The sequence below is a fragment of the Pogoniulus pusillus genome, chromosome 5, assembly GCF_015220805.1.
Source record: "Pogoniulus pusillus isolate bPogPus1 chromosome 5, bPogPus1.pri, whole genome shotgun sequence".
NCBI classification, from domain to species: domain Eukaryota; kingdom Metazoa; phylum Chordata; class Aves; order Piciformes; family Lybiidae; genus Pogoniulus; species Pogoniulus pusillus.
The window spans coordinates 33,640,145-33,712,233 of NC_087268.1; positions in this window are offsets into that span (position 1 = coordinate 33,640,145).

Below are 72,089 nucleotides of genomic sequence, written 5' to 3' on the forward strand. Positions count from 1 at the left end.
AATGCATAAAGCCTGAGAAACAAACGAGGAATTGGAGCTCCATGCTCAGTCAGGAAGTTATGATATAAAAGCAATTAACCATACTTGGTGGAATAAGTTGCACAGCTGGAGGATCATGACACATGGCTGTGGACTATAGGCAAACCCTATGAGGAGGGGCTGAGGGAGCTGGGGTTGTTTAGCCTGGAGAAGAGGAGGCTCAGGGCAGACCTCATTGCTGTCTACAACTACCTGAAGGGAGGTTGTAGCCAGGTGGTGGTTGGTGTCTTCTCCCAGGCAACCAGCAATAGAACAAGGGGACACAGTCTCAAGTTGTGCCAGGGGGAGAGGTATAGGCTGGATGTTAGGAGGAAGTTGTTGCCAGAGAGAGTGATTGGCATTGGAATGGGCTGCCCAGGGAGGTGGTGGAGGCACTGTCCCTGGAGGTGTTCAAGAAAAGCCTGGCTGAGGCACTTGGTGCCATGGTCTAGTTGACTGGCTGGGGTTGGGTGCTAGGTGGGACTGGATGATGTTAGAGGTCTCTTCCAACCTGGTTGATTCTATGATTCTATGATCTTTGGTAAGATTGGAAAGGGAAGGGTCAATCCCATATGCACATCAAGAAAATGGTAACAGTAAAGAAACTCTTGCGCTTGCTGTACAGATTTTTACCCATGCAAAAGTCTCTCTCAGGCTGATTATACTTCTTATGGGCATAATGAACTGTTGTAGCAATTCTGAAATATTTCTGGGAGGAACATACATGGAAAACTGAGCATCTGGTATGACTTCCAAACTTCACGATAACAGCTGGGCAAAATATCCTGTGTCAATCTTGCTACCTTTGAAACTGACATGGTCCAATTTAGGACTGGTATCATGAGGGTCATTTTTCAGGGGAAACCGCTCTGTGTGTAGTCAAATATCTCAGGAATACAAGAGTGCTTCATAGGGCTTTTGCATGTATCTCTTCTTTGAAATTCCTTCCTTCTTCCTACAAGATTGTTTATTCATAAGGAAATGTATGTACATGAGTATAGTATTTCAGTCAGATTCTGTGCAACTGTTTTAAATCAAAGCCTTTCTTCAGAAAACAACCTCCTCTTTCCTACTCCCTTGTTTCAAGTGAGCAAACTCTTTTAGCCAACTAAACATTTGGTTTGTAGCCTAGTAGAGACTCTTCTACCATTTCTGTAATCAGTAAAGAGAGTTGAATTGTCACAGAATCACAGAAACATTCTGGTTGGAAAAGACCCTTCTGGGAAAAAATGTTTCCTAATGTCCAGTCGAAACCCACCCACTCATGGCTTGAGGCCATTCCCTCTTGTTCTGTCATTATTTTACCTGTGAGAAAAGACCAGCAACAGCCTCTCCACAAAATCATTTCAGGTAGCTGTAGACAGCAGTGGGGTCTCCCCTCAGCCTCCTCTTTCTCAAACTAAACAGCCGCAGCTCCTTCAGTTGCTCCTCATAAGATTTACTCTCCAGGCCCTTCACCAGCTTTGTAGCCTCCTCTGCACTCGGTCCAGCACCTCCACTTCCCTCTTGTAATGAGGTGTCCAAAACTGAATGCAATGCTAGAGATGTGGCTTCACCAGAGTAGAATACAAGAAGACAGTCACTTCCCTGCTCCTGCTGGACACAGCATTTCTTATGCAAGCCAGGGTGCCATTGGCTTTCTTTGCCACCTGGGCACACTGCTTGCTCATATTGAGTTGTCTCTTAAAATCCCCAGGTTCCTTTCTGCCAGAGATGCTTTGAACATGCTTGTTTTTTTTATTTGACCATAAAGGCAGTTGATTCAATCATCCTAGACTAAATACCAAGGTAGCAGGATTTGCTAAAGTGACATGTGCTTAAAAGTTCTTCAGATAAACTACTAGTAGATACAGTCACACTTCTAAAACTGAATCAGTAAATCTCTTCAAGTAAAAGCAAGGGACTTAATTAAAAAAAGACCATAAACAAAGTTAAAGATTACACACAGCTAATGGAAAAGCAAGCTAAGGGGTGTTTTTCATTTCTTTGTTGTAAAAAAAAACAAAACAACCCAAAACACCTAAACCAAAAATCAACCCATACCTTTAAACCAACAAAAAACTTAAAACACACACAAAGCAATAAAATGGAAAGATAAACTGGACCAAAGAAAGAGAAGTTGCATGTTTTTTTGTCTTGTATACAAGTGAAGACAAACTCAACACCAGTAAAATGCAGAGGGCTGTATGAAACCTAGCTGTATTGAGCCTAGCCTACAATCATATATTAGAATGACATACAGTAGGCAGCTCTGGATAGCAGGCTGTAGGAACTGCACACTGCTGTCTCGGATTTATATGCTGCTGCAGCCTTGACGCATAAGGTAGGTAGGTGGTCTGAGTATGACTCCTGCAGGTTTTTTGGATGCCACCCATATCTGCACTGCTGTTTGCTCCCAACTGTGTTTGACCTAGTACATTTACTACTTTCAATCTTCACTTTAGAAAAGTGCAAAGAAAACGAAATGAGTTTCGGTACAATACGAGCTAAGAAGTAGGTGTCAGGAAAAGAGCATAACCATTTCTCATGTCTTTTGCTAAGGAACAAGAGAAAAGAGGGGCAGATGTGATTCTGCCTGAGTAGGGGAATGAGACTGGAAAATTTTGCTATTGGGATACAAAATGAACTCTGTGGAGAACAGAGCCAGATACACAGAGATAAACACACATTCTGTCTCTCTTTCCTTTTCTCTTTTCCCTCACATCCCCCACCTAACTGCTTTGGCCTCTCTCCAGCTGCAGTAGAAGGGAGCAGAAACAGGAAGCTCCCAAACCTGTTGGCACTGTCTGGTAAGCCCATATCTGCTGAAACTGGTTGCACGAATTATACTGAATTTCAAATTCCCTTTGAGCTCTAAAGTTTAGACATAAAGGAAAAGCCAAGCTGATATGGGCATTGATGTTACTGATGCCTAGCATACAGCTTCTCCTCTGTAGACATCCTTGTTACAACCAAGCTATCCTGTTCTTTATCAGATGGTTGTGAGGAATGCTCTTGTCTCAGAAACAATCTAGATTAGGTAGTCAAAAAGTTTAAGTTAAAAAAAAAATGTTGTAGGAAGAGCAGAAAAACTTAAATAGAAACCCTGAAAATATTTTTGTTTCCATGTAAGTAATCTTTGGTAACAAAATAAAATAGAGGAGAAAATGTGGAAAATATATACAAAAATGAATTACAGAAGAATGCACTAACAGAAGTGTTTCCAGAGACAGAACAAATCCCTGGTGAGCAAGCAGTAGGAAAATAGGCTACACCAGTTAGTCATAAATTTCTGCCTGCATTCTTAGGACATGGATTCCAAACATCTTCACCTGCCTGCCACTGAAGAGCCCTTTTGTCCTCCTTAAAAAGCATCATAGATATTAAATCGTATTACCTATATTACATTCTACAACTAGATATTTATCAAATAAAGTAAATTTAATGAATAAAAGCAGGCTAAATAGTGTGCTGGAGCACAGGCCTTTTGAGCATTCAGAGGGGCTGTCAGCTCATCCTCTAGGTCTGACTCGACTGGCTCTCCCAAGGCAATAGTCACTATACTCCAAGGGTTGCTCAACAAAAGCACTGTCAATCAGTTTGTCCCTCAACATCATCCCAGATGTCTCAAAGAACTCTGTACCTCCTCCTGTTGCTCTCTGGATAGTGCAACAGCTCCCCAGACTTCCACTCACCCTGTCAGACTGCAACAAAGCCTTCATATAATTTTAGAAAGCTTTAAATTAAGAGACATGTTTAGAAAATATTTGTGTCTTAGCAGCTGAGTGACACCACTCAAGAACTGGAAGGGATACTGGGCCAGTCCGTGTGACATGCGAAGGAAATCAGCCTGTTACACAGTGAGCCAGCCCAGGTAATTTGATTTTAGCACTGTGGATTGACCACTCTTTCCCTGAGCAGCATAGATGTAGTCAAAGACAACAACTATTTCCTTTTTCCCAGCCCGAGGTCCATTATTGACTCCTCTGTGTCCACATGGTTGGAAAGGATTATTTAAGTGAGTGTTGCCAGTGGAGAAGAGAAGCAACCAGAGGGTCATATTAAGTGAAGCCAGAATTGCAGCCCCTTTGCATAGCCACACTTCATGAAAGTGGTTGAGTTGGTCAGATGTTTAAATCCGTTATCTTCAGAAGAATCTCTTTGGCTCAGCTGGAATGTCAAAGTATTCCTTCAGTTCAGATCCAAGGGAACAGAAGAGCTTAGTTGTTTGTAGGTTATTCAGATATTTCACCTCCATTTCTACTGAAATCAGTAGATAATAGGGAGTGATCACTTTGAAAAAGTCAAGCCTGCTCGCTGGTGAGCTTATCTGCACTTGTTTCAAATACACCAACCTCCTACATAATATCCTCCTCCATCTCAAATTGCAGAAAGCACTGGAAAATTAGTATTTGCCAGTTTTACTTCCTAGCTCAGAAATTATAACACACAAACCCCCCTGCTCTTTCCAGGAAATGTGGCAGCATTTTGGCCTTAAGAAAAAAAAATAATCATAGCAGAATAGTTTCTAACTTAACTTAGAGTACTATTTTGTGCTTTAATATTGCTGATTGTACAGTTAATTCCTGCATAATGCACCATGGTAAAATGAGGAATTTGTCTTTTGCATTCATGTTGCCCTGCTGCACTAGCAGATGTCCTGCTGCAGCTGTGCATCCCCTCTGCATTGCCCCATCAAAAACATCCTAAGCTTTCCTATTGCTGTTACACTTCTTTCCAAACAGTGCTGCACCAAGAAACATGCATCGGTAGAAGCTTTGACAAAGATTTCACTGTAGTCAGCTGTGAGGGTTGTTACTGTGAGACAAGTTAGTGACAGCTCTCTAGCAAGTGAGCCTTCAGATTTATTGGTGCCAAAAGTGCTGGGAAGTGAGAAAACTGCTTAAATGCACTCGTGTATTCTGGCTATGCCAGGCTTTACATTTTGCTGCACTTTAGTAATCAAGTAATATTTCCTGTCATATTTGAAATACTACTAGTTTAGAGTATTCAAAAATGACTTTGTGGTCATGTTAATGTGTTTTTGGAAGAGCACAAATCACTATAAAAAGATTGAAATAGGAGTATTAATTTGTTTGGGTGGTTCAAACATATTTTGGCACCCAGTTCTCTCAAGGTGACCTCTTTGTATCTTCTTTGCACTGCCAGGGGAGATCTGTCTGTCTCATTCTGGCCAGTGGTGCACAGAAGACATTGGAAGAGCAGCTCACAGCCACCCTTCCCTGCCCACAGCCAAACCATTTCTGAAGTGCAAAGCTGCTGTTAGCCTCGCTTTACAAGCCCTCATGTATTTTGGACAGTGAAATCCCTACGTCCAGAGATTAAGACAGAAATCTGGATGAAATTCAGACGTCTCAGTTTATGAAGGTTTAGGAATTAGGATAACGAGTCTTACTGACTTTCAGTAAGACTCCAGTGAACTTCTAAGTGTTGAGATCACTTTTGAAAATACTCCTAAACTGCTGCAGGACTTTAGATTCTGAATGACTAGACCAGGATTATGAAGAAAAAGCCTGCAGTGTAATCAAGTCAGATCCTCTAAATGTCTGTGTAGAGCTTTAGATCCTAAAGACCTTGGTTAGTGCCATGCCCTGTGGAGGTCTACAGCTCTCTAAAGTCTAGTTGAGAGGCATCCCTACCCATTGCAGGAGGGTTGGATTAGATGAGGTCCCTTCCAACCTAAGCCATTCTGTGATTCTTGAAATGTGCTTTTAAAATATCAGTGAAATACAATAAAATATTTTTGTCCTCTCTTTCTCTCTCTCTTGATATCAACAAAGCTGAAAATGAGAAATGAGGCTTGAATATATTTTTATTGTCATTTCTATAAAAGCCTACACATATCTGGGTGCAAACACTGTATTTCTTGTGCAAAAAAAGGCTTGAGCAAAAAGGAGTTGAATTCTGCAATTTAAATATCCATGCAAGGAGAGCACACCTGTTCTACTAATGTAAATCCAAAGTAATTGGATTAATGAGATGCAAGAATTTGTTCTGTGCTGTGTTGTTTCTTTGTCTGTGTGTGTTCAAAGCCACATATGAAAGGTTCAGCATTACTTTTAACACCCACAGACCCCACTGAAATCAGTGAACTGGTGTCTGTCCCCATCAGGTCTGACTCTGGATATCACAGTTGACTTTTATTAGGCCTTTGATGGTGCATTCAGGTGATCCTGTTGGTCAGTATGAGGACTAACACATGCAGCAGACACATTCCAAGCCACATGTGCTCTATTTACTGTGCAAAACAAAATGTGCAGTCTGGGATTGTACAATATAGATAATTTAAGCCACATGTAGCTCAGCAAATGTAAAGCTTGATGTATTTGATCTCAAGCCCCAATTAGAACAGTTTCTTTGCTTTGATCTGTGTTGAATGCTGTAGTATACACATTATAAAATTGACTTCCAAAAAGTTATTGGGGTAATAATCACTAATAATCTGGAGATTTCATATTCCTGAATTACAAAAGGAAATTGCATGTAAAGAGCTGCAGTAGGGCATTGAGGGTGTGACTTTCAAAATTCATGTAGTTCTTACAGTATCTCCAGAATAGGTAAAGGGATCGGGAGGTGGAAGATCACAGTATCACCAAGGTTGGAAGAGACCTCACAGATCATCAAGTCCAACCCTTTACCACAGAGCTCAAGGCTAGACCATGGCACCAAGTGCCACGTCCAATCCTGCCTTGAACAGCTCCAGGGACGGCGACTCCACCACCTCCCCGGGCAGCCCATTCCAGTGTCCAATGACTCTCTCAGTGAAGAACTTTCTCCTCACCTCGAGCCTAAATTTCCCCTGGTGCAGCCTGAGGCTGTGTCCTCTCGTTCTGGTGCTGGCCACCTGAGAGAAGAGAGCAACCTCCTGCTGGCCACAACCACCCCTCAGGTAGTTGTAGACAGCAATGAGGTCACCCCTGAGCCTCCTCCAGGCTAAACAATCCCAGCTCCCTCAGCCTCTCCTCGTAGGGCTTGTGCTCGAGGCCTCTCACCTTGTGAGCATTGACAGTATTGATGCCTTTGCAGATGAGCCTTATTCCCCTGGAATTCCTCTGTGACTGTCATAACAGCCAGTCTGCAGTTTTACTTATTAATACACTTCATAACAAACTACATTCTGGGCCTATACTTATATAGAGCAATGATGAGCTCGACTTTGAGGATAATTATAAGGAAGGGGAAACAGAGGCAGGCAGGTAACTTAAGCTGGGTTAGAGGTCTCCATCCACATCACTTATCAGCCTAGTTTTGGGGCTTGAACTGTAAGGCTACCCCTCCCCCAAAAGGAGGAAAGATTCATTTGATTCTCAAAGAACAAATATGAATTGTTTAAGTATCTCACAGAAACTATTGAAAAGCTAACCCTCAATTCCTGAATCAAGCCCTGTGAGGAGAGGCTGAAGGAGCTGGGGTTGTTTAGCCTGGAGAAGAGGAGGCTCAGGGCAGACCTCATTGCTGTCTACAACTACCTGAGGGGACATTGTAGCCAGGTGGGGGTTGGTCTCTTCTGCCAGACAACCAGCAACAGAACAAGGGGACACAGTCTCAAGTTGTGCCAGGGGGAGAGGTATAGGCTGGATGTTAGGAGGAAGTTGTTGCCAGAGAGAGTGATTGGCATTGGAATGGGCTGCCCAGGGAGGTGGTGGAGGCACCGTCCCTGGAGGTGTTCAAGAAAAGCCTGGATGAGGCACTTAGTGCCATGGTCTAGTTGATTGGTTAGGGCTGGGTGCTAGGTTGGACTGGATGATCTTGGAGGTCTCTTCCAACCTGGTTGATTCTACAATTCTAGGATTTTTCAGGTCTGAAGGTGGTAATACAGCAGCTTTAGTACAGAGAAATAAAAGAAGCTCCTGCCTTCTTGCTTGGCCCTGGGAAGCAGCATGTTGGCTGAGTGAACTCGAAAAGATTCATTGTAATCACTGTTAATGGCCTAACAGGCACCATCAGCCTCTAAGTCTATGTAGATTCTTTTGTCAATCATAATTTTATTAAAAAAACCCAAACAAACAGCCCAAAATTCAAACCAAACCAACAAAACAAAACACCAAGAGGCCAGTACCCTTAGGTGGTCTCTTCTCCTGTTTTTATTTTTGGGGATTTAAATTTTTTTTCTTTCTTTTTTCCCCCCTTTCCCTATGGGGGGAAAAAAAAACCAAACAAAAACCAAATGTGCTAGTTTGAAGCAGGGTAGAATGTTTTGGTGAGAAGTAGATCATAGGCTGTGAAAGGAAAACAGTGGTGATGTCTACTCCCCTCAGAGTCTTGCTGAAGAAGAAAGGAAAACATTAGATAACACTCTCGCCATTTTTTACTCACTCTCTGGCTGGGCACTGACTGAGCTGCATCTCCCTAACCTCACCTTCCACTCACCTTTGCTTCTTAACCTCTTGGCTGAACCTCTATTCTTCCTTAGGACTGGGATAAAGTTGAGAGGGGCAGGGGGAAGGTGCAGGGGTGGTTGAGAGCCCCTCCTGGGGACTCAGGTTTCTGGGAGGGGAGTTGTGTTTCTGTATTACTTTTACCTTGTATATTTCTGTCTATAACTGTATATACTGTAAATATCTGCTTGTATATTGTGCTAGCTGTAAATAAATAGATTCATTCATATTCCCAGAGCCAGCTGAGGCTAGCTGGGTGATTTCTAAAGTGTGGGGGGGGGGCAGAGTACACCCAAACCATAGAATCATAGAATCAACCAGGTTGGAAGAGACCTCCAAGACCATCCAGTCCAACCTAGCACCCAGCCCTATCCAGTCAACTAGACCATCACACCAAACAAACCCTGATGTACATAATTCTGGATAAAACAGCTTGGAGGGCGCAGATATAACTGAGATGCAGATCAGCTTAAAGTACTGTCATCAAAATGATGACTGTTAAAAGAGACAGTCTTCACAATTTTTTGGGGAGTGTCTTACACAGAGAACGATTTACAAATCCATGTTGTAGCAACCAGTCTCTATATTTTTTTTTCTAAAAATAGGTGATTCACATAGTGCTAACATACCTGTGAGACCTATATTATGAAAATGGTTCTGTGTATATGCTTGGCACTTAGAAATTGTAGTGGAGAAAAGATGATTAATTGCGCAGCGTAACTCTCTGACGATCTGCTAAACTGACATAAATCTTTCTCCCAAGTGCCTTGACTGTCGTTAACTTGAAAAATCAGCCAAGCAAAAACCTTTATGAGTGGGTTCATGGAAACAGAGATACATATTTTGCAGCTATGGCATAAACCAGACATGGGAATAGGAGAATTCCTGCAGCAGGATAATATGTCTGGGCCCCTCAATTCAAGAGAGATGTTGAGGTGCTGGAACATGTCCAGAGAAGGGCAACAAAGCTGGTGAAGGGCCTGGAACACAAATCCTATGAGGAGAGGCTGAGGGAGCTGGGGTTGTTTAGCCTGGAGAAGAGGAGGCTCAGGGGGGACCTCATTGCTGTCTACAACTACCTGAAGGGACATTGTAGCCAGGTGGGGGTTGGTCTCTTCTTCCAGGCAACCAGCAACAGAACAAGGGGACACAGTCTCAAGTTGTGCCGGGGTAGGTATAGGCTGGATGTTAGGAGGAAGTTGTTGCCAGAGAGAGTGATTGGCATTGGAATGGGCTGCCCAGGGAGGTGGTGGAGGCACTGTCCCTGGAGGTGTTCAAGAAAAACCTGGATGAGGCACTTGGTGCCATGGTCTAGTTGACTGGCTAGGGCTGGGTGCTAGGTTGTGCTGGATGATCTTGGAGGTCTCTTTCAACCTGGCTGATTCTATGTCTTGCATGGTTTTCAGGAATGCTCCATTTCTCAGGACTGGTAGTTGTCTATATCCTTGTACTGAGTAGGTCCTGTTAGGCTGGGCTATAGGTGGCCTCCTGTGTGGTTTTTGTTCCTCTCTTTTGCAAGTACCCTCAAATAGAGCAGGTTAGTTAATTTCCTTCTGTGGCTTCTGTTCTCTTTGCTGCTCCTCAGGAATTCAGCATTTACAGTCTACAGTCACTTAACTGCACTTCCATCTGAATAGCAAATGCGAATTGCATTTGTTTCTAGCCTCTTCCTCACTTGAGATCCTGTTACACAAGAGATTGGGAGTTAAAAACCTTAATTGAAAAAAAGAGTTCTTGTTTTATATTTCAAACCTGTGTAAATGCTGAAATCAAATTATTTCTCTAAAAAATGGCCAGTCAAATAACGTATGGTTTAGCACAGAAAACCTGATTTTATTTTTGAGCAGACTTGTCTGGGCCAAACCTGGCTGGAACAAAAAGGACGTTGTAATCTCTGCCTGGAAACTGACCAATTCACGTGAACTAAATTGTATTAATAATGCAGGTGTGAAAAAAAATCTAGCTGTAATTACAGCATGTGCACCATTCAGAGGGTCTCATAATATGATTTATTCACTGCATTTCCCCATCTTTTATGTTCATGTGCAAGGACGCTGTTATTCATTAGAATCATCTAAATCTAGAGTAATTTCTGTTTTCAGGTCTTTGTCTGAACCATGTTACTTGAGGAAAAAAAAAAGGTGAAAAATGAAGTGGTTTGCTGAAATGTTGAATGGATATAAAGTATGTTTGAGATGGTTTAAGTATTTTTAAAAAATACTGACTTTATTCAGAAAGACCTAAAATGAACTTTCATCCAATCCGTTAAAGTGGAGAACTCAAAATTAGGAGCCCAGTCCTCTTTTGGCATTGATCTGCTGCTGGCTTACTTTTGATATAGCTCGACGAAGGCACTTCCATAACATTGTATTTCCATTTATTACGCTCAGGTCCCTTTCCTGATCAAAGATTACTTAGTCTACAACTGTTGTGGAAGGCAAATATTCATGCAAAGATCAATCTAAGTCCATTAAAATATGTATGTATGCAGATGGAATAAGTGAAAGCTGACACATTTTCCCTTTCCTCTATAAATACCTTGGACTCAAGACCACTTGCTTCTGAATTGAAAGGAGATTGTTATTTACAACAGCCCTCATGTGTAGCTAATGCAGAACATCGATACACTGTTGTCAAAGGTTAAGAATGTCACCATTTTCAGAGTGCATCCTTCCACCTTGTACAAAGCTTGTTAAAAGTTGACTTCTAAGTCTGGGCATTGTAGTGTTTAGTCACTTCTTGTATACACTGAAGAGTTGAGGTTTATATCTTTTTATATTTGCTGGCATATGAAGAACAGAAATCTGGTAAAGCAATTGGATATAATTTATGAAATACAGAACATGATGAGCTTAAGGGGATCTTCAGTGAATTTAACTTATAAGTAAGACATTCATTAGACACCTCCCCCCCCCCCCCCTTTATTTTTATTAGGTATGTTTTCTGCCACTGTGAATTAGATTTAGATTTAAAAAATCAAATATAATGGACAAGTATTATGAACATGAATATGCTTCCATTGTTTCCACTGAAACCACCTATAAAACCAAAAAAGTTTAGGCAACTGCACCACTATCATCAGAAGCAGTCATGTACCATAATTATCTTAGTGTGGATGTTATTTGACATTTTAATTAAAATTCCAGTAGTGATTTTGCACTTTTTTTTTTAATCTCATTATGGACAGCAAACAAACATCTTCTTTAGTTTTCAGACAGTTCCACTTGTGAGTCTCTGGTCTGTGAGGAGTAGTAGTCTGACTTTATAGTGAGAGGACCAATTGCATGGATGTACATGCGCGCCAGGGTTCAAAACCTCCCATGGGAATCAGTCTTCTAACTTCCTACTAGCCAGCACTTGTAATTTCCTAACGCACAGTATCAACTTTACTTGAAGCTGAGGTTGGTCTACTCTCAGCTCCAGCATCCCACTGCAGGTTACAACATGTTTGTAGGTCATAGTCACAATCTCACTATTTACTCTGTGGGATGAATTGTTCAGACCTGTCAGGCAAGTGCTGTTGCAGATAGGGCATTACTAAAGGTTAGGTGTGATCTCATGTCCATCTTCAACATCATAGCTGAGACATTTTGTATCCTGGGAGATGTTGGATTTTCTTCCCACCCATTTCCTTATGCGATGCTTCAGAATCTCTTTTCAGCATGCAGCAGAGGTGTTTTCATGGTCCATATACACAGTCTAACAGAAGGGTGGGATGAGACACCATCATCACCTTTTGATTTGGTTCCATTTCCAATGAGGCATTGTTTTCATCCCACCTGCCATATATCTTGTGCTTTTGTGCCTATCAAGTGCCTCTCAGCTTTGGTGCACTTTCTCTAGGTGAAAGGGCATTTTGAGTGCAACTCATCTGACCAGAGGTAGATGTCAGTATCTGGTGAGAGGAATTGTGACTGAGGAATGCCCACACAATTCTCTGAATTTCATTCCTAAGGATTGTTCATGTTATCTATCTCAGGTACAGATGTTCACAATTCAGATGCCTAAAATTTCTCTTAGTCAGCCATGTCCAGGTTGTTCCTGTACAGAGTAGCAGGTAATAAATAGTTAATTAATTTCAATTTATTTCCATATTAAATAATCTTAAATAAAGTTCAATTACAGTTAAATAATTTCAATGCTGTTTCCACAGTTAAATAACACAACTCTATGAACACAAACCTTATGAGGAGAGGCTGAGGGAGCTGGGGTTGTTTAGCCTGGAGAAGAGGAGGCTCAGGGGTGACCTCACTGCTGTCTACAACTACCTGAAGGGAGGCTGTAGCCAGGTGGGGGTTGGCCTCTTCTCCCAGGCAACCAGCAACAGAACAAGGGGACACAGTCTCAAGTTGTGCCTGGGGAAGTATAGGCTGGATGTTAGGAGGAAGTTCTTCCCAGAGAGAGTGATTGGCATTGGAATGGGCTGCCCAGGGAGGTGGTGGAGTCACCGTCCTTGGAGGTGTTCAAGCAAAGCCTGGCTGAGGCACTTAGTGCCATGGTCTAGTTGACTGGCTAGGGCTGGGTGCTAGGTTGGCCTGGATGATCTTGGAGGTCTCTTCCAACCTGGTTGATTCTATGAAACCCCACAAAACAATACCAGAATGTAGAAAGATTAAACCTCAGGTGAAAACAAGTGCAGACACATCCTTGTATATTTTTGTATGCGACATTTCACACCAACACTGCCTCAGGCAGTGTAAGTACTTGACATAAGTAGAAATGCAGGCAGCAAATATTTCTCCCTATTGTACAGTTCTAGAATCATAGAATGACTTGGGTTGGAACAGAGCTTTGAGATCATCGAGTCCAACTCTCAGCCTAACTCCATGATAGCTGGAGCACCTCTCCTGTGAAGGCAGGCTTGGAAAGTGTAGGGTGTTCAGCCCAGGGAGGAGACGGCTCCAGAGAGACCTTAGAGCTGCATTGCAATATCTGATGGGGACCAACAGGAAGGCTGGGGAGGGACTGTGGTGATAGGGTGAGGGGCAGTGGTAGATTTAGGTTGGACCTTAGGAGGAAGTTCTTTACAATGTGGGTGGTGTGTTCCACTTAGGGGACATGAGCTACCCAGGACTGTGCAGGCTTCATGACGCAGCTCAAAATTCCCTGCCAGCCAGAAGCCATCTCCTCCACAGAAACCATGAGATAAGCAGGGACATGTGCTGCTTTTGCTGGAGAGAAGAAGTGAGGGGAGGGGAGGCAGTTAAGGGAAGAGAACGATGTCAACCAAGCATTGCCTTGTAAGCTGTAATACTGGAAAGAGGAATAGAATAACAATGTCACAATACCCTGGGACCACCAGATCCATCCCTCCAGGATGGGACTTTATCTCTGTAGATTTCTTAAGAGAAACCTGGGTCACCTCAAACTACCACAGTGGTAAAATACTGCAACTGGCTGCCCTGAGATGTGGTTGAGAGCCCCATCCCTGGAGACATTGAACATTGGAGTTTACCTGGCCCTGGGCTGCCTGATTTAGTTGGAGGTGTCCCTGCTGACTGCAGTGGGGTTGGATAAGATGACCTTTGAGGGTGTCTTCCAACACAATGCAATCTGTGAATCTGTAAAGAAAAAAAAATCCTAGTTCCCCATCTGCTCTTCTGTCAGAGGCACAGCCTTGTTTAGGAAGGAAAGTTCCAAATGTGCTCAAGCCTGCCTGCCTACCCTGATGGAGACAAGAAACATTTGTTTTACCCACAACTACTCATCCCCCTCTGCCTGTCTGCGTTTTGAGGCTGAGTAGCACAGTAGTTGCTACTGTAGAAGTGGCTGTCAGCAGCCATCACTAACACTCATTACCTCCTTCCCTCTTCCCAACAGGATTAGTGGGAAAAAATGCCTTGCTTTTCAAGGATTTCCTCTGGCTCTTCATCCCTGTGATAGTAAGAAAACCCAAAGTTTCTCTCCAGCATTCAACACATTGGAGCTGGCTCTATGTGAAAAACAGACACAGGAGGGAAAATGAAGTTATTTCCCTGAGGACAGCCAGGGTGCAGTGCAGCTGCTCAGTCCCAAGTACAACCTAAAAATGCTAAAGCATACACTCAACTTCAGACATGCAGTAATTCCACTGCTGTATACCTTTCCCCAAACACACCATAGTCTTAGGTCAGGCCTATAAATCATGTGAGTGTCTCATTCACTGGGTGACTAAGAAAGAAAAGGACTCAGAAATGTTATTTGAATTTACTTTGTGTTGATTTAGGGATTCTAAAATTCGTAGGAAATATTTAAGTCATGGCATCTGCCTTTGCAATTTTGTGTCAGAAATGAAAGCTGAAGTGCCTATGTAGTCCTTCAGTTCCAGGAACTCACATTTTGAGAAGAACTTACACAGTCAAAAAGCTTTTATATATATATGGAAGGTGTCCAGAGAAGGGCAACAAAGCTGGTGAGGGGCCTGGAACACAAACCCTATGAGGAGAGGCTGAGGGAGCTGGGGTTGTTTAGCCTGGAGAAGGGGAAGGTCAGGGGTGACCTCATTGCTGTCTACAACTACCTGAAGGGACATTGTAGCCAGGTGGGGGTGGCCTCTTCTCCCAGGCAACCAGCAACAGAACAAGGGGACACAGTCTCAAGTTGTGCCGGGGTAGGTCTAGGCTGGATGTTAGGAGGAAGTTCTTCCCAGAGAGAGTGATTGGCATTGGAATGGGCTGCCCAGGGAGGTGGTGGAGTCACCGTCCCTGGAGGTGTTCAAGAAAAGCCTGGCTGAGGCCCTTGGTGCCATGGTCTAGTTGACTGGCTAGGGCTGGGTGCTAGGTTGGCCTGGATGATCTTGGAGGTCTCTTCCAACCTGGTTGATTCTATGATTCTATGTGTGTGTGTGTGTGTGTACAAACGTGCTTGAGCATGTGTACATGCATACAAAATACAAGATGATGGATGGCCAAGATGCCATGATTCATGTAGGACTTTTATTTCTCTACAGATTAAATATGGGATTGTTTCCAGAAAATCCATTACTTAAGTTGTACAGGTGAGGTTAAGAAAGGTCCTTGGAATAGCATTCTGAGATGCACAAATAATGATGTGAGTGATTATTACTGATAAAACATTGCCATCATACTACTTGACTCATCAGAAAATACATCCAGCAACTTGTCAATGATTAGCTAACATCTGGAATACAGGAGATCAGAAGTCATCTCTGTGTTTCTAATTATAAAGAAAAAAAAAACAGAGAAACAAACAAAAAATGCCCCATGGAAGACAAAGACTAAATCTGATGAAAATGCCCACATGCAAAATATTTGTCTGTAGCATCAGGCCTTTGGTTTTAGGAGATCAAGAAATATAACCTAGAACATGCAAGAAGGTCAAAGAAAAGCTGTTCTTTTTGGAAATGTCCAGAGAAGGGTGACAAAGCTGGTGAGGGGCCTGGAACACAGACCCTGTGAGGAGAGGCTGAGGGAGCTGGGGTTGTTTAGCCTGGAGAAGAGGAGGCTCAGGGGTGACCTCATAGCTGTGTACAACTACCTGAAGGGAGGTCGTAGCCAGGTAGGGGTTGGTCTCTTCTGCCAGGCAACCAGCAATAGAACAAGGGGACACAGTCTCAAGTTGTGCTGGGGGAGAGGTATAGGCTGGATGTTAGGAGGAAGTTCTTGCCAGAGAGAGTGATTGGCATTGGAATGGGCTGCCCAGGGAGGTGGTGGAGGCACCGTCCCTGGAGGTGTTCAAGAAAAGACTTGATGCGGCACTTAGTGCCATGGTCTAGTTGACTGGCTAGGGCTGGGTGCTAGGTTGGGCTGGATGATCTTGGAGGTCTCTTTCAACCTGGTTGATTCTATGATTCTATGAATTTAGGAGTGACTTCAAGTAGGTTTGGAGCATCTGAATTTAGGTGAAGTGGCAAATTCTAGGTGATAGGGATCTGGAATTTCTAAAGAGAAGCAGTTAAAGATTTGGAGAAAACAGGCTTTTAGTATGATGAGAAAAGCAGATGATGATGAAGAAAATATTTTTTTCCATAATAAAAATGGGTCTTTTTAGGTATCCCTTATAATTTGGAATATATATGCACACAAACAAATATATATACACACATATTAAGTCCTTGTTTGACTTGAATATATTGGCATCCTGAAGAGTGAATAATATACAAATCATTAACTCTACTGTAGTCCTTTAAGACTTCAGGAAAGCAAACACCTGAACAAAGTACATAAATGAGAAAACAGAAGTAAACCCTGTTATTTTGACCTAAGATACATGTTATTTGTGGAGGCACCGTCCCTGGAGGTGTTCAAGAAAGGCCTGGATGAGGCACTTAGTGCCATAGTCTAGCTGACTGGCTAGGGCTGGGTGCTAGGTTGGACTGGATGATCTTGGAGGTCTCTTCCAACCTGGTTGCTTCTATGATTCTATGACAATAAAATAAAGCGGTTTGTTTCAGTATAGCTGATGCACAATGCAAGTGCAGGCTTATCACAGCTAACTAGAAGTAGATATTGTTGCTGTTCTCTGCATGTATTTCAGTAAAAAAGACAGAAGATGAAGGCAGAAGGATGCTGCATGTTTAAACTCATAGTTTCCTTCATGTGTGAGGCAGGCACAGCTAAACCTCACACAGCACAGATCACTGAGAGACTTACTGTGTAATCACTGTTACTGCATGGGACAGGGAACCCACTTTGACCCAAGTTTTCTCTCTGTGCATAACACCACCCTGCAAGTACCCTCAACGTGCACGTGTGTTTTCAAGTTGGAGGTCATGCATGATTCCAATGTGACCTGAGGCATGCTGTGCCAATTTAAACTCTGTCAGTTCTCTGTAAAAAGTTCAGACACTTGCAGCAAATGTTACTCTGCACAGGTACAAAGGACCTAATGTTCCAGGTAAATTATTAATCCTCTTCTTTCATAAACAAAAATGTTCTGTATTTTAGTAAACAGATCTGTAAAATGCAGAGGTAGTAGGGTCAAAAGGCTTATGAACCCATCAAACTTTGTCATCTTGGGTGTGGTATTTCCTCTCTCTGTTCAACGTCCTCATGTGCAAAACAGAGGTAGTAATACACAACACAATTAGTTAATGCCTCCACAATGTCTTGAGTGTGGTAATCTCTGTGTAGGTGCTTATCTGTTACTGATATGCTGCAATTAAATAGCCCTCACTATGCAAAAGGTTTTTGTTGTTTACTATAAACTTGATATCTGGAGAAGGCAAAACAGCCCTCTGAATGGATCAGTTTGCACTGCCAAGTAGCAATCTGGAAAGCAGAGCAAGAAGCTTTAAATTATTTGAATCACCTAAATCTAAGGGGGGACTTAAAGCAATTCCTTGAAACTTGGCCATTTTTTTTTCTTTTTCCTTCTTCCTCCTTTCTTTTTTTTTTAACTTTTACAAAATAATGTCCAGGTTTTGATGACATGACAGCAGTCTCCTTAACTTCCAGCTCCCTTCCAAGCTCTCATGGTCGGTGCATCTACATAGTCCCTCTTTTCTGCTTTTCTCTGTTGCATAATTTATCCCTCCTGCTTCCTTTTCTCCCTTTCTTTCTCTCTCCAGTCTGACCCCTTCAAAGGAGAGCTGCTGTTGCTGCTCAGGTTACTGAAGCACTAGTGGGTTGTATTCCAGTCACTTAACACAAGAGCAGTCGCATGGCCTCTCGGTGTTCAACCATCCATCTTCTTACTGTTGTCTGTTCATCTTACCTAAGGTACCCTAGGCCCAGACATCTCCCCAGTGTGGCATTTATAGTCGTTTTAGTGAATGGGACTTTGCAGCTATGTGCTAGCTTGTTTTCAACTGATGTGTTAAAGAGATTCTCAGTGACCTATTCACAGCCATCCCTAGGTCCCTTTCTAGAGCAGTTCTAATTAATCCAGGTTCAGGATTCATATTCAGAGTGTTGCTTGGTTTATTTCCTGAGAAGCACTTACAAATGAAGCTGTGAAGTTTGTTTCTACTGAATTATAACTTCTCAGAAGTACTTTCTTTAACCTATTTAGTTTTCCATTTGCAAATGTCTTGCAAAGCTAGGCCAAAGAAACCATTAATTAAGAGATGACTGGAAGGGAGAAAAAACATGGAAAAGAATAAAAGCTGAGATAATTAGAACTCTTTATTTAAAATAATATAATATATGATAGCATTCAGAATCTTGGTTTTTCTTAACAATGTTTAAAAAAACCCCAGCTGTTTGTGCCAATGAAAACTACTGCTTTGGCAATACAGGGTGTCTTTCAGTGGCTAACAAGCTTGGCTAGCTATAAACCAGTAACCCTGCTGTCAAAGGATACACTGACCTTTCGTTAGCAATCATCCCTTCCAAACCTGTTTGTTGATTCAGGCAAAGGATATTTGCCTGGGGCCTAGTGAATAGATACTCCTTGCCAGGATAATATCTGGAAAGAGAGAGGTTTCAATTTCATAATTAAATGAGAAAGCTGAAAAGACTCTACTGAAAGATAAATTCCTTCACTCTTTGTGGAGGAGATATTTCTAGAATGAACTATTCAATACTAACAATGTACACTTTGAAAACAGGATAACTTCCAGAAATGTCATGACTATCTAAATCTGTTTCTGCACACACAGACATACAAACGCACACATGAGCCAGCAGTGTGCCCAGGTGGCCAAGAGAGCCAGTGGCATCCTGGCCTGCATCAGGAATGGTGTGGTCAGCAGGAGCAGGGAGGTCATTCTGCCCCTGTACTCTGCACTGGTTAGACCACACCTTGAGTGCTGTGTTCAGTTCTGGGCCCCCCAGTTTAGGAAGGACATTGAGATGCTTGAGCGTGTCCAGAGAAGGGCGACGAGGCTGGTGAGAGGCCTTGAGCACAGCCCTATGAGGAGAGGCTGAGGGAGCTGGGATTGTTTAGCCTGGAGAAGAGGAGGCTCAGGGGTGACCTTATTGCTGTCTACAACTACCTGAGGGGTGGTTGTGGCCAGGGGGAGGTTGCTCTCTTCTCTCAGGTGGCCAGCGCCAGAACGAGAGGACACAGCCTCAGGCTGCGCCAGGGGAGATTTAGGCTGGAGGTGAGGAGAAAGTTCTTCACTGAGAGAGTCATTGGACACTGGAATGGGCTGCCCGGGGAGGTGGTGGAGTCGCCGTCTCTGGAGCTGTTCAAGGCAAGGATGGACGTGGCACTTGGTGCCATGGTCTAGCCTTGAGCTCTGTGGTAAAGGGTTGGACTTGGTGATCTGTGAGGTCTCTTCCAACCCTGATAATACTGTGATACATACCGATGCAGATGCACAATCACATGTGCACACACAGAAGTATGTGTTTTTGTGAGGATACGTCATATGTCACATATTTTGGCACTTGAAAAAGACAAGCTGTTATTCTTAGGTGTGTAAAGATATTGAGGAAAACTCCCAAACATTCTCTGAAGTTCTGTGTAACCTCAATGTAATCGTTGCATGGTATTTTCTTATGCCTCCTATGTATGACGATTTGTCAAGATTAGTGTGCAAGTAAATGGTACCTTTAAATGAATCTGCTTTGGCATTAAATATATAAACAAACTTGCATAAAGTAGTTGTAAGGACGAAACGATCTCTTCTGGTTCTAAACCAGAATGACATGTGTATGCAGAGTCATGCTGCAGAGAAAGATATTATCATTTTTAATTAAAAAATGGGTCAAGATGGCCAAGTTTTCCTTTTGGTTGACCTCACTTGCCTTTTCCCTGGCAAAACTAAACATGTATGAGCAGTATGGTTTGCTTTGCATTTCCCAACTCCCTCTCACAAGTTTGTAAAAATTACAGGCAAAATTAATGGTCCTTTACCCCTTCTGTACCCAGATAATCTGACCCTGTTTGTAGAAATACAGATGGAAAGACATGCCAATAAGGAGGCAGATGAGTGAGCAGAAGGGCCACCCAGACCCTGGGGTTGGCACAGTGTGCTTCTGTGCTGTTACGTGCTTGCACAGTGAGCAGGAACAATCAGAGATATCTGTGATACCTCATGAAAGAAAGAAGATGGATGTCTACCAAGTGGAGAGAGGGAGAGAAGAGGAAATAGGCACCTGTGATGTCAGTTAAGTGGTTTAAATGAGGTGGATGATGCTGCAAAGGAGTTTTTTGGGGAAGGGAAGAGGCAGGCAGCTGAGAGAGATTTTCAGAATGGAATGAATAACTGGGATGGAGGATACAGGAGACCTGAGGAAAGAAGTGAAAGACAGTGATGGTGGGTGGGAATTGAGTTGGCAACTTCCACAGGGGCAGAATGAAAAAAAAGGTAGACTATTTGATGCAGTTTCCTTAACATTTAGGTTCTTGCTAAATTATAACAGCATCTTACCAGAAAATCAGACTGAGACATACAATGAGCTGAGCTGTGCTCTGTGATTTCAACCCAAACATTGCCTAATACGAACGCAGACATTGCTTTTGAATTTGAAACTTCATCTGGGCCCATATTCTGTACTGCTCTTGCTGTTTTAGCTGTCTTGCTTGCTTTTAGTTGGATAATTGGGAAAGGGCTTAAGAAGCAGTTTGTCTAGTCCATTATCAATTTGGCATAAGAGACTTCTGGATTCAGATCCCAACTCACCGTTAGCACTTAGGCAAATGACTTATCCTTTTACGTCCTGGCTTCTATGACTTTTGAAAAAGGGTCACTTATACTCCCCTACCTCCTGGGCATATTGCAAAGATTACCTTGTACTGAGCTTTGAGATGGCTAAGTATGGTAGTTATATTTTTAACATAGTAAAAGCAACGCAGAAACAAAGCAGTTTCCTTGCTACAATCCCACACTTGAAATCACCACCCATCAAAAAAAGTGACTCATGAGCACCATGGGCCAAGGCTATGGTGTTTATTCCTGCAGGTTTGTTTGCACAGAAAGAACAATCTATGCTTCTGAGTACGCCTGGCTAACTACCCTCCCAGTACAAATGAACAAGAAATGGCAGAGTCCAGAGGTGTGGCCCATAGCTAATAGGCAACCCACATTGCATGAAATGGTTTCACTAGGGAGCAGAACTGAGCAGGAATCTGAACCATGGTAAATCTTAGTAGGCAATTGTACCACTGCCACTTGGAAACTGGCTTCAGTGAGCTGTGCTGAGGCTCAAGAATTACAGAAGAATATGATGTTGTTATTCTCTAAAGGGAAATAACTGTAGCTGAAAGACAATGTATTTCAACTATTATACGTGTATGCATTTGTGGATTTGAGTAGACACTGCAGGTTCTGGATTAGCTAGAATAGAAATTTCCAAATATTGTATGATGGAGTGCTAACAACCTTAGTGTGGGCCAGCTTCATAACTGGCATGCCAGCAGGGTCAGTCACCATTGCAACACTGGCACTGGAGCAGATGCTGGTTTTGGGAATGGCTGTCAGGGAATGTGCTGCTGTTGGGGTAGTTGCTGGGGGAAGGACTGATCAATGTGTGCACATGCTGTGTGCATGCTTAGCCTTCCACTAAGTCTCTGACAATGACTTTTTTATAGACTCCCATGCACAATTAGATCTTTGGCCTCCTCTGTACCTGCCTGCCTACCTCTATAACTAAAACCTCGGTCTCCTAGTGATGAATTCCATACTGGTCATATGAACTAGAAACTCAGCACCACCTATATGGCTGCCTGATAAGCTCCCTTATCCAACAGTACTTAATTTCTTTTTCTCTCTCTTTTGCCCCATTTCTGAGTACTGAGATGGTGCCAGAGGCTTGAACATACACTGAGAAGCAAACAGAGGAGCTAAGACCTTTATTATAGTCAGTAAGAAGACGTTTCTATTGCGTCTTCTCCAGAACCACATTATCCAGGTACAGAGGTGCTTACTTTGACACAAGGGAGATCCTGTGTGCATATCTGGCACCAAAAGTTTCCAGACAGACTCTGAGAATCACCCCCCACATGCACAAATGACAGCTGGCACTGATTACTTCAGCGGTATGCGTACAGCCAAGTATGTTTGAACTAGAGGTTTACTCTAATGCCTTTGCTCAAAATGTTCCTACTGCACTTACATCCACATAAGTTAAGGCTTAAAGGAGTCATCAAAATGTTATGGCCATATGTTGTGTCCATTTCTGTATGTTAAGCCTCTTGCTTTAACACAGGTTTCAGACCTAGGCTGTTTGCTGATCCCTCAAAGAAATGGTGTCTGCATGAGACCTGCTTGAGTTAGTAACTAAATTCAAGTCACTCAGGGTTTCTCATATTAGGAAGCACAATGAAATCTGTTTTTGAGAGTAGGTTACAGGTATAACTTTCTACAAGATGATCACCTCTCTGGCCTGTATTGTAACCCAGACATACCACTACCATATACGCAAATGCCACCAAGGTGTAGAGACTAATGTTTTTCTTTTGTCCCAATATGCTGCTATCCATTATAGTACAAGTAGTATTCTTCTTTTGCTATCTTATACACAAACTTATAAACACAGCTGTTTGTAAATGTGTAGGTTAACTAAATAAATATAAAAAGCTCAATAATAAATTTAAATAATATTTTTTATTAATAAATAATTATTTATTAATAAGTAATTCCTTTATAATAAGTAATTATTTTTAGTAAGTAATTCTTGTGTATCCTTCAGCCAGGATGCCACAGCCAATAGGCAGTGTCTTCACAGTACCAACATTCCCCTGATTTTTTATAATCCTCTTACTCCATAGTTTGTTCAAGCCCACAGATAAAAAACATTTTACAAAGTGTGATGGTTTGGGTGTTCCCCACCCCTCCACACTTTGGAAATACCCAACTAGACTCAGGCAGCTCTGGGAATATAAATGAAGCTATTTATTTACAGCTGGCACAATATACAAGCAGATATTTACAGTATATACAGTTATAGACAGAAATATACAAGGTAAAAGTAATACAGAAACACAACTCCCCTCCCAGAAACCTGAGTCCCCAGGAGGGGCTCTCAACCACCCCTGCACCCTCCCCCTGCCCCTCTCAAACTTACCCCAGTCCTAAAGAAGAATAGAGGTTCAGTCAAGAAGTTAAGAAGCAAAGGTGAGTGGAGGGTGAGGTTAGGGAGATGCAGCTCAGTCAGAAGCCCAAAGCAGAGAGCGACAAAATGGCGAGAGTGTTATCTAATGTTTTCCTTTCTTCTTCAGCAAGACTCTGAGGGGAGTAGACATCACCATTGTTTTCCTTTCACAGCCTATCATCTAGTTCTTTTTCACCAAAACATTCTAGGCTGCTTCAAACTAGCACACAAAGATTCCTACTCTTTTTTTTGATCTGCTAATATGTGTTGATAATTTGATCACACCTGTCATGGTAAAGGGGGTCATTGTAGTTAACCTCATTAATGTACGGTAACAGTATTTTGCTTTGCTCATTCTTAATTTATAACAAAAGAAAGCTTTCATCTCCAGATTGGGAATGATCCCAATATCTATGGATATGTCCACTCTTCCCATTTAAAATGACATTTTCCACACTATTTTTCCAGTTTTTCAGTCATACATAGGTAAGTTGCAAAGCCTAGTAGCTCTTGGACTTGCCTTTATTAGGTATAAGTCAACCTAATAGCCCTGAAAATTCAGGCTGCATTTTCTATCTGGAACCTTTATGCAAAGGTTGCACATTAAAATGGGGTTTTTTTCAGTCATAATGTTTTTTTCAGTCCTACTGTGTGCACATTAGCAGCACATGCATGTGTGAGTGGAAAACACAGCATACAGATGTTTGGATTTAATACTTGCATTTTGGTCCAAGTCTCCCCTCCTTTTAAATGAAAATCTGGTAAGAATGCCATATTTAGTTATAATTGCGGAAAGGTGATTTGTTTCTTAACTAAAATGGAATGTTCTGAAATCTTTTATTCCATTTATCTTCTATTTATATTGTGGGTTTGTTGTTATTCTTGGTTGGTTATTTAGTAGTTGAACTACAATCTGTAATGGTTTTACATTACTGAGAAGCTTAATATACAAAACGTAAACCTCATAGTTTACAGTGCAGTTGTCACAGTATCACAGTATCATCAGGGTTGGAAGAGACCTCACAGATCATCAAGTCCAACCCTTTACCACAGAGCTCAAGGCTAGACCATGGCACCAAGTGCCATGTCCAGTCCTGCCTTGAACAGCTCCAGGGACGGCGACTCCACCACCTCCCCGGGCAGCCCATTCCAGTGTCCAATGACTCTCTCAGTGAAGAACTTTCTCCTCACCTCCAGCCTAAATCTCCCCTGGCACAGCCTAAGGCTGTGTCCTCTCGTTCTGGTGCTGGCCACCTGAGAGAAGAGAGCAACCTCCTCCTGGCCACAACCACCCCTCAGGTAGTTGTAGACAGCAATAAGGTCTCCTCTGAGCCTCCTCTTCTCCAGGCTAAACAATCCCAGCTCCCTCAGCCTCTCCTCGTAGGGCTGTGCTCAAGGCCTCTCCCCAGCCTCGTCGCCCTTCTCTGGACACGCTCAAGCATCTCAATGTCCCTCCTAAACTGGGGGGCCCAGAACTGAACACAGTACTCAAGGTGTGGTCTAACCAGTGCAGAGTACAGGGGCAGAATGACCTCCCTGCTCCTGCTGACCACACCATTCCTGATGCAGGCCAGGATGCCACTGGCTCTCTTGGCCACCTGGGCACACTGCTGGCTCATGTTCAAACGGGTATCAGTCAGCACCCCCAGATCCCTCTCTGTCTGGCTGCTCTCCAGCCACTCCGACCCCAGCCTGTATCTCTGCATGGCGTTGTTGTGGCCAAACAGTTCTCTTAATCAGTCAACAGACAAAAGGCTTCTTTTAATGTAGACCAGAAAATACAGTGAATTGTAAGAGAAGATCACATTATTTTGCTAGCAAAACAAAGTAAGTATAAGTGCTGGAATGGGTGTTTGTATTTGGATGTCACAAAGAAACACAGAAATAAGCTCTTAAGGCCTGTTGCAACTGTGATGTAACATAATACTAGTTAATAGTATGACTGTAGTGCAAGTTCAGCATTAGGCTTGTCCTGTATGAGCAGATGTTTATAAATATGATTTTAGTTTCAGATTAATAGAAATAATTGCTAATTATAGTTATTCAGGATCAAGGCCCTGTAACATGTAGCGGATTTATCCCTAAGAGAAAAAGCAGCCCTAGGGAAACTGACATATCTTCAAGTTCCAGGAAAATAAATTATTCTTCTGAGTACTCTTTCCTTGCTCACTTCTGAGAATGAGAAGAGAGAGCATTTACATGTTGCTTAATGGACTATGTGGTGGCACTAGATAAACACTCACTGCTCTAAAAAGCTAGTGCGTTGAAAATGGATTATCTTTCACCTTGACTATTTAATAGGAGTGCAGTGCTTCCTAATAAACTTTTGCACTATGAAACACACAAAGTTATAAATGAGTCGTGTAAAGGAAGTCAAAGTAGTACACTGCTATTTAGCTCATGTTGAAGGAAAGAAAGAGGAAAGACACTCCAGGCAGCCAATACAATAGAAAGCACAAAGAAAATGCCAAAAGGAGAAATAATAAGAGTGTTCCCCTTGCCTAGAGAAATATAAATGCAAGAGGAAAGGGGGAATTCAGAACAAGATCTTTATATATGAAAAGTGACGTTTATGTAGGCTGCAGAACCTGGGGCTTCCTGTGATCAGCTGCTGCTCAGTTTCAGCACAGGACTGCAGGTTTCTTAAGACTGAATTTCAGCTTAACCTCTTTTTCCATCAAGGTTGTTCACTGTGGTTCATGAAAGCAACTTTTGTCCTGAATTAAAATCTGTAGGCTTCTTGTCATGAGGAGAAGCCATTCACTGGAACCCATAAGGACCTTTGTTTTCCAGGCCAACTTTACATTATTTCTTAGCAGTATTTTGATCATCACTATAATTGATAATAAATGCTACATGAAGAAAAGATAATTTGCATTGATCCATGCACAAGAAGGAAATTTTAGCTTATTAAGTAAGGTAAAAAGAAGCCCACTGAGGGAAAAATGAAACAAGCCAACCAGGGAGGTGGTGGAGTCACTGTCCCTGGAGGTCTTCAAGAAAAGCCTGGATGAGGCACTTAGTGTCATGGTCTAGTTGACTGGATAAGGCTGGGGGATAGGTTGGACTGGATGACCTTGGAGGTTTCTTCCAACCTGGTTGATTCTATGATTCTATGATCTTCAAACTATACTGGTTATGCAGAGAAATGTAAGTGAAGAGCATCCTCTGATTTAAATCTACCTATGCTGTACACAAGGATAAGGGTATTCATTAGCTGGATAAGATGCTTTCCAATTTAAAAGTACCTTTTCATTCAATATAGGGTCATCAATCTTCAACAAAGCAGAAGTGACATCTCTGGTCTTCCGAAGAGTAGTTGTTATCCATAAAGAATATATCATTTGCCAGGTGGCCCTTTTCAGTGTTCTCTGTCTGGACACAGCTGTTCTGTGTCAAGTCAGTGACATGCAACACATTTTTTAAAAAGCTTATTAACACAGTTGTCAGCTGGGTGTAGATGACTGCATGCTATTGTCTGCCAAGTCTCCCCCTTCCTGCCCAATTAACTTCCTTATGGAGAAGACAGAAATAAAGGTACAGAATCATTATGCAAAATATATTTCAGCAGTTACCTGGAAGTCTGGGGGCAGAATATTCTCAAAGATGGATGCAGTCCTAGAATCTAATTAAAATAGATAAATTATACACCGTGTCACACCAACATGATACAGAGGAAGATCAGTATTGCTGAGGATTTTTTATTCCCTGAAACAAACAATTGGGTTTTTTGGAAAACAGATGGTAAATGGGGTGGTATTAGTTCTCAGGAACCCTGAGTAAATGATATTAACAACCTTCAGTTGGAATAGTGTCAAACACAACAGGAAGAAGGAAGACAAAATGGGTTTACATATTTAATGTTTATTGATTTTATTTTTTTTTGAGATCCATTGCTTCAATATGAGCCTACATATTTGAAATAATTACCTGAGAATGACGCTTGTGCCACTTTAGCCTTCTGCTTTTATCCATCAGGCTGTACACCCTCTAATTTTAAACAAACAAACCTCTGAAGAGCAGCTTCATCTGAAAGTAGAATGCTGTAGATGTAGCTGATGAGTGGATTTTTCATAAACAAACCTGTTTACCCACAATTCTGCCTGGAAGAGATCTGAAAAGCCAAGTGAACACAAAAACAAACGGCTTAGCTGTTGCTTTCTTTGGGTGGCAAGCTTTTGTTTTTATGTAACAGGAAATACAAGGAGCTACAATTTATTGATTTGAAATGGCAATTGCCTCCTTCAGTTCAACGTTATTATTTTTTCACAGAGTGTGCTGTCATTGATTATTTATTTGTTACTGGAAAATGACTGAAGATTTAGCGAATGCAATCACTGCCTGGCTTCTTGGAAAAGTGCAATTTTTCCATGTACACTTAACACCTTCTTACATAACTGGGTTAGCTTTTGTCTGAACAGGAAGCTTCTGAGAGACACAGGTTTTAAAGTCTCACAGAGTATTCTTGTAACCTAAGCAGAGCATGTTCTGAACACTGAGGTCTGTGTCTGCCCATGCCAGTGCCCTGAGACACCCCCTTGACCCTCCCAACTAACCTGAAATGCACCTTGAGATTAGTGTGGCCCAAAATGTGAGGCGATTTCCCTATTATCATGCACGAACCTGTGAGACCATCAGGCCTGGCAGGTCCTCTTCAGAAAGCTTCTTCACTGACTGTCTAAAAGGAGGTCACAGGCGTGAGAGGAAACAGGACTCGCCAGGTTTTCTCTAGCAAGTCAGGGCAGTTGTACAAATGGAGGTAGCTTGAACATCCAGATGTTTGAATATGTATCTAAACTGAACACAAAGACCAGAGAAAAGATAGGGGTTTTTGCTTAAATTCCAGAGTATGACTTAACACATTTGCATCCCATCCCTGATTCATTGCCAGACTTTCAACATGGAATCATAGAATGGCTTAGGTTGGATCAGAGATCATCTATTGCAACCTGCCTGCCATAGGCAGGGATGTCTCTCAGCTGGATTTGACTGGTGGCTTCGTACAACCTGGCTTTAAACCGCTTCAGGGAGGAGGCATCCACAGCCTTCCCAGGGAGCCTTTCCCAGAGTCCCACCACTATTATTGAAGAGTTTCTTCCTAAGATGCAATCTAAACCTACTCTCCCTCAGCTTAAAACCATTCCCTCTTGTCCCTTATAAAAAGTCCCTCTGTGAATAACAAAGCTTTGATTCATACTCTTTATTTCTCCTACTGTATTTACTGTATCTAAAGAGTGAAGAAGTCAAAATGATCTCAACAACTATTTTAGCATCTTCCTTTGGAGCAGCAAATACCCAAACACATCCTGAAAGAGGTTTGTCTAGCTAGTCATTAAAATCAGACTAAGAGTTGTAATTTCTGCAGGAGTCCCAGATTTTATGTATTATTCTTTCCCCCCCCCCCCTTTTTGCAACATGGTAATTAAACATGTTTCTTATTTTATGTTTGTAGAGAGCAGTTACGTTTCCTCAGAGCAATCTGTACACTTGTATTTATTGAATTTCATCTAGCAATTTGAAGTCATTTCTGTAATTAATTTAGTTCATTCAGCTTCTATTCCTCCAACTGCTTTTTAATTCTCACTTTAGAAAATATCTAAGAAACCTAGAAGTGTACTCAATTTAATTATCACTAGCAAATGAGAAATAACTGCCTTTGAAAGCAACTGAAAGAAGCTCCTCTGTGCCTAACTGGAGAATGTCTTGTTCTTGAGCAGCTAATGTCTGTCTCTTTGTTAGTTAGTTAGTTTGTTTTCTGGTGAGACAGCATGTGCACTACTTTATTATACAGTAAAAACTATGACACAAGAAACTTGGGCACCTGCTCAAAGCAGTACATTAGAATACTGAATGTAACTAGGCTCAGAGCATGTAGGGGAGGGCGCGAATTTGATGCCCTCCAAACAGTTGACTAGGAAGGAATTTCTAACTGCCTGAAAGTCTGATTTTTCCCCAAGTGGTGCACACCAGACTTATGACATGGGTTTAACCAAAGTTGTATTTCACAGATTTCTTCATATAGAATAGAAATAATGTCTTTTGAGATTTCAGAGGTGTTAAAGCAATTTAACTTGCCCATTTTCATAGAATCATAAAATCAACCAGGTTGGAAGAGACCTCCAAGATCATCCAGTCCAGCCTATCACCCAGCCCTGTCCAATCAACTAGACCATGGCACTAAGTGCCTCACCCAATCTTTTCTTGAACACCTCCCTGGGCAGCCCATTCCAATGCCAATCACTCTCTCTGGGAAGAACTTCCTCCTAACATCCAGCCTAGACCTCCCCCAGCACAACTTGAGACTGTGTCCCCTTGTTCTGTTGCTGGTTGTCTGGCAGCAGAGATCGACCTCCACCTGGCTACAACTTCCCTTCAGGTAGTTGTAGACAGCAATGAGGTCACCGTTGACCATCCTCTTCTGCAGGCTAAACAACTCCAGCTCCCTCAGCCTCTCCTCATAGGATTTGTGTTCCAGGCCCCTCACCAGCTTCATTCGCTTTTCCTCATCAGTTCATTTTGCACTTGCCCTCTTCACTTTTCTGAAGCATCTTCTGTTCCCTGTGAATTCTTAAGTACTTTGCTGTCAGTTCAGAAACCACTTTTCCTGGTTTCTTCAGCATTCTGAGGTAAATTTCATCAGCCTCTGTCAATATGAAAATATCCAGTGTGTTTGGTAACTTGTTAAACTTGTTATTCCTCTGTTCCAGTCTCTGCTCCTATGCTCTCAGTAAAATTTCATATTTTTATTACTTGTTTACTATCTCTGTTTTTTTGTTTGTTTGTTTGTTTGGGTTTTTTGTTGTTTTTGTTTTGTAATAAAGGATAACATCAGCTGCTATTTACTCTGTTTAGGAGAGTGATGTGCTCCCTTTGCCTAGTCAAGATTCTAACTGAACTCTTTTTCTTGCCTGTTGTATTTCCTGATGCTTACTATACACTCAGATAGAGTAGGAGCTTCTGTAAAGACTGTATGTGTATATCCCTACTATTTTTGGGGGATTTTTTCCAATCAAGATTCCTTCAACTTCACTAGAACTATCATAATGAGTTTGCAATTTGGCAGAGTTCAACCTCTCAGATTCCGTAGTCTGGATTTCAGTCTTCTGTATGTCCTCAGTTATCTTTTCCTGTACCCAGTCTCTTTGAGTGAGTAGATATTGCTCACTGAAACACTATATGACAGGGAAGATAACATAAATACAAAGACATGTCAGAGGTAGAGTGAGTACAACAAAGGAGTAACCTAAAATAAAGAAGGATATAGAGATTTACAAGACACTTATGCAAACCTGAGGCTTTCTTTGCACAGTAGGTTGGAAATTTGAGACAGACAGACATTTAAACTTCTTTTGAAACTTTGGTAAGCTACCTTAAACTGGAAACTTCTGAAGGGGGGAAAAAATGTCTTGACTTCCTGGCCTTTCTTATTCTTTTCTCTGAACCAGCTCAAAGTTGTAGCCATGCTTTCAGTTCAGATCAGATTTCAACACTCCTTCTGTGGCAGTTTCGTATTAATTCAGGTACTATAGCTTAATTCACAGCAGACTGTGTTTCTTCAGTATAGAAGATAGTTAACTTGAAAAGACTCACTGAGAGATCATCCTGCCTTTCCCTTATATATTTATCTGTGTATTTATTATATGGTTAAAAGGTATAAACAAGGACATGCTGTGTGTGCAAGTTTCTGGAATCTCTTGTTTTCCTTCCATAGTGCACAAACAAGTCATTTAGGTGAACAAAGTCTGAAAGTGAATCATAAACTTGTGTTGCTGTTGTTTTTCTAAGAGAACTTTCTCTGGTGGCTGCAAGAACAGAGGCACCCTGTGTCAGGCTAAAGCACTGGCTTAGCCCCTAGGATTCAATCATATTGCAGAGCTAATTTCTGTGGACAGGCTGACAAAATTTTCTGGTAGCTCTGTGCCAAGGATAATGACATTATGGCTTGGAGTATAGCAGAAAGCAACATTAGACTGTTTTCAGGGGCACAAGTAAACAACTTTTTTTATCACTACATTAAGAAACTTGAGATAAGTAAACACCTACATTCTACCTAAAGGCCATACCAGTGAAACCTCAGGTAAAATGCTAGTTTGTCTTAAGACAAATGAACTATTATACTTTAAAAAAGAAAATCTTTGTTAAAATTGGAGTAGGTTTTGGTCCTATTTCAACTATTAGATTGACACAGATCAAGTCACTGAGAACTTTGTATTTTTCAGAAACAGCTTTTGGCCAGCTTAAGCTTTGACACTCACCCTTGAATGTTTACACCTATATTACACCCCTCAGCTCATGGGCCAGGGTGTGTGCCTCAGCCATATTGTAAATGAGACCAAAGGAAGGAAAAGCCAGGCATATGAGTCAGACAAGCACTGTGGTATGCCCCACCTGGTTAAGTCTAGACACAGCCCATGTGCCTAATACTGCTAAGATGAAACAAACAGATAAAAGCAGCCCTGTAATTGAAGCTGTTTTCATTTAGACTCAAACTCTGATTTGATATTTAAAATACATTTTTCAAATAAGACTTCTTTTATGAGTCTGTTGAGTCACAGAGAGCTCGAATCAATTCACCTTCCTGCCACAGAATTTCTATGTGGCCTTGGGGAAATCATATAATCTCTCTGTCCTTATCTACAATTACCAAATGTTAACCTTCTTCTTGCTCAGCAATTTTAAAAATGAGAATAAATAGGGAGTAGAAAAATAAAAAAGATGACAGCTTAGAGCAGATACTGGAGGCAGGAAGATGAAGAAGGGAAGCAAATGGAAGAGGTAGGCATGTGAGACTTAGGAAGTGGACATGGTTGCAAACATGCAATAGAAGTAGACAGGCAGAGACCCTCAGAGGTGGTCTGCAAGATGTAGTTCTGTAAGCCATTCCAGAAGGAAAGTGGCAGATGCACTAGCTAACATCTGCTTGGAATAAACCGCATGTGTGTGAGGTGGAATGTGGGAGAGGGGGAGGACGGCAAGAGAAAAACAACTCTCAAGTGATCAAAGCATGTTGGTTTTCTCGGAGTACAATAACCCTTTGATCTGTGACTCTTTCCATAGGTAACTACCTGGCTGGACAATTGAGGGGCTTAAAGTGAACAAAACGACAGAACAGTGCAGGAGTGTCCTAAGGCTTTAGTGGTTTTGGACTAACCCAGAAAATCTAGATACAAATCTCCCATGTAAATTAATAGCAAAAGAAGGAATTCTGCCAAGGTGACCCAGAGACAAAAAAAAGTTGAAAGTGAATGTGTATAAATACAGTGCCTAGGTAACTTCTGATACTCAAAACTCTGGTTTTGAAAATGTGTTACTAACTGCATGAGGTAAAAAAAAAATCATTAGTCACTCTTGCAAAAGTAATAGGGAGGATTAAATATCTTAAGATTTAAATAAATGAATGCCTTATTTTTTTTTGCATTTCCTTCTGATTTTGTAAGTCCTGGGAAGTAACATGGCTCTTCTTTCACAGATTTTCTGTGATCATGATTTGTAGGAAGTTGGTTATTTAAAATGAAAAGTGAGATTCTTATGCCTTCCTGTTGCACCATTTCAGCATTTGGGGGAAAAAAAAAGTCATTTACTTTGTGTCTTGCAATAACATATCCTGAGAGTTAGGTTCTTTGGGACATTACACCCAAAATCCTTTGCTCTTCTCTAAGTGACCTCAGTCTAGATTCAGCACATATTTTGAAAAATATGATGAGGCTATGCCCCTAAAAAAGAAAGAAAAACTTGTTTCAATGTGGATTTCTGAACCTTATTTTACATAACCATAAAACTCCCATAATAGTCAATAGGAAAATTAAGAGGCACGTTAATCTGCTTGGTTATGTAAGAATCTGACTCAAACGATTCAAACATAGATCCTCACTAACATTTAAACACATGAATTTAGCCTTGCAAATGATCTGAAAGTCAAAATAACAAACTTCTAAATGAGCTTTCCCGAGCTTACCTATGTATGCAGAGCACCACTGTTTGGATTGTAACTTTTCTGTGCTGCAGTAAAAGCTAGAAGTGTTGGGAAGAAACTAGTCTCTACTAGCACCTACTGCTAATTAGTAACAGAAATAAACATAAACAAAAGACACTGTCATAAGACATGTTGTCTATGTGTGGGATGCACTAATGAACACCCTTCCCTTGAATGTCATATTCACTCTTCCAAGAATGGTGATGACACATCACAAGCCAGCTTCCACTTCCAAACAAGCAATTCCTTGCCTCAAACCTCATTGCTTTCCATTCCGGTTCAGTGTGTGAACATTAGAGCTCTTGGCACAAAGAATCACCTTAGTGCCTGGTTTCTGAGATTCTCTTATCTCCTTGAAATCATAACCTTTCAGAAATCTTCTGCTGCTTAGCAGGCTTCTGAAATCTTCATGCTGTAAAAAGGATCATTTGAGTCAGATCTTGGGAAAATGACACTGTCTAAAGTGAAAAAAACCACACAATAATTGAATTCCCTAGACCTCCTTAAATAATATCCTTTCCTTTTTTCCTGTGGTCATGAAGTCTTTGGTGAACTCATAAAGGACATCCCTTCTGAGGAAATAGCACAGAATGCTAGGGATTGGAAGGGACCTCTGGAGATTATCTAATCCAAGCCTCCTGCTAAATCAGGTTTACCCAGAGGAGGTTGCACAGAGTCACATCCAGATAGGTTTTACATATCTCCACAGCCTCTTGGGCAGACTGTTCCAATGCTCCATCAATCCTCATGATCAGATGGAACCTCTTGTGTTCCAGTTTGCCCCCATTGCTCCTTATTCAGTCACTAGGTACTGCTTGAAAGAGTTCAGCTCCAACCTCTTGACACTTGTCCTTTAGATATTTATAAGATTTCATAAGGTCCTCTCTCAGTCTTCTATGCTACAGGCTAAACACATCCAGGTCTCAGCCTTTCCACATAAGAGAGATGCAAGAGCAGCATTTTTTCTCCTCAAGTTCCCACAAAATGAGAAAATGGCAAACAGAAGGTCTTGGAAAAAAGAGTTAATCCATCATGTTCACAGTTAAGTGGATTCAGAAAACATTCAATTATTTTATTGGTAGAATTTACCAACTTGACAACTCTATGGAATTCAATTCCCTATTTATCTAAAGATAAACTAATATTCAGGAGATATAAGTAAAATTATCAGTGCTTCTATCTAGCATGTGTCAACCTCGACTTGCAAATATTGTCATTAGGAGATGTCAGAGAGGATGTGAGTTACCACAGAAGTTATTGATCTAAAATGTCCATACATTGGCAACAAGAAGAATTTTTACTGATTAAAGTGCTGGCTTGCTTCCTTGTTTCTGGTTTCTGTACACCAGGGATGTCTATAACAATAGAAAAACAATTGATACCATTTGTTCTGAAAGTCAGTGAGAAGCTAAGGATAAACTCAGCTTTGGTCCCAAGACAATCTGAAGCTGTTCTGAGTGAGAGAAGCCTGACTGATGCACAAGCCAAGTGATTTTAAAGCACGTGTGTAGCAGGATGCAGTCTTCATAGGGACCACAGACTTATAAGAAATGCATATTTTGGTACTACAGATAAAATAGTTTGAGATAGCAGGGAACTTGGTTGGACCATCTGGTAAATTGTCATATATCCCAAACCACTGTATGTAGTTGCTGATGAATATCTTTGATATGATAAAAAAAAAAAAAAAAAATTAAAGGTGCTTCTCATTCAGATCCAAAACATTTATCAAGTAGTAAATGACAGAACAGAAACATTAATTGCATAAATGTTTTTTACTGTCATCATCTTTTTCAAAACTCAAGGGATGGAATGTGACTAAAAGACTGCTTACATCAGAGACATATGTGACTCTTGGAAGTTCTTCTGGAGACTGACTAATTTTTTACAATTCACAACTGAGATGTGAAGTAATTGTAATTGTTCAGCATGTGTGACCTGGCTTCAACTACTGCTGGAGAGCAGCCAGACAGAGAGGGATCTGGGGGTGCTGATCGATACCTGCCTGAACATGAGCCAGCAGTGTGCCCAGGTGGCCAAGAGAGCCAATGGCATCCTGGCCTGCATCAGGAATGGTGTGGTCAGCAGGAGCAGGGAGGTCATTCTGCCCCTGTACTCTGCACTGGTTAGACCACACCTTGAGTACTGTGTTCAGTTCTGGGCCCCCCAGTTTAGGAGGGACATTGAGATGCTTGAGCGTGTCCAGAGAAGGGCGACGAGGCTGGTGAGAGGCCTTGAGCACAGCCCTACGAGGAGAGGCTGAGGGAGCTGGGATTGGTTAGCCTGGAGAAGAGGAGGCTCAGGGGTGACCTTATTGCTGTCTACAACTACCTGAGGGGTGGTTGTGGCCAGGGGGAGGTTGCTCTCTTCTCTCAGGCAGCCAGCACCAGAACGAGAGGACACAGCCTCAGGCTGCGCCAGGGGAAATTTAGGCTGGAGGTGAGGAGAAAGTTCTTCACTGAGAGAGTCATTGGACACTGGAATGGGCTGCCCAGGGAGGTGGTGGAGTCGCCATCCCTGGGGCTGTTCAAGGCAGGATTGGATGTGGCACTTGGTGCCATGGTCTAGCCTTGAACTCTGTGGTAAAGGGTTGGACTTGATGATCTGTGAGGTCTCTTCCAACCCTGATGATACTGTGATACTGTTTTATTTTCACATGCAAACTGAGAGCAGGCAACAGGACATCAGTGGATTGGTGCATTTGTCATGTTGTCATGTTTGAATTCAGAAATTCTGAGTTATGGTTTTTTTTTTTTTCTTCTTGAAGTTTTCTATCTGAATTTAAAAGGAATGGTCTGGTAAGAAGTACTCAGTGGTTTCTGTATCTCTCAGTGGTTTTTGTATCCATAAAGGAACTCTACAAGACTTTATTAACCTGTCTGTCCCATGAGCATAGATGGATTACCAAATCAAGCATTCTCCTACCTGTGTTGCCTCTAGGACATGACGAGGATGTTACACTTACCAAAATAAACTTAATTCAAAGATGCACTACTTTCATTGCAATCCTCAAGTTGCATGTTTCACTTTCCAAATTGAGAGATGACTTTAAAATCTGTGGTGAAACTATCAAAAGTGAAGTGTTGCCCCCAGGTAACAAGCAGACACACAGTTCAGATGGTGCCACTCTTAAAGCATTTAAAGCAGATACGTTCTTATCTCTAGGTTCTTAACTCTGTTGTAAAGTTATTTAATATAAAAATGGCCATGGTTTATGATTACCCCTTACTTTTGTTTGTTTTTCTGTGAAATCCTTGTGGACTAGCTTGCCTTCCACAATCCTAATGGTACTTAAATATGATTGCTTCTGTTACAAAAATCTGCCTTTTACTTTTTCTTTGCTGTCCAGATTTGAACTTTGCTTTAGTTTTTGCCTGGGTCAGTGCATGTCTTCAGTATTCTCATTTCAACACCCTGAGGAAAGAACTTCCTTTACCAAAGGTATTGCTCTAATTAGTAAATCACCATTAAAGATTTAACATCCATCTTTTGTTTCCAGTCTGCACTGTACCTACTGAATCCCCATCAATGAAATGGAAAGCACATTGGCAGAATTTCAGAACTACAATTCCATGACTCTTATTATCAGGTCCAGTTCTCAAATCACACTCACAGCTCCCTCAGCTGTCATATTTGATTCTTTTGCTCCTTCTCAAATGAAACACCCCTGCCATGATGTCTTGAATTATTGAGGCTGAGTCCTTCTTGTGGAATCAATTGGCTTTTTAAACTATGTGTTTGCCACCAGAACTAATACAGTTGTTGTTAGGGGATTTTTTTGTTTGTTTGAAGAAAAAAATTACTATTTACTGACAAAATATACTGTACATAGAATAAAACAGATCTGGAAATAGGGAATCAATCTAAATTAACTTGTCTTCAAGCTGAAAATAAATTTGTCTTATTATTATTAAAGAGTACATTGGTTTAAAATACATTTCCTTAACATTTGTGTACACTCATGTAGTGAACTACAAAGAAGTATTTGAAGGAGACTGTAAGAAAATTAGTTACTCCCCCAAAATGTTTAACTGAAGCATCACACATACAATGATTTGCAAGGTTTAGTAATTTAATATAAAATTCTATATTTCTGTTTTTCATGGTCAAAGACAAGTTGATGAGAATTCTTGATTATCACTAAGTGATTTCTTAAAGTTTAAAACTCCAGAAAAGGCAATAACACAGGGCCAGATTCACATCTTATTAACAGCAGTGCATTACAGTGGGAATGATTCTACTGAAGTAAGTGGGGTTTGGCTTACTGTTGGTTCTTCCTCTCATCCAATTTATTACAGCATCATTAGTACATATGTGGGAGCTTTTCAACTTGTTGCCCAAAACGGAATGAATGTTCAAAGCATGGAGGGAGATGCAGCAGAAACTTAAGAGAGGTTCAACAGTCTTAGAAGGGCAGCAGTAATATCACAGAGTAAAAACTACTTTGAGACCTAGTGCAGGTGCTGATTAGGTGGATGGTCTGCTACCTTGGGCAAAGGTGAAGAAACAGATTTCAGATTTTCTTCTTCCTTTGTTGTTGGTAATTTATTAGATGCATTTTCTTTTTTTTTTTATTGTGTAGTGTGAAGGCTCTTGCTAGGGTACAGTCAGTTTTTTTCTCACAGTAGCCTGTATGGTGCTGTTTTGGATTTGTGACTAAAACGTATGGACAACACACCAGCATTTTAACTACTGCTGAGCCAGCATCAAAGTTTTTTCATTTTCCTACTCTGCCCCCACAATGAGTTGGCTTTGAATGTGCCAAAGGCACAATTGGAAGCAAACATGGGCAGGGCAGCTGACCTGAGTTGAACAAAAGGATGCTTCATGTTATTTAACCTCATGCTCAGCAGTAAATCTATAGGAGAGGAGCGTGGTTGTAGTGAGCTGTACCCATTGCTCAGACACTGGCTGAGCATTGAACTACTTGTGGAAGTCAGTGAGTGATTTCCTTTGAATTATTTATTTTACCCCTTTCCTTCACTTTATCTCGATCCAGAAGCTTTCTTTTGTTCTTCCTATTTCCTCTTTCATCCCACTGGGTAAGAGGAGGAGTGAACAAACATCTATGTGAGACTTAGCTGCTGACTGTGGCCAACTCACCACAGACTTTAAAACTAGTTTTGATTCTGCTCCTACTTTTATCTGTGGTGGCTTTGCATTTGCAAAAACAGGGTGCTAGGTTAGTTGCAAGGTCTATGCATAAAGGAGGAGCAATTCTCCACCACAAGAAATCACCATATGGAGCCTGATCATACTATGTACATACCATATCAACAGAGACATTGAGTGGGCTTGGGTGTTCGCTGATGCCTTAAGATTGCTTTGAACAGAGGGCCAGGCCAATACTTGTGCTATAGCAATGATGCAAGCTGAAGCAACTCATCATCCTTTCCTTTGCTGTAGCAGTATTTTTTTAAGACTTGGTGAACCTATTAATTTACAATGGAAAGAGCTGTAAAGGAAATATTGTCAGATTTTCAAATGCTGCTGGCTTTGATATGCACTGGGACAGCTGAAATCATCATACATATGGGGAAAATTGGGATTGTGTTCACAGCTGACAGATGCTTCTGCAACTAACATTAGTGCAAGCCTTGGTCCTGCTCTTCTGTCACTACCTATAGAGACATGTTGCTAAGCTTAGTGTCTCAGTGGCAAACCAGTATCACAGAATCACAGAATGTCAGGGGCTCGAAAGGACCTTGAAAGATCATCCAGTCCACCCCCCTTACCAGAGTAGGATCACCTATACCAGAACACACTGAGGTGGGTTTTCAATGCCGCTAGAGAGGGAGACTTCACAACCCCTCTGGACAGCCGGTTCCAGTGCTCTGTCACCCTCACAGTGAAAAAATTCCTCCTCATGTTTACACGGAATTTCCTATCCTCAACTTTCACCCATTGCCCCTTGTCCTGTCACTGGGCATCTGTGGGAAGCTTTCTCCTGCAACGAGGTGTGGTATGTAAACATCAGACCCTGTGACGAGAAGTGTCCTTGGGCCTTACAAGTTCCCAGGGGCCTAGACTGAGAACAAGTGAGCGATCCACGCACAGCTGCCAGGGGGTGGAATCTGCTGGCCCCTGGGGCAGGCACAGCCCCAAGGGGCTGACCCTGGCCAGCCCCCCTGGGTGGGAACCTCAGGTTGTTTACCACAGGTAACCTATCTCTGCCTTACACTTAACTTGGGGCCAATCTGTACTATCCACTTCTGCCAGCCCCAGGCTGGTTGTGCACACCTCCTCTGGGGGCTATATAAGCCATTCTATTGCCTTAATAAATGGTACTGATGTACTGATGCCTAGAAGCTGCTGTCTCGAGTCGTCAGTACCCCGATCTCGCCTCTTGCCAGCCTCTGGACCCCAGCAGGCATTGCCGAGAAGAGCTTGGGTCTATCTTCATAAGATTTATTCTCGAGGTCCTTCACCAGCTTCATTGCCCTCCTCTGGACTCTCTCCAGCACCTCCACATTTTCTTGTAATGAGGTGCTCCAAACTGGACACAATACTCACGGTGTGGCCTCACCAGAGCTGAGTACAAGGGGGCAATCACCTCCCTGGACACAGCATTTCTAATACAAATCAGTTTGAGCACAGCAGAAAAATGACTGATAGAGCTGAAGTCCCACATACCTGCAAGTGCTGGTGGTGTGTTGACCTGATTTTCAGTTAATTTGTAGTGGTGTTAATAAAAAATGACTTACATGAAGTCACAGAAGTTACAGAACTGTGATCTATGGGAGATTACAATTAAATGTGATAAATTTTTAAATGTTTTAAATTTATAATACCTATTTCAAGATGCTATAAATCTAGATCTGGTTCTGCTATAGGACATTTACAAATCTAATACAGACATAGGTCTGATCCTTCAACAGGATTATACCAACCAGCCTAAGATGGGGATCTGTCATGAAAGGAAATTGGGTACAGAGCATAATGAGATTATTCACTGTGATATGGGTAGAGACTGTGATGAGATATCATGACTATATTTCATCCTGCTGAGAAAAGACTCAATCTATAAGAAATTTAATCTAGTGGAGTAATTACAATGTGCTTACCTAAGTCCCCTCCCCCATCCAAGTACTTTTTGCCTGATTAGGAAGAAAAAAAAGAAGAAATCTAACTGGGACATGTCAGAAAGAATTTGATAATAGTTCTAACTTTTTTTAGAAGGAAATTTGTACTTGTATTTGTGTATGTATAGAGGCAGAGAGATACATTCTACCAACTGCTTATTTAGTTGACAGCAATAAGTCAATGTGATGGTTTGGGTGTTCCCTGCCCCCCCACACTTTGGAAATCACTCAGACAGACTCAGCCAGCTCTGGAAATATGAATGAAGCTTATTATTTACAGCTGGCACAATATACAAGCAGATATTTACAGTATATACAGTTATAGACAGAAATATACAAGGTAAAAGGTAATACAGAAACACAACTCCCCTCCCAGAAACCTGAGTCCCCAGGAGGGGCTCCCAACTGCCCCTTCACCTTCCCCCTACCCCTCTCAACCTTACCCCAGTCCCAAGGAAGAATGGAGGTTTGTCTAGAGGTTTAGGAAGCAAAGTGGATTAGTCCAAAATGGAGGGTGAGGTTAGAGAGATGCAGCTCAGCCAGCAGCCCAAGTGAGATTGGTGCCGAGTGAGAGTAGTTATCTAATGTTTTTATTTCTTGTTCCTATACTTCTCAGCAAGCCTGTGAGGGAAGTAGACATCACCATTGTTTTCCTTTCCCAGCCTGTAATCTAGTTCTTCTCACCAAAACATTCTAGCCTGCTTCAAACTAGCACAGTCAATGTGCAATTAGCCAAGTGAAAATCATACTCATTACTTTAAATTTATGATGTTTACATCTTTGTTTCTCCATCCTTTCCTACTTATCTTTTTGTCTTTTCTAATTGTCCTGTGATGCTCCTATCTCTGTTGCCCATTTGTTTCCCCTTCATAACATCTGTAGAAATAGCAAGAGAATATCCTGGGAAGAGCGTGAGCAGCTTAGGTATTTTCTGAATAGGATAATCTTGAGCTTGATTCTGTGCTGCTTAGGCCTGCAAAATGTTCCCATTGCCTTAGAAAGCAGAAGCATCAGTCTTTGGAAAGGCAGACTGGGTCTTTGTTTGCACAACACTCTGTATTGCTCTCTTTTCTACATTGAAAAAAATGATTTCATGAACACTAGCAACTGGTGAATCTAATGCACTGAAGAGGGCTGGAATGTTAACTTGAAGATTGGACCTCTAAAGCATTCCCTGGTTAGACCACACCTTGAGTACTGTGTTCAGTTCTGGGCCCCCCAGTTTAGGAGGGACATTGAGATGCTTGAGCGTGTCCAGAGAAGGGCGACGAGGCTGGTGAGAGGCCTTGAGCACAGCCCTATGAGGAGAGGCTGAGGGAGCTGGGATTGTTTAGCCTGGAGAAGAGGAGGCTCAGGGGTGACCTTATTGCTGTCTACAACTACCTGAGGGGTGGCTGTGGCCAGGAGGAGGTTGCTGTCTTCTCTCAGGTGGCCAGCACCAGAACAAGAGGACACAGCCTCAGGCTGTGCCAGGGGAGATTTAGGCTGGAGGTGAGGAGAAAGTTCTTCACTGAGAGAGTCATTGGACACTGGAATGGGCTGCCCGGGGAGGTGGTGGAGTCGCCGTCCCTGGGGCTGTTCAAGGCAAGGTTGGACGTGGCACTTGGTGCCATGGTCTAGCCTTGAGCTCTGTGGTAAAGGGTTGGACTTGATGATCTGTGAGGTCTCTTCCAACCCTGATGATACTGTGATACTGTGATACTGTGATACTGATACTGTATGAGAGTGGGTCCTGCAGATGATGTGGTCTTGCAAAGTTGAGCATTATTTACTGAGGTAAAACTAAGCATTTTGTTTTCAAAGCTGGCTAACAAATACTTGGCAAAAGACACTGGTTTCATTGACTAGATGTTTCTCTATAAAACAAATCATCCAGACCTGGGAAATCACTAGGCTGTGCAAATTATGAACCTGTTGTAAGAACACCTGGAAATGAATATGTGACAGCAGTTTAATGAACTAGATCCTGGTGCTTTGAAATACAAAATAGGTGTTGGCAATACATTTAATTTTCTTTCTGTCTTTCTTTTCAGATATGAGTTTCAACCTGATATGATTTGCTTTTTGTCCCCAGTGCATAATTCAAAAGAGTCCCATCTGAACTTTTGGATTTCAATGACTTTATAAGTAACTGAACAATGCTATTGTTTGGCTTATGCTTCACGCTTGACCTTCACTATGTAGATGTTGGTGTGTAAAGTAGAAGGTTTTTTCAATTTAAGAGAGACAAAATGCATCTCACACAATTTGTTTACTGTTTCAAAAGCCAAAATATTTGATTTATTTCCTACCTTACTTTATTTCATATCATAAGATGGCAGTGATTCCATAAGCACAAATAATAAGCCTGTGAAAATATGCCTATGTTGATATTTAGTGGTGTTTTGGAGTAATCTTGCATAAAACAAAAGGAAAATGTAGTAAGTCTTTATCTTTAAACCACTTCAAACCCTTGATCTCTGAGAAAGAAAATGCATGTAACTTCTGATATTACATGTTCATCTTTGAATACCGTTTTGTTTTCCAATAGAATTAGCAGACAGAGTTTACATATCACACTAAATATCTAATTACATGCACATATGTATAATAACTAATTACCTCCCCTTTAATTTCTTTTCCCTAGGGCAACTGAGATAATAATAGCTTTTTTTTTGTATATTTTTTCAAGCTTTGTTGAGAGTTGAAAGGCCCCTGGGCTACATTAAAATTAGAGAATTACATTAATTTATTTCAGTCAGATTAAGAAGAGACCCAAACATGACATTTAGGATCACCTTCACTGTATCTTTATCTGAACAAATGAAGGCTTAGTTTTTCCTCCCTCATCAAATGCATTAAAAAAGTTTATACTAGTGCCATGCATCTCCTAGGATACAGCTGTGAAAGCTCATGATTCTCAGTTGACTTTTTTTGTAACAGGGACAGGACCTTCCTTACTGATTGGTGAAGAGAGCACAACAATCACATTCAGCTTCTTTATAAAAGGAAACAGTTGTCTCATTGCTCTCTCATTCCAGAAGGAAAAGAGAAATGGTTTGGAAGGATCTTTGGAAGAAAACATGTCAAATCCGGGAGTCTGTGGAACTGTTTCTGTTATCTGGCTGATCTGTGCAATTTCATTTACAAATACAGTGATTGGCACACACTCAGAGATGAAAAAGACAAGATTGTTTCTTCCTTTCTGCAATCTGATTCATCTTTTTACACGCAAGATGCAAGATGAGCCTAAACCCAAGAAAGAGTTTCACTTACACTAAGACCTTGGCATTTCATCTGGACTTACAGTTCTAGGTTGTTGATGCAGGTATCACACAGTATCACAGTATCATCAGGGTTGGAAGAGACCTCACAGATCATCAAGTCCAACCCTTTACCACAGAGCTCAAGGCTAGACCATGGCACCAAGTGCCATGTCCAACCTTGCCTTGAACAGCCCCAGGGACAGCGACTCCACCACCTCCCCAGGCGTGTCTAGTTCAAACCACATATCTCTTATGTGTTTTTCCTCATGGGAAAACAAGGTCTGTTTTGGTTCTCTAACCAAGTTTATATTCCTTAGACACTGATTAATTGCTTCTCAAAATTTTAATGGACTTTTCCAAATGAAAATATATACAACAAAACCATTTTGACCATGACATTTTTCTTGTTTACTTGAGCTTCTTCTGTATCTGATGATGCCTTGGGTTTGGAGCTGGGAGGAAAAGATTACACTACCTGAGGCAGTGTAATCTTGACTCTGTCTGCTGTTGCTTCAGCCAGGTAACTGTATTCTGAACTCATTGCTGCTCTTTTAAGCCACTGGTCTACCAGTTTAACAGAGGGAACAATAAAACATGCAATTGTGAAAAGCACAAGACCATGGCTTTTATCTACCTGACATCTAAATATATGGAAGGAGAAGAATGAGGCATACATGAAAAATAGATTCTTGGGTTAATAGTTTACTGTTTGGGAGTACTGAGGTGTCTTGTTCCACTTGTGACAATGTTGATGTTGAGAACCATATGTGATAGTCCTCATATATATACATAAAACATATAGTCAGAATCAATTCTGTCTTCCAGAGAAGTGAGTAGCAAAACATCCAGGGAATTCCGTGAGCATAGGCTCATGTCCCATGTGCTTTTTTTTCCAGCTGAGGTCATCTGTGCTAGTTTGAAGCAGGCTAGAATGTTTTGGTGAGAAAAAGTAGATCACAGGCTGTGAAAGGAAAGCAATGGTGATGTCTCCTTCCCTCAGAGTCTTGCTGAAGAAGAAAGCAAAACATTAGATAAAACTCTCACCATTTTGTCTTCACTTTCTGGCTGGGCACTGACAGAGCTGCAGCTCCCTAACCTCACCTGCCACTCACCTTTACTTCTTAACCTCTTGGCTGAACCTCTGTTCTTCCTTAGGACTGGGGTAAGTTTGAGAGGGGCAGGGGGAAGGTGCAGGGGTGGTTGAGAGCCCCTCCTGGGGACTCAGGTTTCTGGGAGGGGAGTTGTGTTTCTGTATTACCTTTTACCTTGCATATTTCTGTCTATATCTGTATATACTGTAAATATCTGCTTGTATATTGTGCCAGCTGTAAATAAATAGCTTCATTTATATTCCCAGAGCCGGCTGAGACTAGTCTGGGTACCTTCTAAAGTGTGGGAGGGCAGGGAACACCCAAACCATCACATCATCCTATTCAAGCATATATTGCAATAATCTAATTGCAGTGTAATTCCAATTATTAAGCATTACTTTAGTGGCATAGCTCATATTTGCCATGTGCTGCAAGGCCTTGACTTCCTCTGTGACTTACAGAGTGACAAGGCTATTGGTTTGGAGTGCTGGTACAGCTACCACGAGAAAAGTAGCCCTCTGCATTTCTTGTAAAATGGCAGTGCTTGGCCAGACCAACTATTTTGCAGAAAAATTGTAAGATGGAAGAAGAACTGTTGGGAGAAAAGAAAAGTTAAAATCTCCCTATAAGGAAAAAAATTAAAAATCTCCCTATTCTGATCTGAGAGACTTTGTCTTAATAAACAGCTTGAAAGAGCATAAGTCCATTCACTGCTGATCCCAGAAGATGAAAACAATGAAAACATTGACAATAACCCAAACACTCAATCTCTAGAGGGAAACTTTTGTATTCAAAGATAAAACTTTAAGGAACTGAGTAGCTGCCAAACAATCATAAACCTCAGAAATTCAGCTGAGAATGTATATACACCTTTCAAGCTCTGTAGTTAGGGTCATGCCACTAGTTAGAGATGACAGCATGAGATTTAAAACCAAATGGTTTTAACTTCACCCTTAGACTGAAATGAAGTGAGTGTTCTATTCTCAGGGAGTACTACTCTGGCATGTTCTAGAAGGATTAAAACACTAAAAAACTAAAAGCAGGTGGCCTTTCAGGGCAAAAATGGTTCTTGACACTCACTTTAGTGGCGATAGAAATAGTCTTCAGGCTTAATGATACCTTATTAGCATGATACTTTCCGTTGCTATTGACTCTTTATTTAATGGTAAGCAGGATGGTGGCAGTGTGTTAAAAAGAAATTAAGTACAATAAGGATTATGAAGGTATTTCTTCTCTACCCTCTTTCTTCAGGTAGCTATTAACATGTACATTATAAATAGCAGAGCAATTATACAGGACATAATGCCCTTTGATCTGAGGTACCTGCATCAGGCTGGAAGATACAGGACCTATGGAAGCCCCACCTGAATCTGATCTGGCAGACCACACAGGAGGCTAAGCAGGACTACTCTGGATATCTCAGGTGCCACTAGTTGCTTGTGTTTACACCACAGGACTGGGGTCTTGCAGATGTGCAAAATTAGGTTCACTCTGAGTACTCCCTGAAAACTACAGATTTACTTGCAAGTATATTTCAGAGTCTATTCTCAAATTTGCCAACACAAAGAGATTTAGATGTTAAAGAGATTTTTTTAAGTAACAGTTTAAAACAAATTGTCATGAAATAGTTGTTTTAGAGCAGTACTGACTCTCATTCTCTATAGATCATTGCTTCCTCACAGTATTAATTCTTCCTCAGTATGAATTAAGCATTAGAAGTAGATATATTCTATATTCCTCAGCATCAGTCTTATGGATTTTTTCTTAAGTTACACCATATAATAGCCATGGGGTATTAGCCAAAAAGAGGATGGCAAAACCTGTTAGAAAGTTCTGTAACTCTTTCTTCATACTCTTACAACCTTCCTTCCTTTTGGAACCTTATTTTCCCTCTCCCTCCCCTTTTTACATTATCTGTAAGCAGTCAACATTCATGAATAAACTGTATGCATTCTCAACTTCACTTACTGAGGTATCCTAAGTAGCTGCAGCATTTCCATTCCATTGAACATGAATTGTCCGTTTGGAAACTTGCAATCCTAGATGCTTATTAAAGGGCCTGTCTGCTGAGCACATGCAGCATTATTAAAGAGGCTCTGCAGTTTACAAGTCCTCAGGAGATTCTTCATGCTTTTGCATGACTAGTGGTTCTCACCATGTGAAAGGAAATGCAAGGGCTTAACTTTTGCTTTTCACAGAGGGTAGGAAAAAAAAAGATTTCCCTGTTGTTCTCTGAGACCAAATACCTTAGAGGAATTATCAAGATGAAGCAAGAATGAACAGGAAAGCTTTCAGTAGTAAGACAGTGGACTTTCTAAGAATCCAGTGAGAACTGGATGGATTTGCCTTGTGTGGTTAAATACGTGAACATAATTGACATCATCAACATGTCTAGAGAAGGGTGTCACAGCTGGTGAAGGGCCTGCAACACAAACCCTGTGAGTAGAGGCTGAGGCAGCTGGGGTTGTTTAGCCTGGAGAAGAGGAGGCTCAGGGCTGACCTCATTGCTGTCTACAACTACCTGAAGGGAGGCTGTAGCCAGGTGGGGGTTGGTCTCTTCTCCCAGGCAACCAGCAATAGAAAAGGGGACACAGTCTCAAGTTGTGCTGGTGGAGGTCTAGGCTGGATGTTAGGAGGAAGTTCTTTGCAGAGAGAGTGATTGGCATTGGAATGGGCTGCCCAGGGAGGTGGTGGAGTCACTGTCCCTGGAGGTGTTCAAGAAAAGCCTGGATGAGGCACTTAGTGCCATGGTCTAGTTGACTGGATAGGGCAGGGTGCTAGATTGGCCTGGATGATCTTGGAGGTCTCTTCCAACCTGCTTGATTCTACGATTCTATGATCATCCTTTTCTTTTTTTACCTGGAAAACTCTCTTTACTGTCTACAACTGCAGGGCAGGAACTTCTCACTGAGGATGCTTTGCTTAGGAAATAACTGTTTCCATCTACAGTCTAGGCAGAGGTGACATGGAAGCAGTGTACCCTTGAGAAATTCAGAAGTGGATGGCAGACTTTAGCCTTGAGATAGCTGAGTATCACCAGATTCAAATGATTACTGTTTGTTTTCTACACAACAGCTGCGAGAATAAGGGAAGGAAAGGCTGCCAAAAATTTGCAAGCAGGGAAATAGAAGCTATCAAGACATCCTGAGCCCTGTTTTGGTTGCCAGGACACAGCATGAAGAACATCTTTTTCACTGGCTTTGAAGAAGGGTGAAAATTTGTGGGTTTTGCTGTGCTCTGAGGATATTTTTGGCTGTAGAGGAGTGTATCAATCTATAGGACACATTGTACATGCTCTGTATGCTCTCATATATTCTAAGCCTTGTGGCTACTTAGACTGAAAGGCTCAGATCATTTCAGCACCTGAGCCTGCAGGAGGGAATGGTTCACTTGCCAACGGGTAGGTATTTGCTGTGCATAGGTTGTGGATACCACAGCAGGGCTTTAGCTGGTAGGCAAAAATTAAAGTGCTCTGTAATTTCACAAAACATGACTTTATTGTCCTTAAAGTGCGATCAGTACAAACAGTGCCAAAACTGCAAACACCCAGAACATTTAGAACACTGAGAACTGCAAACAATAGGAGTTTAAATTAAAGGACAAGGGAGATTTAACTCAATAGCTTGTAGTCAATGAATGGTTCAGAGCTGCAGTGAGCAAACGTGTTTCCTCCTGGTGGGTTACTTGAAAATCAGGACTGTAGAACAGTATTGGCACTGAGGTCTGCAGGGTCCTCAGCACTGCTCCAAGGGTCTTAATGGAAAACAATTTGCTTTAGCCAGGTGGTTTTTCCATTGTGTTTAAGATGGTTCTGGTGAATCTCATATTTGTTGAAGTAAAGGTAAAATGATATTAGAAGAAGCAGAAAAGGAGCAACCAGTACAAGACAGCATTGCTTGTCTATTTATTTTTTTGTATGCTGGCAGTTTATTTTCAGATTTCTTTATATCTGTCCTATATTCCATTAAAAATCTCTTTCTGCAAATTCTTTAGCTGGGTTTTTACCCCTGAATGACCTAGTCATGTTTTATTAAAGTCTTTAGAAACTCCACAAATGTTTCCTCTATTTTATTTTATTTTATTTATTTTTTTATAAAAAATATTTTTAATCTTTCACGTTACTGATATTTGACAGAGACTGACTTGGGTGTTTTAAATGAACCAAACATTTTATGCACAGAGCCTGTGAGACAAAAAAACTAAAATAAATGTATATTTATTTGGACTGTTGGACTGGATGATCTTGGAGGTCTCTTCCAACCTGGTTGATTCTATGATTCTATGATTTGAGGGTTCATTTATTCCTTGAGAGTTCCCTTAGCTTAGAAGACCCTGAAGATGGCAGGGGTTTACCTTTCAGTCATTCACTTTGAATTTCTTCTGTCCTCACATTGCAATCTGAGTTTGCTATCAGAATACCAGCTCCTAGTGGCTTGTTGCTACATCTGATTCCTCTCAGTGGTGTCTGAGACCTTGTGACTGCATGTCTATAAGCAGTGTATTCCTTAAAGAGGTGACTCTGTAGAGAGACTTCTGATGAAACCAGGCAATAGACTTCTTCAGTATTACAATACTGGAGTCCTACCAGAGAACTTTTTATGCTTCACTTCCCTAGCCAAGTATTCTCTGCCCGCATAGAATCATAGAATCATAGAATCAACCAGGTTGGAAGAGACCTCCAAGATCATCCAGTCCAACCTAGCACCCAGCCCTAACCAATCAACTAGACCATGTCACTGAGTGCCTCATCCAGTCTTTTCTTGAAGACCCCCAGGGACGGTGCCTCCACCACCTCCCTGGGCAGCCCATTCCAATGGGAATTCACTCTCTCTGTGAAGAACTTCTTCCTAATATCCAGCCTATACCTACCCTGGCACAACTTGAGACTGTGTCCCCTTGTTCTATTGCTGGTTGCCTGGGAGAAGAGGCCACCCCCACCTGGCTACAATGCCCCTTCAGGTAGTTGTAGACAGTAATAAGATCACCCCTGAGCCTCCTCTTCTCCAGGCTAAACACCCCCAGCTCCCTCAACCTCTCCTCATAGGATTTGTGCTCCAGGCCCCTCACCAGCTTTGTTGCCCTTCTCTGGACATGTTCCAGCACTTCAACATCTTTCTTGAATTGAGGGGCCCAGAACTGGGCACAGGACTCAAGGTGTGGCCTGACCAGTGCTGAGTACAGGGGAAGAATAACCTCCCTTGTCCTACTGGCCACACTGTTCCTGATGCAGACCAGGATGCCATTGGCTCTCTTGGCCACCTGGGCACACTGCTGGCTCATCTTCAGCTTACTATCTATCAGTACCCCCAGGTCCCTTTCCTCCTGGCTGCTCTCCAGCCACTCAGTCCCCAGCCTGTAGTGCTGCTTGGGGTTGTTGTGGCCAAAGTGCAGAACCCTGCACTTGGCCTTGTTAAATCTCATCCCACTGGCCTCTGCCCACCCATCCAGCCTGTCCAGGTCCCTCTGTAGGGCTCTCCTACCTTCCAACAGATCAACACCTGCTCCTAGCTTGGTGTCATCTGCAAACTTACTGATGCTGGACTCAATGCCCTCGTCCAGATCATCAATAAAGATATTGAACAGGACTGGGCCCAGCACTGATCCTTGGGGAACACCACTAGTGACAGCTGCCAACTGGATGTGGCACCATTCACCACCACTCTCTGAGCTCTGCCATCCAGCCAGTTCTTGATCCAGCACAGAGTGAATCTGTCCAAACCATGAGCTGCCAGCTTGGCTAGGAGCTTCTTGTGGCAGCTCTTGGAGTCAGTAATGCCATTCTGTAATTAGTTTTAGGCAGTGTGCCTTTGTGCATATAGATGTCTGTATGGATGTGTGTGTGTGTGCAATGACAATACTTGTGCTGTGCAAATTGCACTGGGCGACATGTTGCCTAACTTCTACATACCTGTGTACTGGTAATAAAAAAAGAACCTAGCTAAGATTCATGCTAAACATAAGCAGATTTGCTAAGACTTTACTGAAACGTGCATTGATGAGATTTCTACTGAGAAGAAAATACTGTTCTAAGATCCATCCTGGTAACATGATCATAATGACTTTCTGAATTACTTTCCTAGGTGAACAAATTTCAGTGTGTACAGAGTTAAGATGTTCTCAGTTCACAAATGTCCTCTTCTGATAAGGATTTAGAAAATTCTGTACTGTGGAGGTGAAATGAAAAAAATGGGATAGCTCCAGCAGGGGAGAGAGAGTGGGAGCTTGAGAAAGAAGGATAAGGACCGAATGGCAGTATTGAGAACTCAGCAAGGTGCAATATGCACATTTTGTATTTGTGCTGAAATACTCCAAATAAATGGCTATGATCATTATGCAGAGAGTGTGATTTGCTCTTGAAAAAGCCAGAGTGAATCTCAGAGGAATCCACATGAAAGAGCAGCTATTAGGCTCATGCATGCAAGAGAAAGAACCCATATATATCCCCTCTTATATTTGTAAGTGGCAACATGCAGTCAAGTCTGAACCATTGAACAAATAATGTGTTAGAACAGATTATGACAAGGGACAATGGATGCACCAAAAATAATCTGTGGAAATGTCTTAATGAACCAGCAAAGTGCATGGAAGAATCACAAAAATGAGAAAACCATAGAATCTAAGTGAGAGCTAACATGGTCTGTACATGTAATGAGGGACCTGGGAACGAATCCCAGCTCTGAGGACACTTGGCATGCAAATTCCCGTCAAGATAAGAACTGAGTTCATGTCAGTCACCTCCAGTGCTCTGACTTCCATCTGAGGAAAACCCTGGTATGCAGGCAGTGAGGAAACCAAAGTACAGGCATAAGGAAAAGAAATAATTAAGTGTGGGGCCCACCTGCTCTGCAGGCTTGATCTAATTCAGCAATATTTGAGACAGGTGCTGATAACTTTCTGCAAAAAAAGGTCTTTTTTCATGAAAACCTCAACCTCTCTGTCAGCTGGAGTTGTTAACTAAGTTATTAATAGCAAGTCATCAATAAAGGAGTGAACTACTGCTATCTGTCTGGATTACAGCATTTCCGTTGTATCCTAGTGGCATTTATCACAGATGTGTGATTTTAATACGTTATTAGGCTTGTAAATTGAACCCATTGACAATAGTCCTAACAAACAAGAATAAGTAAATACAGACAGCTTATTGTTTCATAATGATTCTTAATTTATGACTGGTCAGGGTAATGTACTTTGAAAGATGGCTGAAATTATGTCAAGATAGAATCATAGAATCAACCAGGTTGGAAGAGGCCTCCAAGATCATCCAGTCCAACCTAGCACCCAGTCCTAGCCAGTCAACCAGACCATGGCACTAAGTGCCTCAGCCAGGCTTTTCTTGAACACCTCCAGCGACGGTGACTCCACCACCTCCCTGGGCAGCCCATTCCAATGCCAATCACTCTCTCTGTGAAGAACTTCCTCCTAGCATCCAGCCTATCCTTCCCCTGGCACATCTTGAGACTGTGTCCCCTTGTTCTGGTGCTGGTTGCTTGGGAGAGGAAGCCAACCCCCACCTGGCTACAATGTCCCTTCAGGTAGTTGTAGACAGCAATGAGGTCAGCCCTGAGCCTCCTCTTCTCCAGGCTAAACAACCCCAGCTCCCTCAGCCTCTCCTCATAGACTTTGTGTTCCAGGCCCCTCACCAGCTTTGTTGCCCTTCTCTGGACACGTTCCAGCACCTCAACATTTCTTTTGAATTGAGGGGCCCAGAACTGGACACAAGACTCAAGGTGTGACCTGACCAGTGCTGAGTACAGGGGCAGAATAACCTCCCTTGTCCTACTGGCCACACTGTTCCTGATGCAGGCCAGGATGCCATTGGCTCTCTTGGCCACCTGGGCACACTGCTGGCTCAAACATGTGATATATAATTCCACAGAAGTGTGTAATTTTAATGAACGGAATAGGATGTTCTGGCATCTCTTGCATTCACTCCTATCAATTTCCATCTCCAAATATTTTCCTTGGTTTTCTCAAGATAGTGTCAAATTGGACTGTCCAGAAGTATTGCCCTGATTCTCTGTTACATTATAGCTTTGTTTGTGGATGGTGCCTGCCAAATTCCTTGCTTTGTGTCCCCGTTCTAATCAGTGTTTCACATAGAAAGCTGAAGTAGCATACATGTGAGCCATGTGCAAAATAAAAACCACCCAACTTCCTCCCTGGTTCCAGCTTGGACTGTAGGATTACAACAGTCCTATTAAAGATTAGAGTGTCAGGCTTTAAATCAGTGAATGCAGAATAAGAGCTGCACACAGCAGTAAAGATGCTTTATACAGAGGCACAGCTACCTCTACTAACAGGTAAAAAGAAATGATATGTGAAGTTTCTGTTCTATGTATTGCAACAAATGCAATCCCTACAGAGATGTTTACTATTTATGTTCTGATTTTGAATAGATAATTGAGAGTCAATGGAAGCTGCAGATCTCTGTAGACAGATCTTTTGTGCTGTAGCAGGTTTTATTTATTTATTTATTTTTAACAGCAAAAAGAACCCTATGAAGCAAAATCCACTGCAGTCACTGGCAACTAAGATTAACAGCTCAAGTGTCAACTGCACTGCTGACACATTTTCACTCGGAGCTTGGCTGAATGCCCCAGCTCATTTCGTGAAACCCTCTTGAACAGCCACGTTCAGATTCTAACAGCTTTCACCTTCCATCCATCTGTTTGAGGTGATGAATAAGCAAACAGGAAGGTGAAAGCCTCCAAAACTTTGAAATCTGCTTTTGATTCTATAAGCTGTTCCACTAAGGGCATCTTGCTGTGTGAGTGAGGACATACCTGGTAGGCACAGCTCACTTATCATTTTACAAAAAGAGATGCATTTTCTCACATGATCACTTTGCCATCCAACTGCTGCACCTCTCTTTTAAGTGAGCCCATTTCCAGCCATAGAAGTTGGGAATAATAATGGAGACTGCTCAAAAGGAGCTGTCCATTTATTCAGTGTTACTCACTTGGAGAAAGGCTTCCACAGACATGCTCTGGAGAGTCCTACGTGAGTATCATGCAGCTGCACAAGTTGTGGGCAGATTACGATATTGAGTTCCAAAACTTGTGACACAAAAATCAGATCTTAAGGCTGAGGCAAAGGCACACTGCATTTGGAAAATCTTAAACACTTGTACTTTAGTCATTCAGCTTCTTTCCTCCACCTCCTCCCTGTGAATATTCATGTGTAGTCTTAGGCTTGCTTACTGCCTTTTCACGTTTTTCATGGTGGGTGCTGTGACTCATGTTGCCTGCCTCAGACTCCTTTCTCCTTGTTCCCCCACAGCTCCTCACATAACCTCCCACGCACCAAACACACCTCCCTCCATTCATTTCCTAAAGACTCTTGAGGAGTTGCTAGGCTTTTTCTTTTGCAGAAGATGCAGCACCCCACGGAACTGTCAAAATTTGCTGTCCTCATTCCCTGCTGATCCAACTGCAATGGGAAGCTCCTCCTCTACTCACCTTAGTCATCCTCTGCTACGATGCAGCTATCTCTGACCTCACTTCTCTCTCTGTAACAACACCTACAACACCTACATCCAGAAGATGACGCAGCACTCCTGACTCTCCTTCCTGTGACACAATCATCCGGTGCTTCATCTCTTCTGAGTTAATTTTGTCACTCAGTATTGCTGGTGCTGCTTATCCAGTGAAGAAAGCCTTTCTTCTGAAGTGGGGTTCTTGCTTCTCATTCAATCTCCATATTTAAGAAGGTTTTCTATTGGCTGGTATGTGGTAGGTGCTCACAGTGATGCTGAGCTCCTCACTGTGAGCAGAATTTAGATGCAATGTAAAGCATCTGTTACCAGATCTATTAAACAGCATCAACGTGTGCCAGTAGCATTCTGGGCACTGCTCAGATGATTATTACATAGCCCTAAACATGTGATTTATGCTGAAATGTTCAATATAGGAAAGCACAGGTTAAAAAAGCCAGCAACTAATCTTAAAAAAACAAATGTGGTTGTAAAAATATTCATTAAGTTGGTGCAGTTTTGTGATTTTTTTTTTCTAGAACACATAAAAAGCTAAGCTTAAAGTTAGGTGAATTAGAAGAAGCTTGCTGAAGGGGGCTGAGCTATTCCAATGTCAGTGATGTCAGAAATCAACACTGCCTCAAAGAGAAATGATGCAGGCTCATACATCAGGAGACAAGCAGTTAAAAGATGAGACTAGGAGGAAGCAGTGAAAAAGTGGGGCTGGTTCCCAGTGAATTTAGCACAAAGTATCATGGCTATTTTAAAAATAGGGTGGCATTTTGCTAAACTGATTTCGAGAACTTCAGATACCTTTAATTTGGTTAATAGATTATGTACAGAACAGTCTTAATAGCTCAACACAGGAATGGCCCTCCTGTATCTCAAATGCTTCCTTTACATTTTGTTGCAGTGAGTAAAATCATTCCTGTTGTCAGAGAGAGAGAAAAACCCTGTTGTTTTGTTTTGTTTTTCCTCAGAAATATCAACTGAAATTTTTTTTGTGGTGTCTATTACACCAGTGGAAAATAGACCAGTAGGTAAAATGGTGAACTTGCACTCTCGGTTTTCATGCTATATTTATATGCATGTAGCTGATTGTGTTTTCAGTATGAGGCAATGTATGAACATTTTGGAGAGAGTAATGGCAGCAACTTTACAGAAGGCAACAAGTTGGGCAGTAAGGCCCAGAGGGATCTGTAAAGGCTGGATAAATGGGCAAGGGACAGTGGTATGAGGTTCAACAAGGCCAAGTGTTGAGTCCCACACTTGGGTCACAACGACCCCATGGAACACTACAGACTTGGGGAAGAGTGCCTGGAAAGCTGTCTGTCTGAAAAGGACCATCTGGAAAGCTGCCTGTCAAAAACAACCTAGAGATGTTGGTTATCAGCTGGATGAATATGAGCCCAGGTGGCCGAGAAATCAGGAGCATCCTGGCCTGTCTCAGGACTAGTGTGGCCAGCAGGAGTAGGACAGTGATTGTGCCCTTGTTCTTGGTGCTGGTGAGACTGCACCGTGAATACTGTGTTCAGTTTTGGGCCTCTCAGTATAAGAAAGTCATTGAGGTTCTGGAGCATGTCCAAAGAAGGGCAGTGAAGCTGGTTAAGTGTTTAGAACACAAGTCTTATGATGAGTGGCTGAGGAGCTAGGGTTGTTTAGCCTGGAGATAAGGAGGCTCAGAGGTGACCTTACTACTCTCTACAACTACCTGAAAAGAGGTTTCAGTGAGTTTGGGGTTTGTCTCCTCTCCCAAATAACAAGTGACATGAGAATAGGAAATGGAAAATTTCTTCACCAAAAGGATTATCAAGCATTGGAACAGGCTGCCCAGGGCAGAGATTGAGTCACCATCCCTGAGTTATTTAAAAGAGTTGATGTGGCACTTAGTGACACGGCTTAGCAGTGGACTTGGCAGTGCTAGATTAGTGGTTGGGCTTGGTAATCCAAACAGTCTTTTCCAACCTAAACTATTACACGAGTCCATGTTTCTAAAGCATTATAAAACACAACTTCTTGAAGAAATTTTATTCTAATTAATTCCAAGCTCTGTTGAACAGTGTTACTTCCAGGGAATAGGCTACTAAAAGCATGCATATTCCATAACTCCTACATTTTGTGCTATAAAAAGCTACAGGACAGCATCCTTGTGATGCTATCCATAGGAATACTCCAAGTGCTTGCTGAATTCTTATATTCTAGTTCTATTTTTAAATCTCCAATAGGAAAGAATTGTACTTTTTATTTTCTGCATTTCAGTACAACTTCAGCTGACCTTACACTAGCAAAAAAAAAAATTGCACCTCTTGTAGGGGAGAAATAAACCAGGAAGAGGCAGTTGCATAATAAGGCCATATCCCATCTGATTTAATCAGTAGAATTTTAGAGTCTGTCTCATTCAAGACAGGTGCCTCTTTCTGCTGCGTGAGAGAGCTATGCTCTGAATCAGGGATTTCTTGCTATATGCCTGTGGTTACTCACAGATGCTTGAGCATTTCAGAGGAGAAATAAAAAGTAAAAAGTGCTTTGAATGGATGGCTGCTTAAAGTGAACACTACACTTTCATCAGAAGTTAAAAAGCATGTTAATATGAAAAAGCATGGAAAATACATAAACACTTCAGCTGCCAGTGATAGAGTTTAGGGTCAGATAAAATATTGTCACAGTAAAGAGATATGAATTGCTGAAGCAGTCTGAAGAACTGTTTGCAAAGCTACTAACTTATGTAAGAGCTGCAAAAAGAGTTATTCATAGAATCATAGAATCAACCAGGTTGGAAGAGACCTCCAAGATCATCCAGGCCAACCTAGCACCCAGCCCTAGCCAGTCAACTAGACCATGGCACTAAGTGCCTCATCCAGGCTTTTCTTGAACACCTCCAGAGACGGTGACTCCACCACCTCCCTGGGCAGCCCATTCCAATGGCAAATCACTCTCTCTGTGAAGAACTTCCTCCTAACATCCAGCCTATACCTACCCCGGCACAACTTGAGACTGTGTCCCCTTGTTCTGGTGCTGGTTGCCTGGGAGAAGAGGCCAACTCCCACCTGGCTACAATGTCCCTTCAGGTAGTTGTAGACATCAATGAGGTCAGCCCTGAGCCTCCTCTTCTCCAGGCTAAACAACCCCAGCTCCCTCAGCCTCTCCTCATAGGGTTTGTGTTCCAGGCCCCTCACCAGCCTTGTTGCCCTTCTCTGGACATGTTCCCGCACCTCAACATCTCTCTTGAATTGAGGAGCTCAGAACTGGACACAGTTCTGGGCTCCAGTCTTCTGAATCTATTCACAGTCAAACCCAACTACTATGCATTCCCTTAAAAGGCTGTCTGTCTTCCATGTTTCAGGTAAATTTGTGTTGTATTATATCTGTGTGTCAAAGTGAAAAAAAGACACCGAATCAGCTGGTGTGAATGTTTTCAAGTAGTACTATTATTTTTCTCCCCAGTAACGTAATTTTAGACAGGAAAATATTTATGTGTGACAAAGAGAAGTTTGAGCAGCGCCTCTTCCATGGGTTGTAAAAATCCAATCAAGACAGAGAGTTCTTATATGATTGCATTATCTGTTCTTTCCTTACAAGCTGACACTGTCAACGGTGTGTATGATGACTGAGCCTACTAAGTTCACCCAGTGTTCATCCCTTTAAGGATGACTGATGCCATTGCTTTGCCAGTAAGCTATTGTATCTATATATCTGAATGCCACTTATGAGAAGATGAACAGGACACTGGAATGGGCTGCCTGGGGAGGTGGTGGAGTCGCCGTCCCTGGGGCTGTTCAAGGCAGGATTGGACGTGGCACTTGGTGCCGTGGTCTAGCCTTGAGCTCTGTGGTAAAGGGTTGGACTTGATGATCTATGAGGTCTCTTCCAATCCTAATAATACTGTGATACTGTGATACTGTGTTTATACACAGAAAATATTTGGTTTATTCCTATTCAAATAGAGCCAAATATAGTCCCAGAATAAAAATCTTATATATCGCCTGCCACAGGCTCAGCTAATGCAATCAGGAGAGTAAAGGAGACCTCTTGTACCAATTAGCTTGCCTTTTAAAAGCAAAATGATTCACTCCAATTTATCACACAAAGGGATGTGCCGAGGGTCCAAAAAGGTACTTATAAAGTCAATAGCTTTTCAGGCTGAAAAAGAGTTTTAGAGACACACAATAAAGATTTAAAGACTTCAGGATTTCGCATAAAAGATGTGTTGTCTAAGCCCTGGAGAACATGAGAATGTGTGTAGAACTGAGAAGCTAAGGGCAGCTTATGTTTAGAGAGCTCTGTAAGTATCTGTCAGTAGGTCAGGAAGCAGGTAATTCTTACCTCACCAATGCTCCCTGCCTGTATGCCTGAGATCAGTGGCAGGAAAAATGGGTACCTTGGTAAATGTGGGACCAGGCAGAAAGTACAACAGAGAAGATTTTGAGCATATAGTAGTAGCAGGCCTGCTCCAAGACATTTGCTAAGTCTATGATCTGAAGGGAGGTGAGTGGAGTCGTAGCAGCGCAGACCCTTCCTCCAGCAAGTGCTCCTAAAGTCTTGACAGTGGGTTAAGATTCCAGTTAGTCTCATTGCTGGAGCCTAAGCTTCTCTCTGTCTTTGTGGTTGTGAAACAGAGTTCATTAGCTTCTTCAAAGCTCAGTACTGCAGGAAGATGCACATAGGTATGCAAACTAGTTTGTTGAAGCTACTTGAGACAGTGTTTCAGCCACTGCAGTGGCTGCAGTGAAGGTATGTTTCAGGATGTGACCTTAAGTTAGAATGTCAGTAGGTTACGGGAATGAACAAGAGGCGTTTGCATGTACGTGTGTAAGGGATCGCTGAGATAAGATGCCCTTTACTGTATCCTATATTCATACCAGAGGCAAGTGTGAATTTTCCACACACTGTTTCCCCTTGTTTCTTGATTTTTTGAGTCTTTGTCATGCAGTTGAAATGTTGCTTAAATTCAGCTTTTGATGGATTCGCAAGTGGTTTGTTATCCTGCTGGCATGTGCTTAGGTCAGCAGTAGTAAGAATATTGATTCAAGATTTTTCCATTCTTTAGATTCCACTTATATTACTTTTAGGCTTTACAAATCAAGTTTTTCTGTATTTACCAATTTCAGGAAAATCAGAAGATCTGTGCTACTATCTGGACATCACATGGTCATATGAAAGAAATGATAACATTCTTCACTCCCCTAATTAACAAGAAATGGCTCTGAGTCACACATCTGGCATAAGCAAAAATGTTCCCCAAATTAGGAAATATTCAGCCTCTCTCTGAGTTTCTGTTCAGCTTGTTATAAAACTGTGAGCTGAGTGTGAGTTTAAGATGTGGATCTAGATTTGAACATTCAAGCCCAAGATATAAGTGTTCTGTTCAGGTTCACATCTGCAGTATTAAATGTCTAATTTGGTTTGCTAAGGAAATAGAGCTTATATGATCACATTATCTGTCAGTTTCTATGTAATATACTCTGAACAAACTGGCCAATTGCAATCAACGTGGGAAGACTGGTAGATGTCTCAGGATAAACTTATACAGAACCACAGAATCAACCAGGTTGGAAAAGACCTCCAGGATCATCAAGTCCAACCCATCACCCAATAGCTTCCAATGAACCAACCTATGGCACCAAGTGCCCCATCCAGTCTCCCCCTAAACATCTCCAAGGGACAGCGACTCAACCACCGCCCCGGGCAGCCCACTCCAATGCCAATCTCTCTCTCTGTGAAGAAAATAATCTTTGCTCGTTTCCCACCCCACCTTTCCCCCTTTTTTTCCCCAAACCCACAGCACCTGGCTGTTGTTGCAGTCTCCTCCCACCCCAGGTGTGACCACTTTGCCCTCCCTGATCACTGGCCTTTTTAATTGGCCTCAGGAGAGGCAGCAGCCCCAAGCTTGCCCAACTGGGCAGAGGATCCTCCTCCATCACCACTGGTGAGTCTCTGACCCTGGTGAGTGCACTTTGGGTGAGTGGTGGAGGGGATCAAAAAGGCCGGGGGGCCTGGTGGCCCCCCGGCTATGTAGGATTAGCACTGGATGCTTCATAGAGCATTTCCTATACCCTTTGCATGAAATACATATTCTTGCTTACTTAAGGTGCAAGGAAGGTAGGAGAGCCCTGCAGAGGGACCTAGACAGGCTGGATGGGTGGGCAGAGGCCAATGAGATGAGATTTAACAAGGCCAAGTGCAGGGTTCTGCACTTTGGCCACAACCACCCCAAGTAGAACCACAGACTGGGGACTGAGTGGCTGGAAAGCAGCCAGGAGGAAAGGGACCTGGGAGTACTGGTAGATAGCAGGCTGAAGATGAGCCAGCAGTGTGCCCAGGTGGCCAAGAGAGCCAATGGCATCCTGGCCTGCATCAGGAACAGTGTGGCCAGTAGGACAAGGGAGGTTATTCTTCCCCTGTACTCAGCACTGGTCAGGCCACACCTTGAGTGCTGTGTCCAGTTCTGGGCCCCTCAATTCAAGAGAGATGTTGAGGTGCTGGAACGTGTCCAGAGAAGGGTGACAAAGCTAGAGAGGGTCCTGGAGCATAAACCCTATGAGGAGAGGCTGAGGGAGCTGGGGTTGTTTAGCCTGGAGAAGAGGAGGCTCAGGGCTGACCTCATTGCTGTCTACAACTACCTGAAGGGGCATTGTAGCCAGGTGGGGGTTGGTCTCTTCTTCCAGGCAACCAGCAACAGAACAAGGGGACAGAGTCTCAAGTTGTGCTGGGGGAAGTATAGGCTGGATGTTAGAAGGAAGTTCTTGCCAGAGAGAGTGATTTGCTTTTGGAATGGGCTGCCCAGGGAGGTGGTGGAGTCACCACCCCTGGAGGTATTCAAGAAAAGATTGGATGAGGCACTTAGTGCCATGGTCTAGTTGACTGGCTAGGGCTGGGTGCTAGGTTGGACTGGATAACCTTGGAGGTCCCTTCCAACCTGGTTGATTCTATGACTGGTGTTTTTTAGTAAAACAATGGTCCTTGACCAGTAAATGCCTTAGAAGGCTGGGTCCTATAATCCTCTTGGATATGCTTTCAAAACTCAGTATCTAATTAGAGTTTCCAGTTGGTCAATGAGGATTTATCAAGATAGATTATCATGATTGTAAACAATTTGTCTTTCAATAACGTGAATGTAAAGTAACTTCTTGAAATTCACACAGTCCAATAAACAGAGAGGGTCAGCACTGGTTTTTGTTTGTGTGTTTGGAGCATTCATCAGTCACGTTTCTGACATGTCAGTCTTCTGAAACACAACACAGCAAGTTCAGTTAAATTCAGATTGACAGCATGAAAAGAAAGTTGGCAGAACATAAGGTCCCGTTGCTAAGCAATGCTTGGCAATACAACACGTGCACATTATGGTGCTTGTGATGACACCACAAAGAGAGATGTTTTCAATTTAATGAAAATCCATCATTTCAGAGGAGATGGGGTGGAGCAGTAGCAAATAGGGTGAATGGATGGGAGACAAGTCCACGGGGAACCAAGATTTGCTGTTAGTTGCATCAGCATGAATACATTTACTTCATCAGAACTACTCTGGATGAATTATGGAGCCACTGTAAAAGATTCCAGGCATTATGTTGAAATGGATAGGTTTTGTTAAACAACAGTACACATATTTCACAGTGCTTCCATCATGCTTCTTTGTCACTTCAAGTCAATGTGAGAATTACAGATAACTCCACCTGGCTGTGGATTTCACAGTTGGGGTCAAATTCCTTCAGCTGACTGTAGCCCTCAGTAAGTCCCATAGAATCAACCAGGTTGGAAGAGACCTCCAAGATCATCCAGTCCAACCTATCCCCCAGCCCTATCCAATCAACTAGACCATGGCACTAAGTGCCTCATCCAGTCTTTTCTTGAAGACCCCCAGGGATGGTGCCTCCACCACCTCCCTGGGCAGCCCATTCCAATGGGAAATCACTCTCTCTGTGAAGAACTTCTCCCTAATATCCAGCCTATACCTACCCTGGCACAACTTGAGACTGTGTCCCCTTGTTCTATTGCTGGTTACCTGGGAGAAGAGGCCACCCCCCACCTGGCTACAATGACCCTTCAGGTAGTTGTAGACAGTAATAAGCTCACCCCTGAGCCTCCTCTTCTCCAGGCTAAACAGGCCCAGCTCCCTCAACCTCTCCCATCTTTGAGCTGAGCCCAGAATGGTGACTCTGTACTTTCCCCTCTCCTTCATATTTGCAAATGCATATCCCCCCTTGGGCCCCAGAGAGAACTGCCCACAGAATTGGGGAAACCCTGGTGCTGATGAGGTGGGGCAGGAAGAGGCAGAAAAAAGCTTTCTACCTGCTGGGGAGTCCCAACCACACTCTGAATCTGACAGATGTCTTCTCCCTGTTCTGTCCTTCACCTTTCTTCAGTGCTCAATCCTTGGCTAAGCATCTTCCCAGTGCTTCCAAATCCAGCCTTGCCACTATATGTCCTGCTATAGCCTTAAATAGCTTTTCAGTATTTTGAGGCTTTGTCTGCTTCCTTTCTTTATCCTACTGGTTTAGTAGGATGCATTCAATTAGGGTTTACTAAGACATCATTACCACTCTGAACCAACTATTTCAGATTTCACAAGAAGACAACCCAAATTCACTGCAGCTCAGCAATTTTCAATGTTAACTGCAACCACTCCTTGTTTAGTCATATCTAAACCAGAGTAAAATCTTGACTTTAAGTCAGTGACAAAAATTACATTAGCTGTACTTCTACTCCTTAAAAAAGGAAACCAAGAGCTCTTTAGAGTCCTGAACTCTTGCACATCTTCTGCACATATCATGACAAACATGTGTGGTTCATTATCTTCATCTTTACTCTGCCATTGTTTTCACAGGGAGCACAGCTAGGCATAAGAGCAAGAAGAAATCAGTGATTTGGATGACAGGAGACTGATCTATGGTTAAAAGATGACATCTACATCTCCCACATTATAGGACCCCAAAATGGACAGGGAGAATAGCCAGGAGGGAAATAGAGAATAGCCAGGAGGGAAATACCTGCCAGCCATCAGTTCTGTTTCCGAGTGATGGATGAGTCTATTGTGAGACCATTACATGAGGGGGGTATGGTCAAATCAGTATGAAGATTTCTAAATCAGCTGTTGTTCTGTGCTCTACTTGCTGTAGGAGGAGACATTTTTGAGTTCACTCAAGGTTTGCCCTTGTAGGTGCTGAAAGCTCTGGCATGCGTCAAACAAGTAACAAAACCCTGTGAAGCCTAGGAATGTATGTGAGTGCTTTGCTGGATCAGATCAGTGTGTTACAAGGCAGAGGCAGATGTCTACGTTTTAAAATACTTCAAAGTCTGTGTTTCCATAAAAGAGGCATCTTCAACTGCAAAAGCTAATTGGTATTAAAGAGACAAGATTTTAGTCAGTATTATCACTTAGTAATGGAGACCAGTTGCAGGTGGCATGCACCAGGACCAGGACCAGTGCTGTTTGACAGATTTATCAGTGACATGGGCAGTGGAATTGAGTTCACTCTCAGCAAGTTTGTGGGTGACAACAGGCTGTGTGACCTGGCTAACACACTGGAGGAAAGGGATTGGCAAAGGCCAGTGGGATGAGATTTAACAAGGCCAAGTGCAGGGTTCTGCACTTTGGCCACAACAACCTCAAGTAGTGCTACAGGCTGCAGACAGAGTGGCTGGAGAGCAGCCAGGCAGAGAGGGACCTGAGGGTACAGTTTACCCAGGTGGCCAAGAGGGCTAGTGGCATCCTGGACTGTATCAGGAACAACGTGGTCAGTAGGACAAGGGAGGTTATTCTTCTCTTGTGGGTCAGGCCACACTTTGAGTGCTGTGTCCAGTTCTGGGCCCCTCAATTCAAGAGAGATGTTGAGGTGCTGGAATGTGTCCAGAGAAGGGCAGCAAAGCTGGTGAGAGGCCTGGAACACAAATCCTATGAGGAGAGGCTGAGGGAGCTGGGGTTGTTTAGCCTGGAGAAGAGGAGACTCAGGGGTGACCTCATTGCTGTCAATGTCAACTACCTGAAGGGACATTGTAGCCAGGTGGGGGGTGGCCCCTTCTCCCAGGCAACCAGCAACAGAACAAGGGGACACAGTCTCAAGTTGTGCTGGGGAAAGTATAGGCTGGATGTTAGGAGGAAGTTCTTCCCAGAGAGAGTGATTTGCCATTGGAATGGGCTGCCCAGGGAGGTGGTGGAGTCACCATCCCTGGAGGTGTTCAAGAAAAGCCTGGCTGAGGCACTTAGTGCCATGGTCTAGATGACTGGCTAGGGCTGGGTGCTAGGTTGGACTGGATGATCTTGGAGGTCTCTTCCAACCTGGTTGATTCTATGATGCCCTCCAGAGGGACCCAGACAAGTTTGAGAGGTGGGCCCATGCCAACCCCATGAAGTTCAACAAGGCTGAGCGCAAGGCCAAATGGCTCCCTCTACTCTGATTTCATGAGACCTCTCCTGAATTAAAGTTCTGGGGCCCCCAGCACAAGAATGGCACTGAACTGTTGGAGGAGGCCCAGAGAAGGGCTGTGAAGATGACAACAGGGCTGGAGCACCTTCCCTGTGAAGAGAGGTTTCAAGACAAGGTTGTTGATCCTGGAGAAGAGAAGGCTTCAGGAAGACCATTTAGGGACCTTCAAGTTCCAGAAAGGGGCCTAAAGGAAAGCTGGGGAAGGACACTTTACAAGTGTTTCTAGTGATAGGGAATGGCTTTAAGCTGGAAGAGGGTAGATTTAGGCTGGATATTAGGAAGAAATTCTTTACAGGGAAGATGGTGAGATACTGGAACAAGTTGCCTAGGGGAACTGTGGATCCCCTCCTTGGATGTGTTCACGGTCAGGTTGGAAGAGGCCTTAAGCAACCCAGTCTAGTGGAAGGTGTCCCTGCATGGCTGGGAGCTAGATGATCTTTAAAGTCCCTTCCAAAAAAGACTATTCTAGGCTGCTTTGATGTTAATGGTGATTACTGTCCTTATTAAAATATTTAGCCTGTCTTTGCTTTGTGTGAGTTTGTTCCACATATATTTTCCAAGCACTCCATTACTTCTCAGTACTAAACATTGCTGTCAAGATACAGTGTCTTTCCTGATACAGTATTTAACATGTTTTTAATATAGACTTATGTCGATGAGGAAAAAATAGACTTCCAGGCTGTGGGCTGGCTGTTCACACTGTAAAACTGTTTGTGGAGTGAGTATGGTCTCATAGGAGTGAGGAACTGCATAGATGCATCACCACTCCCCCCCTTTCCCATATTTACTCCCTTGCAATTCATTGCTCTTTCTTAACTGCTGTAGGTTAATCAAGGAAGCTTGGGGGCTTATGAGTCTTACTGTTGCAATTTTAGAGAGATAACAGAAGCCTGGGTGGATCAGGGAGCAAGTGTTCTTAATGGAGAACAAGCATTTTTGAGAAAGTGAGGGTGATATATGGCTTTGAGCTTGAAAATTTGAAGAGCAACTGAGGCTGAAATCAGATTTGTTGTGATATTGTATTACTAAGATTCATGGAAATGGTTTTCAAACTGAGATAATAAAGCACTTTACTTTCTAAATGAGACTGACCTTATTGCTGTCTACAACTACCTGAGGGGTGGTTGTGGCCAGGAGGAGGTTGCTCTCTTCTCTCAGGTGGCCAGCACCAGAACGAGAGGACACAGCCTCAGGCTGCACCAGGGGAAATTTAGGCTGGAGGTGAGGAGAAAGTTCTTCACTGAGAGAGTCATTGGACACTGGAATGGGCTGCCCGGGGAGGTGGTGGAGTCGCCGTCCCTGGGGCTGTTCAAGGCAGGATTGGACGTGGCACTTGGTGCCATGGTCTAGCCTTGAGCTCTGTGGTAAAGAGTTGGACTTGATGATCTGTGAGGTCTCTTCCAACCCTGATGATACTGTGATACTGTGTGACTGTGTTTGAACTAGTCACTTAACAGCATCAATTTTTCATGTGTTTCTGTGGAAGAAGAACATGCTTTGGAAATGCAACTTGTAATCAAAGGCATCTTTACATAAATCAACAGGGAAATGTTCATGTTATTTTGACAGCTAAATAAATAAAACACTAAAATGATTATGACATTCCTGCAACTTTTACACCTCTTTAGATTGCTATAATCTGCTTCATTTATTTTATAGCTAATTATGATTAATTAATTGTGATTACTACCTTGAAAGCGCATCTCAAGAATAATAAAAAGCTTCTTTGTTCATACACATTTGTAATAAGTTTTTGTTTACTGGGTAGAAAGTCATAGTTCAAAAGTGTCAAACTCCAACCTGAATGGTTAAATGCTGTTGTAGGGTTCTGTTTTTCTTTCAGTGAGAAATCAGCTATTTCTTCACTTCCAACCACTCTTCCCTTTTCTCATTCATTTTACTAACACACTTTTTCATTAGACTCCTTTTTGTGTCTTCTCCCACACTCTTGAGTAATAAGGATACATATTCTCCAAACAGTTGATTGTGGTAGTTGAGTCTGACCTGGGGCATATAAGTGGTGAACCAGGACAATGACTGAATAAAGAAAACCTTGCACCCCATATTCTGAAACTTTTAGGCAGGATAGCTAAGAGGTTATGTAAATGCCATAACTTCTGTAACATTCTTTTAACACTAAAGTGAAAAGAGTAAGAAAGTGATCTGATAAACAGTTACTGTAGAGACAAGCACTATTTGTCCTGTAGCATGTTGTATACTGGTTGATGACACAGGTTGTGATGGTTTGGGTGTTCCCTGCCCCCCCCCCCCCCCCCCCCCCCACTTTAGAAGTTACCCAGACTAGACTCAGCCAGCTCTGGAAATATAAATGAAGCTATTTATTTACAGCTAGCACAATATACAAGCAGATATTTACAGTATATACAGTTATAGACAGAAATATACAAGGTAAAAGGTGATACAGAAACACAACTCCCCTCCCAGAAACCTGAGTCCCCAGGAGGGGCTCTCAGCCACCCCTGTGCCTTCCCCCTGCCCCTCTCAACTTTACCCCAGTCCTAAAGAAGAATAGAGGTTCAGCCAAGAGGTTATGAAGCAAAGGTGAGTTAGTCCAAATGGAAGGTGAAGTTAGGGAGATGCAGCTCAGTCAGAAGCCCAAAGCACAGTGACAAAATGGCCAGAGTGTTATCTAATGTTTTCCTTTCTTGTTCAGCAAGACTCTGAGGGGAGTAGACATCACCCCGTTTTCCTTTCACAGCCTATGATCTAGTTCTTCTCACCAAAACATTCTACCCTGCTTTAAACTAGCACACAGGTAAACTCTGTTGTTGCTGTAGCATGTTGTATGCTGGTAGATGACACAGGTAAACTCTGTTCCATTTGATGGATGAAAATTATGTTGTTTGAGACCATCCTCTAGAAGACCTATTATGCATACTTCAGATCCTCAAAAGGGATGAGGTTCCTTAATATGTCTAAGTTTCCAGGAGTACAAGCTGTGCTTGCTGATGAAAAATAAACCCCTTTGTTATAAAAAGCAAACGCTTCTACCCAATGATCCTTCTGTGAGAGAAGGTGGCAGGAATCATGTTTGTGGAGCATTTCTGACAGTGAGGAATGCACACTTCCTGGAATACATTAGGACAAGGGCCAGAATTCAATACCACTACTGAGAAAGTGCCTACACAACTCTTGAGATCAATAACACACAAAGAAGTGGCTGTAGGTCCATCTTAGAGACACAAGATAAGACTGATAAGGATAAAGAGGAAGAAATCCAATATATCTCTGTAAATAGAAAGATCATCACCAAGTATCACCATCACTTTAGTTAAATCAGCAGATGAAAAACCCACGTGGGGCAAACAGTAACACCACTGTCTCTACCTTTCTGAATACTGATAGGGCTTTTCCTTGCTACTAGTTCATCTAGCAGGTGGGCAGCACTGCCAAAGGTCTGTATGGAACTCCAATATATTTGTGTGATGTGTCCTGAGGAGCTGAATGTTACCAATAAGCACCAGATTTTTCAGCTGATGAACTTAGTGTATTGCACTTCTACTGTTATTTGAGGTGGGGGAGAGGAATACTTCTACCTACTGTAATAATATAGTGGAGTTTCTGAATAACAGAGGTTTCATCATCAAAAAGAGTAGATGCAAGAGAGGTGCCAGGTAAAGCCAGGTGAAGAAACAAGCCCTCATATAATTGACTTTTATGGGAGATGAAGTGGAAAGCCACAAGAAAGCAGTAACCAGTTTGGCCTGCAGTGACTTGCCTCCTGAAAGGATTAGGTGGTAGATAGAACACCACACCAGAGAGCTACTCCTTTCCCTGGCTCCTTCTGGTAGCTCAAAATTGTTTCATGATGTTGGTTCTACAGTTCTAACAAAACCTTTCCTGTGCCCCTGAAGGCAGCTGGATTTAATGGCGATGTTGTAGCCAAAGGAGCTCCCAGGGGAAGCTTTCTGCCACACATGGCACAGCACCTTCAGCTGAGGCACTGCTTAATCCTAGAGTTCAAGGCACACTTGCAGTCTGCCACCATCCAGGCAAAATATCAGCTTCATTTATTTGTGTAAATGCCTTGTAATGGCTGTGTTTGTTTACAGAAGGGCTTGGCACTATTTCCCCTAGAGGTAATCCAAGACATAATCTGGCATAAACAAGTGAGGGTGTAGAAGGCACAGACTGCCTGAGTTCTTACATGTGGTGCTGAGAACCCATCTTGAAGAAACTGTTATGAACACCAATCTGAATTGGATTAACTAAACTTTGATTGCAAAGAGTTAAGAAACATCCCAGGCATTTGTGCATGCTCACAAAGCACATGGTCCCTGCACGGCTCAGGTTCTCATTGCGCTTCGGAGCTGGTCTGAGTCAAGGGAGAGGGGACACCTACACTCTTCACTCTCTCTGGCCTTGATCTTCAAGGGTGGCAGAATGATGCTTTGGTCAATGTCCCTTCATACTACTGGCACAGAGCAAGAATTTGGAGAGTGTGATGAGTGAAAAAAATTAAGTACCTTTAACCCATTTCTCCAACATTGCAACAAGACCACTTGCCGACGGCAGGGAAGAATTAAAGTTCTGTGCTAGTGCAGGTGGAAAGAAATTTGGAAGGAATAAAAAAAATATTTCAAAAACTCCTGGGCACATTTCCAAGAGAGTTCATAAGAAGAATGCCACAGGAATATATCTGTCAAAAGACAGGAATCTAAAAAGGAATTGATTCTGGTTCCAAGAAGATGTGAGTATAGAGAGTGAAGTCATGACCATAGACTGTAAATATTGAACCAGACTTTTAAAGACCCTCTCTCTGATAGTGACAAAAGTGAGAATATTTCTGCAGGTAGTAGAACACAGTCTAATTTAGGCTATTTAAACCCAAAAATATGCTAAACTCCCTTTCCTATGACATTTTGAAGCACCTAAAAGCAAAGCCCTCAGGTATCCCACTAGGTACGTGTAAAGCAAAAAAACAAACCACCACCAAAACCCCAAAGCAAACAGTCTATAGAGCCAAGGTGAACAGACACTGTCAAGTTGGCCAGAAGTCTGAAGGGGTCATTACAGATTAAGTTTTTAATATTTAAGATGTATAAGTGGTTGCAAAGACTCAACTAAATGCTGGGATGACTTTTCATGTGTCTTTCCAGAGGTTTCTTGTACAAATTAAAAGAAAAAGGAAAGCAAACTAACAAAAAAAAAAAAATTGCCAAAAGAAAACAACAAAAAAAAGGTCAATATGTAAGTCATTAGAGCTGAATAAAGAAAGAAACAAATACAATATGTGCCTTATTTTATTGTGGACTCAACAACTATTACAATAAATTTTAAAGAGAGACAGATGTGGCAGCAGTTAACAGCTAAAAGCTTTCTATGAGAATACACAAAAGTGTGGAGTGAGGCATGATCCAGTGGACTTGGATGAGGCCCCAGATATGTGCAAAAAAAACTTAAGGACACCAAATGCTTAGAACAACCTTCAGCAAAATGGAGATTACTAACACCATTTGTGTTAGTAATCTCCCTCTGCCCAGGGAGATGGTGGAGTTGCCATCCCTGGAGGTGTTCAAGAAAAGCCTGGATGAGGCACTTAGTGCCATGGTCTAGTTGACTGGCTAGGGCTGGGTGCTAGGTTGGACTGGATGATCTTGGAGTCTCTTCCAACCTGGTTGATTCTATGATGTCCTCCAAAGGGACCTGGATGAATTTGAGAGGTGGGCCCATGCTAACCTCATGAAGTTCAACAAGGCTGAATGCAAGGCCAGATGGCTCCCTCTACTCTGATTTCATGAGACCTCTCTTGGATTAAAGTTCTGAGGTCCCCAGCACAAGAATGACACTGAACTGTTGGAGCAGGTCCAGAAGAGGGCTGTGAAGATGACAACAGGTCCCCAGCACAAGAATGACACTGAACTGTTGGAGCAGGTCCAGAAGAGGGCTGTGAAGATGATAACAGGTCCCCAGCACAAGAATGACACTGAACTGTTGGAGCAGGTCTAGAAGAGGGCTGTGAAGATGCTAAGAGGGCTGGAACACCTTCCCTGTGAAGAGAGGTTTCAACCTGGTTGATTCTATGATGCTATGAAATATCATGGAATATAAGGAGGGTCAGCTCTCCAGAAAATATTTTCTTTAGTGCATGTGAGATTCCGAGCACATCTGATGTGGCCTGCAGCCCTATTTGTCACACTGAAATAAACCCCCACCATAGTTAAGTTATGGAAAAGTAGCTCACATCACTGTTATGTTTTGCATATGATGTTTTTTTTTTTTGCTGAAACATTCTTGCTTGGCTAAATAAACCAGTTGTGCCCTTCAAAGTTACAGCAGGCCCAAAAGAATTGTTTGTTTCAACACTTGTTTGTCCTGAAAAAGGAGAACTCTAGAGCATTGCATAGTTGGAGGAGTGTCCCAGAATGTTAGCCAAAGGGCTGGATTTAGTTGTCATCTTTCTGTATGATATGTTTATTCTTGTTGTATCTACATTCCATATGTGTAAATCAGAGGCAGAGATTTTTTGAAGATGAAAACCAGGAATGGTTAGGAACTGATACAATTGAATGGTGGTGGAGAACATGGTGGGTTCAGAAGATCTTACCAAAAATAGGTCACATGGTTTGCTGATACCTAAAATTCAAAAGACCCAAAGAGTTAAAGATTAGATACAGCAACAGACCAGTTCTAAACAGCATACATTATAACAATGGTAGACAAAACAGTGCAGTCACACGTTGCCACTCTGCCACCTCAAAAGTAACACAGGAAAAAAACAACTTCATCTACTCCTTTATAACTCAGTTTCTTAGAAGACAGCAAAGTGATGAGATGCAGAATACAAGAAATTGTACAACTTTACAGAAGGAGGAAGCCAAGTTGAAGTTTTAAATGAAACCTTGAGACATGTCAAGATCTTGGCCATCAGTCCAAAATTTAATGTAAAGGTTCAAGGATCACTGATTGCAGCATGGTTTCCTTCAACTTGCTCTTTCATCTTAAGCCACTCAAAAATAAACAGTCATAGATTAAAATCCAGAGATTCTATTATGGCTCCTCAGTTCCTGTACCTCATGCTGAGGTGCTGATGCTTTTTAAAGTGGAAATTTCATGGCAAAGGGCTGTAGATTTACAGACTCTTCTGTATAATTCTCTGTATGTAAAGCAAAGATGAAGAATGTCTTGGGTTTATACATCCAGTTTACTGCCACTGTGCATGTATTGTTTGGTTAAATCCAGAGAAATCCTTTTTAACACTGGCTTTTTAACACAGAGCCCCTTTTCATGGTATGCCTTCAGGATTAAAGAAGATGTTAAGTGCCCCAAAACCGCCTCAGCTTCGACCACTTCTTGACAGCGCGCAGAGCCTGGGGAAGATCTCTCATCCTTCAATATTTACAGCCACCCCCACTCAGAGCACCCACGTTTCTGCTTTGCCACCAGTCTTGTGTGGGTAGGCAATTAGTATGTGGCTTGCAATCTCCATCTATGGAGTGGGTTTCCAAAGCTTCATGTGTCTCATCT